The sequence below is a fragment of the Siniperca chuatsi genome, linkage group LG4, assembly GCF_020085105.1.
Source record: "Siniperca chuatsi isolate FFG_IHB_CAS linkage group LG4, ASM2008510v1, whole genome shotgun sequence".
Lineage (NCBI taxonomy): Eukaryota > Metazoa > Chordata > Actinopteri > Centrarchiformes > Sinipercidae > Siniperca > Siniperca chuatsi.
Window position 1 is genome coordinate 22,064,620 of NC_058045.1, and position 72,089 is coordinate 22,136,708.

General features: G+C 39.1%; 2 protein-coding genes and 1 long non-coding RNA gene across 6 annotated transcripts in view; 2 read left to right on the plus strand and 1 right to left on the minus strand.

Annotated features, from left to right (window-relative positions):
* Positions 1 to 12,719: 12,719 nt before the first annotated feature.
* LOC122875117 lies at positions 12,720 to 14,635 on the minus strand. The gene is made up of 3 exons (XR_006377751.1): positions 14,495 to 14,635; positions 14,134 to 14,304; positions 12,720 to 13,033 (listed from the first exon to the last, which is right to left on the minus strand). It is a non-coding gene; the product is annotated as an uncharacterized LOC122875117 (long non-coding RNA).
* il34 (interleukin 34) lies at positions 13,740 to 56,929 on the plus strand. Of its 3 annotated transcripts, XM_044193916.1 has the most exons (9): positions 16,265 to 16,501; positions 16,591 to 16,684; positions 21,540 to 21,833; positions 37,384 to 37,487; positions 40,835 to 40,912; positions 41,202 to 41,279; positions 44,758 to 44,865; positions 46,726 to 46,909; positions 52,955 to 56,929. In XM_044193916.1, exons 3-9 carry the CDS (start codon positions 21,788 to 21,790, stop codon positions 53,011 to 53,013), a joined length of 657 nt encoding a protein of 218 aa, XP_044049851.1. In that variant the 5' UTR covers positions 16,265 to 16,501; positions 16,591 to 16,684; positions 21,540 to 21,787; the 3' UTR covers positions 53,014 to 56,929. The 3 variants fall into 3 exon arrangements, with proteins under 3 accessions (XP_044049852.1, XP_044049851.1, XP_044049850.1); XM_044193917.1 differs by lacking the exons at positions 16,265 to 16,501; positions 16,591 to 16,684 and adding an exon at positions 13,740 to 13,894; XM_044193915.1 differs by lacking the exon at positions 16,591 to 16,684.
* Positions 56,930 to 60,402: 3,473 nt separating this feature from the next.
* lonp2 (lon peptidase 2, peroxisomal) overlaps positions 60,403 to 72,089 on the plus strand; it is a 22,106-nt gene continuing 10,419 nt past the window's right edge. The window contains exons 1-11 of one of the 2 annotated variants that reach the window (XM_044191985.1): positions 60,403 to 60,755; positions 62,419 to 62,554; positions 62,938 to 63,051; positions 65,816 to 65,947; positions 66,290 to 66,412; positions 66,499 to 66,662; positions 67,120 to 67,214; positions 68,766 to 68,884; positions 69,025 to 69,164; positions 70,588 to 70,729; positions 71,137 to 71,287. In XM_044191985.1, the coding sequence (XP_044047920.1) occupies positions 60,523 to 60,755; positions 62,419 to 62,554; positions 62,938 to 63,051; positions 65,816 to 65,947; positions 66,290 to 66,412; positions 66,499 to 66,662; positions 67,120 to 67,214; positions 68,766 to 68,884; positions 69,025 to 69,164; positions 70,588 to 70,729; positions 71,137 to 71,287 (1,549 nt within the window). In that variant the 5' untranslated portion in view covers positions 60,403 to 60,522. Of the gene's footprint in view, positions 60,756 to 62,418; positions 62,555 to 62,937; positions 63,052 to 65,595; positions 65,741 to 65,815; positions 65,948 to 66,289; positions 66,413 to 66,498; positions 66,663 to 67,119; positions 67,215 to 68,765; positions 68,885 to 69,024; positions 69,165 to 70,587; positions 70,730 to 71,136; positions 71,288 to 72,089 lie in introns of those variants that run through there. The other variant, XM_044191986.1, reaches the window with a different exon arrangement.

Sequence of the window (72,089 nt, forward strand, 5' to 3'; positions counted from 1 at the left end):
GATCCCCTACAAAACTTAATGGACGCCCACAAGAGAGGAAGATAAAAATTTGGGAGGTCCCACTCTGTTTTATGAAATAAAATCCAAACAGGCTGATGAAATAAAACATCTGACATGCTCCACTTGTCATCTGTGTTTCACATTAAGTTATTTTATTATTTTATATAAAGTTCACTAACAGTCATTTCCAGCTGTCTGCAGTGGTAGCTGACAGTGAGCTGCACAGCACAGTGGAGTATCCTAGTTAGTAACTTATACAACATGACAGTATATGAGTCATAGGGGAGCGCTTTGAAAAATGGATACCCTTAAAAACAGCCTAATGTTTATGGAACATTTACTTGATAAATTGCAGCCAGATTTATCTTTGCTGCTCAGTATCCCAACTCTTATTCTCATAGCATTTCCTAACAGTGCAAGGAGAAGACAGTTTAAGACATGAGGAACATTTACCTCTCAGCCATCACTGGTGCTCTGTCAGAGGAAATTCCTGCTATATTTAGTCTCCTCATTGGATTTTCCTCTTAGCTTTTAAGGGTCTATGATGCAGTGATTTAATTAAGTCTCTTTCATGTTCAATGCACACTGCCTGACTTAATTATGGTTTCCATCCATGTGTGGTGGAAAGAGTTGGTGGAAGTTCAATTTAATTCAATTCAATTTTATTTATATAGCACCAATTCATAACAGAAGTTAGATCTCATTTCACTTTTCCTACAGAGCAGGTCTAGACTGCACTCTTTCTAATATTATATGTACATGCAAAATTATAAATTTGCTCTTACATTTAACTTTGCATTGATAAAGACATCAATTATTTGATTAAAACAGTAAATTTGGCGCAAAGAAAGGGCTTAACATGATAATCATCCAACTGTGGTTGGTATTTATTTTTCTGGATTTGCACAGTTGTAAGCATTTTGCCATTTTGGTGCCAATCTTCTTGATCAGTATTACGTGAGGTGAATAAAACTTCAGCAAAGTCACAGCAGCTCTTTAAGGAGAATGTACCTGTGCTCGTCTTCAAGCCACGCGAAATTGCCATATTTTTAAATAGATTATGCAATCCACACATAAAAAACCCAAGATAAATTAGCAGTTCTGACTAATACCTCCTGCCTAAAAATACTGAATTGCATATTTCTACATACAGTAGAATACTGTTCGGGAAAGCAGGGGTAGACTTTAACAAACAGGACAGCTCTGGCTCATGTAAACCCATCTGAGGAAATAATAAACACATAAATTGTTGAGGGTTTTAGAGGCATCAAGGTGGACCACTATGGATTTTGTTCATCTATCCAGTATAGCTGCAAAAAATGTCAATTAAGCCATTCAAAAGAATAACATTTACAACTAACAAACAATCCAAGATGTTTTTTTTCCTTATGTATAACGTCTTTAGGACTTGCAGCGTGCCAGTGTGTTACTGTGACTGCTGTGAAGTGCGTCAGCCTTTTAAGAGACTGTAGCCTTTCACAGTCAATAATGCTAACAGCTAGAAGCAGACTCAGAAATGATCTGTCAAATTCTGGAGTGAAATTCTCTTTCTCTCATTTTATAACCAAAACTACAAAGTTTACACACAATGGTTATAAATATCATTTACATTCACTGTACAGTACAGTCAATTAAACAAATGTCTTGTTCTGTTACCCAAACTGTTAAAAGTATTATTAACGTTTATTTATCTATGAATAGCCTTTTCAGTCCTGCTGATTTTCTCCCAACAGTCAACTGCAGTTCCTTGCTTTCAGCTGGTGTTCCAGGTGTAAATCAGCCTGTGCTTTACCCACTGGGCTATATAAGATGCACCTATACCTATTGAGAATGTGCTTGACAATCTGAGGATTGACACTGGGTGGAACCTCCCCTCCAGCCCCCATAGCATAAGGATTCTTGTTTAATATTTGTTTATTCATTTATCAATGCACACTCCACTGACTGAAAAGTAGGTCCATTTAATTTTATGTTGTAGAAATGAAAGGTGTGAATAAATAATTTGTCAGGACATTACAACAAAAAATCTGTACAAATGACAAAATAAGAGCACATGTTGACTTTCCTAATCCTTATTCTTTGTATCTTCTACTTTCACATTTGAATTTCATAGTTCACAATAAAGTCAGTTTGATTAAATCTGCCATTGACTGTCATTCCTAACTGAAGTTGAAAATGTTGCCAGAGGAGCAGTTGAATTTTTGTTCGGACTTTTTTATTGGACTTAAACTATCAAACTACCAAATCAATGACTGGATGTGCTAGAATTTTCTTCATTTAAACAAAGATAAAACTGAAGTCATTGTTTTTGAAGCCAAGGAGGAACGATAAAATGTCAGCACTCAGCTTCAATCAGTAATGTTAAAAACCACAAACCAAGCCAGAAATCTTGGTGTAGTCATGGACTCAGACCTGAATTTCAACAGCCACATTAAAACAATTCCAAAGTCAGCCTATTACCACCTTAAGAATATATCCAGGATTAAAGGACTTATGTCTCAGCAAGATTTGTAAAAACGTGTCCATGCTTTTATCTTCAGTCGACTCCTACTGTAACGGTGTCTTTACAGGTCTCTCTAAAAAATCGATCAGACAGCTGCAGCCGATTCAGAACGCTGCTGCTTGCCTCCTCACTTAGACCAAGAAAGTGGATCACATCACTCCAGTTCTGTAGTCTTTACACTGACTCCCTGTCTGTCAAAGAATTGATATCAAAATACCACTGTTGGTTTATAAAGCACTGAATGGTTTAGGGCCAAAGTACATTTCTGATCTTCTGCTACGTTATGAACCATCCAGACCTCTCAGGTCATCTGGGACAGGTCTGCTTTCTGTCCCCAGAGTCAAAACTAAACATGGAGAAGTAGCATTCAGTTTTTCTGTACCATATATCTGGAACAAACTCCCAGAAAACCGCAGGTCTCTCAGTTCTTTTAAATCAAGGCTGAAGACTTTTCTGGTTTTTTGTTCTGCCTTTTATTAAATCAAATTTGAGGCTTTTGATTAATATCTTACACTGCACTGTAACTTTTACTCTCCTGTTGTTTGGGCTGCCAGACACACAACTTAGTAGTATACAATCCAAAAGACTTCTATACACTTCTATATTCTTACTTTCACAACAGACACAGCTCCCTGTCAGCTCAGTGTCAGTCCCACCTCTGCTCAAGTGTTAGTGATGTGCAGGAATGCAAGGCTTGGGTGCTCATCTTTATTATTGTATGTCTAAGTGTTTCTGATGCTGTACTGCATATAGGGAAGTGCAAAACTATGACTGTGTGATCTCCCCCAATGTTTCTTTAGTGTGTGACATTGCCTTCCCCTTTGATTCAGTCTGATATGTTGGCCTGTTTTGTACTTGTTTGTATATCAGAAAGTTCAATAAAGATATTGACAAAAAAATTAAATATTAAAACTTTCCTAAATTTAAATTAATATAAACATAAATAAATAAAAATTTAATATAAACAGCCTCAGCCATATCCATAACTCCAGATAAAGTCAAAACACATAATTCAAATTCAGAATACAAAAATGAACCATTAATTTTGGCTGGTGGCACAGTAAATAAAAACTGAATGCTGCTTCATGTTTAGTTTTGACTCTGGGGATAGTAAGCTGACCAGAGAGGGCTGGACGGTTCATAACATAGCAGAAGATCAGAAATGTCTTTTGCCAATAAACCATTAAGAAACACAATACAAAGTGCATTACATAAGGTGAAGAAATGCCTTAGAACAACATTTAAAAACACAACAAAAACAGAACAAAGGAGTATTCTACTACTTTGTTTTTTTGCAGCAAATTTAGTAAATCTCATGGGATTTACTATTTAACTGGGTTCATCCACTTCCACCCTTCCACCCACATCTTTATTATATATACTTCCCTTGCTTACTTTACAACTTTTGGAATAAAAGGACAGTTATTACATATACCATATACAGTGGTGTGAAAAAGTGTTTGCCCCCTTCCTGATTTTGTATTTTTTGGCATGTTTGTCACACTTAAATGTTTCAGATCATCAAACTAATTTAAATATTAGTCAAAGATAACACAAGTAAACACAAAATGCAGTTTTTAAATGATGGTTGTTATTAAGGGAAAACAAAATCCAAACCTACATGGCCCTGTGTGAAAAAATTATTGCCCCCTAAATAAAACCTAATAACTGGTTGGGCCACCCTTAGCAGCAACTGGTGTGTTTTGGATCTTTGTCCTGCTGCAGAATCCAAGTTCGCTTCAGCTTGAGGTCACGAACAGATGGCCGGACATTCTCCTTCAGGAGTTTTTGGTAGACAGCAGAATTCATGGTTCCATTTATCACAGCAAGTCTTCCAGGTCCTGAAGCAGCAAAACAGCCCCAGACCATCACACTACCACCACCGTATTTTACTGTTGGTATGATGTTCTTTTTCACAGAGTATTTTCCCTCTTGATGATCCCCAAGACTTTTGTGGACTGACGAGACAAAAGTTGAACTTGACCTGACCTGAATTGTATTGAGATGCTGTGGCATGACCTTAAAAAGGCAGCATATATATGTATGTCAAGTGTCTGCAGTGTCCTAACAGCACATTGTGTGTTAAGGCTTCATTAGGATTTGTATTGTTAACCAAGCATTAGTTGGCCCTGATGTAATTATCAGCAATGGAAAGGGGGAGCTGGACACAATAACAAATCCAAGTACAACCACAGAGTTTGCCTGCTGTTGGCCACTAAGCATTTCTACCAGAGCTGAATCACTACTGTTGGCGGAGGGAAGAGCATTGCTATGGCTTTACCAACATTTTGTCTTTTATACACAAATAGATATGTCTATCATAAGAATGTAAAAATTATAACAATAAAAACTGTGCTGGTCACTGCAAGTATTCTGTTCTCAAGTACGGAAAGTAAAACTGGCTTCATTTGAACCCGACATCTTCCTGAAGGCAGAGGACTCCAACAGGAACATCTTCTCATCATCAGTATCCTAACAGAGTCTGAGAGAGAAGAAAAAAAAGATGTAATATTGGCAGTTAACATTTGGAAGTAGTACTCCGACTTTACTAGTGAACCATGATTTGTTTGCACAATCTGACTGGAATCACTGAGTGTTAATAGCTTAAAATGTAAAATTGTTACAGCTGTGACAGCTTTGTCTGCATTCCCTTAGTGTTTCCAAATGTTATTCTCTCTCCACTGGCTCTTGACTCCACCACTCTCACTCACCTGAGATCCTTCACCCAATCACTCAGCTCAGCCAACACTCCTGCCTCCCATCAAGCTCATCAACGCCAGTATATCTACACCAGCTCTCCATTCACTCGTTGCCAGATTGTTGTTTCAACCGCTGTGGTAGTTCCTAGTTGGCCAACTGTCGCGTTTGCCACAACATTTAGTCTGTTCTTGTTTTGTGTTATATTTGCTAACGTGTGTTTCTGTGTTCCAGGCTCACAACTCACCTGCCTGCTCCTCGTTTGCTCCTGCCCGTCTGTCCGCCACATGTCTCTCAGCCATGCCATCGTCGCCATCATTAGCTCACCTACCTGCTTACCTGTTCTGGATCTTCATCCCAGTCTCGCCAAGCTCCACCACCATACATTCACGTCCTCGCCGCCAGCTCTGGATCCCAACCCCTGGGCTCCTTCCACTTCCCCTTTCCTGTTCTTCAATAAATATCTTTATATTCCTACCCCTTGTCTGAGTCCTGCTCTTGAGCCCAACTGTTTAGTAAAACGTAACAAAAGTAGAATAAAGTTACTCGCAGAGCTACTCTTGATTAAGTCAGCAGCACCTTCCCCAAAACCGACTGGAAGCCTCACTGAGACAGGGCAGCTGCTGCATTAATCTACAAGGCAGAAAATTCCACCACACCCTTAGCAAAAAATGGTCCACATTAAATTATGATAACTTCGGTCCCCCCAACAACTACAACTAGAAAAATGTACCCACCCCTGGCAGTGTAGACTAACAGTTGACCAGTGAAACCGTTCTTCTTAAAGATCTTAATCAGGCTTGGAAAGAAAGCACATCAAAACATTCTTCATTCTTCCTAAAAAATTCAAAACAATGCTAAGTTTCAAAAAGCACTGATATTAATTGTATAATGTCATTTAGTCATTCAAACTTAATCTTATGTCATTTTGAAACAATTGGTCAACTAAGCCTGTAGTTACTGAATTTCATGATGTGAAAAAAAAGATGATGGGAGAAAATGGTGTAGCTTCCTTAACTTCACTGCAGACAGTGGTCAAACTAGTCCATATCATAGACTTTATAATAGGATGTACTGTCCGTGACATCACCCACAGGTTTCTGAAGAGTCGCTGTGAAGCTGAACGTGGGTGGCCGTCGCCATCTTGGCAGTCCCCGACTCCAGCTAATCCAAAAATGGGCAAAGAGGTGCAGCTGAGGTGGGCTGAATATAGCCTGGTTGAACCACCTAGCGGCTAGCCACCTGAGAGAGCACCCACCTGTCACTCTGGTGAGTTATAAAAATATTCACCCCCCTCGCTGTTGTCATGAAGGGGGAAATTAGCTATAGAGACCAAAACTGTTTTTTGTACCAGGCTGTAAACATGTTTATTTGTGCTGTAAAGTTGGGCATTTTAACATGGGGGCTCGATGGGGACTGACTTGCTTTTGGAGTCAGCCTCAAGTGGCCATTCGATGTACTGCAGTTTTTGGCACTTTTGCGTTTGCTTCATTTTTCAGCCCTGGAGGTTGCTGCTTGTTAATTATTCAATGATGATGAAAAAATATTAAACAGAGAAAATGGGAGTGTTTTTGACTGCAGATTAGTCAGCTAGTCCAGATAGTTTATTATGGGGCTAGAACAATGACATTTTTGCATCGAAAATTAAATTTGCCATTGAAAACCTGAACTGAAAAAGGAAACATTGGGATTGAAACATTTGTATTTGTATTACATTGAAACAAGTTCCACTGACAAATAAAGCACAGACATTAACAATGATTTCATTTTATTTTGATATTTTTTGTATTTTGATGTTTTTTTCACAAATTTAATGTCACTGTTCTAGCTCCATAGCTTTTCCACTGCTGAGAAGAAGGCACCTTTAGTGAGATACAGACAAACGATGTGAAAAATGGTGAAACAAATATGGCGGCTATTTTCTTTGTCATTAAACAAGCCCTGATCATTCTCAGACAAGTTGAGTAGCCAATTAGAAGCTGGCAAAGTGCTGCAGGGCTGATGAGGGTGTGTGGTCCAGGCTAAAAATGTATGTACTGAAGTCTGTTCAACTCAAAGATGCTAGTGAAAACAATGATCCCTTCATAATAGTACAATACACTAAGATTGGTTAAGTAATGAAATCAAACTCAATGACTGTTTAAGTAGAAACTAATTCCAGGCTAACACTGTAATCAGTGGAAAAGCCTTCCCTGTACGGCCATTCTGGCTCTGTTTCCTGAATGTAGATACTCGCTTGTACAAAAGTTGGTAAAAATATATTTTCTACACCTGAATTCAGAGCTACATTTGTAAAAGCGTCTTTTTTAATAAGACAGCCTTTATAGTCAAGTCAATTTTATTTATATATCCCAAATAATAAATCTGACATCTTGATCTGTACAGCGACACCCTTAGACCCTTCTTATAAAGGGTCTATAATGGTTAATAAATTGTTTAATTAATGCTTTATAGCTCAGTTCTTAAACATGTAGTGGCAATTCCTTCGGAATAAAGAAACACTCAAGGCAATCACTTGTCTTTCTGTAGGTTTACTTCAAGCGTCTGCAGACGGACTCACAGCAGCAAAAACATACATCAGTATAATCTGCTCTGAATGAGTACAGAGGAAAAAGAGCATCAGTTATTTATCCAGTCTTCAGGGTCAGACTCCTCAACCCAGGGAGAAGAGTGTTAATAAGATAACAATTAAAGTTGCTAGGTTGTGAAAAATCTGTTTGGCTGGTCAAACAGTCCACCCGATGAACTGCACAGCTGAAGGGAGTTTTCACAACCTGACAACCTTTTTGCTTATTTATGGATATATCTTATCTATAAAGCATTAGTAAATAGTGTATTTAACCATTAATAAAGCCATTGGTTACAATGCATAACCCCTTAATACAAACCCTTTATATAGGATGACTTATTAGAAAGTGGAACCATTTGACCTATGAGTCTACTGCTCTGACAATGCATTTCCCGTAGAGCACCCACTACATCTTACTTTAATAATAAAATAATAATAATGATAATAATAATAATAATGTCACTTTTTAAATCCTGCCAAAAACAATATCAAAGGCGACCTCATATGACTAAATGGAAATATTCATAAAAAAAGTCCATGGCGCTGCTCTCCTGCGGGCTTTCCCCTCTGAGCTCAGCAGCCAGTCTGGAGCAACACATGCAGTTGTGGTGGAGGTTTGGCTCTGAGTGTTTTGGTGTGATCTGGCTCTGGTCTATAATAATGCAATAATATTCCTCCATCATGCACGCTCTGAGTCAGCCAGATACCCTCCACAGTCCATCACACAGACTGTGCTATTGGTGTGTCGGTGGCCTAAGCTAGCTTCCCCTGGCGCCCCTCCCTGCCAAATAAAATGTATTGATTTATATTTTCTGCTTTCTTACATTACAATCAAAACTTCTTAACAGTTCTACAGTAAAAGTACTGCATATTTATTTATTACAAATGAGTGGGGGGCTATGGCGGCACCTGGCTAGATGCATTAAAACAAACAAACAAACAAACAACAACAAGAATTAAAGCTGCACGCAGTGCTGAACGGGCCCTTGCCTCTACGCGTGCCTCGGGGGGAGCGACAGCCATGGTCTCATCACCTGATGCTGGCTGACGCGGCTCTCAATCTTCATGACGATCGCGATAGAGTTAAATATCATCCAGCGTTCACTATGTGGCGGTGGATGGACTGCTGTATATCTAGTGTAGACCACACAATGTAAATTTAATGTAGATCGGATGATGTTGTTACATATGGCTTGCTTCCTGTTGCCAATAAGTGGCACTATGACTATGACTCATGAAAGTCACATTGGTGTATCTGGGAGTGGCAAATCAATAACAAAATGAAGTTTTAGGCTCAGTTGAAACATTGCTGAGTTATTCCCACTTCCTGTTTGGCATGGCGTCACGCGTCTGCCATGGCGACCACGTTTGACACATCAACAGATGTTGCTGTATATCAAGTGTAGACCACACATTGTAAATTTCATGTAGATCAGATGATGTTTGCCACACATGACTTGCTTCCTGTTGCCAGTAGTTCTTTCTGTTACCAGTAGGTGGCACTATGACTATAACTCAATACTGACTGTAGAAGTCCTCAGGGCCAAACATGTGAAATTTTGGGCAGATTGGACAATGTATACTCAAGTTATAACAACTTCCTGTTTTTAATGATGAATAATGAGCCATGCAACGGCTTTTGAGCTATTTAGCATCATCAAGTTCTTAAGGCTTTGCTGACCACATTTGAGATGGATCTGGTTAACCTGCTATGACTAATTTTTAAGAGTATAGGGCCTGTAACTTCCTGTTGCCAGTAGGTGGCGCTATGACTATGTCTGAATATTGGCATGTAGATATCTTCAGGCCGGGACTCTTATCAAACATGTGAAAACTGAAACTATGAGGTAGCACAATTACTAATTTTGAAACAAGGAGGAGTTCTCTAGCAGGAGTCTGTGTCCCAAGAGTATATCAAGGCTGTTTTTAACCCATTTGAAGCATCACCCCAAATCTCATTAAGATCAAAGCAACTTTATCCCAAAGCAGTTGTGTATTTGGGGGAGCTATAGAGCCCCCTGGCCATGCCCAAGCACAATCACTGCAGACCTTTACGATATTCGCCAGGTTTTCGAGCATCCCAAAGCACTTAAAAATGCATTCATAAAAACCAGAAGGTGTTGTCAGAAAGGTGTTGGGCCACCACGTGTGCGTGTTTCTCTAATTTAGAAATGTAAACACATAACACTTATAGGTAAATTCTGTTTTTGTACAACCTAGACCTTATTCTTGTGGTTTGGTCATCATGCCTATCGATTCTGATAATATATCAGACCAAAAGGGACAGCTTCACAATAGCTTCACTGTGGACAATGTACATGATTTTGTGATGATCTTTGACTTTTCAACTGTGAACTGGCCACTTACAACTGTAAACACAACTGATATTGGCCCTTCATGCATGCAAGCATGAATACAGCAGGTCTCCAGGCTGGCCAGACTGGTTTTTACAGTATTTTAAAGGTCCAGTGTGTAAGATTGAGGGGGATTTATTGACAGAAATGGAATATAATATTCATAAGTATGTTTTCATTAGTATATAATCACCTAAAAATAAGAATTGTTGTGTTTTCATTACCTTAGAATAAGCCCTTTATATCTACAGAGGGAGTAGGTCCCCTTCCGCAGAGGCTGCCATGCTTCTGCAGTAGCCCAGAACAGACAAACCAAACACTCACTCTAGTCTGGAGAAACTATTGTGGCCTTTCATGTTTTCGCAGCCATCATAGTTTCTCCTACATGCTTAGAAGGGGAGGGTGAGGTGAGCGGTATTGGTTATAATCTGCAAGTTAACCACTAGATGCCACTAAATCCTACACACTGGACCTTTAACTGCATGAGCTCTTACTAATTTGTCTTTTCATTTAATCAATATTGCCCCATTAAATAGTTATTCATTATATTAGGCCAGCAGCTAGCTTATTGAGGACATTGCCTATCTTTCATTTAATATGTTTTCATCCAAGAGTCCATGGGCCAGACCAGATTTTTAGGTAAGTAACACCGATCATAATCGATAGGCATAATGGCCAAACCATAAAAATAAGACCATGGTTGTAAAAAATAAAACAAAAAGATTTTCTCTTTAGATGAATAGGCTACATGAAATTCAAGCAGCACACCAACACTGCAGGGCACGTGTCTTATTGCTTCCACCCATGTAAAAATTATATTTTAAATACAATGTATTTATTCATGTTATTTGGAAATCTTATGAAACAAAGCTACTTTTAATTTTGAGAACTACTGTACCTCCAGGAGTTCCATTATAATTTTCAGTCTTTTGCCAAGTTCTCCAAATAGTGCTTGGGAGTGTGAAGGTTCAACCCAGACAGAAATTTAGGCTCCAGATGCACAGCGGTTAAATTCTGCACTGATCTGAAACATAAAGGTAACAAAAGAGACAAAGGGTATCACATCAGTACGAAAGAGGTTTAAGAGGCTAATTTAATTATTCAGGAAAGATGCATCATCTTGCATAGCCCAGGCTTGACGTTTGTCAGGGACATACTTGAAACAATGTTTGAATTGTGGTGAATTAAATTTCTTCAGGAGAGCCAAGCTTTGTAGATCTATTTCAGAGCACTCAGTAGGCACACTAGAGTCATCCAAAAGTGAAATGTTTGCACTACATGTATGTGTGTACATAATAATCATACATACCTATATAGTTTGTTTTTTTGCCAAAGCAATGCTTCCTCATCTCCAGCAAAAAAGAAAAAGTAAACAAATTAAAATGCTACCATAAACAAATATACAGTTCCATGAATATAATTCAAGGCTACCATGTGGGCTAAAGTGAAAACGTGATGTCTGTGTGACGACTCTGAAGTTAGCTTCCAATTCTGGAGTTAACGGGAAAGTTAAGGGAAACTTCATTACAGTCCTGAGTAAACGATCCTCTGCTTTTTTGCACCTCTTACTGTTGTAAAAGCCTATTAGACATTGTGGGAGCATCTTTGGTAAAGCCTTAACGCTGTCTGAAACCCACTTTTAAATTTATGAAACCTTTATTCTATTTGTGAAAAAGAAAAAAAAAAGGGTGATTTCAATGCTTTTTTCATCCCTAGACCACATTGGACCAGGTTCAGATCAAAACCCACTATACCTCGACTTGTCAAAACTGGACTAGATTATCCCAGAGAGGCTAAAGATGATTAAAAACACAGTTTCAGATTTGCGAAACCTTTATTCTATTTGTGAAAATGCAAAAAAGGGCAGTTTCACTGCTTTTTTCACATCTAGACCACATTGGATCAGGTCCAAAGTGCTTCATAGAGAGAGAAATGGAATACCACAGTGAATGATAAAATACATGAAGGGCAAAAATAAGATATGAAGTATTAACAACTTTACTTGAGTATTTCCATTTTATGCTACTTTATACTTCTACTCCACTACATTTTGGAAGCCAATATTGTGCTTTTAACTCCACTACATTTATTTGACAACATTAGTTACTACTTACTTTGCAGATTTAGATTATTAATACAAAATATAAATCAAGGAATAAATTCTGATGTATTTTTATGGATTAAGCTATCCAGCAGTATATAAAGTAATCAAAATATGCTCCACCTTTAGCACCTGCAATATTATTGATGTTTTCACATTAATGCATCGCTATAATCCAATGATATAATTATTCTGTAATGGAACATAATGTATCTGCATAATGAGTACTTTTACTTTTGGTACTTTAAGTATAGTTTGATGGTAATACTTTAGTACTTTTACATAAGTCAATTTTTTAATACAGATTTTTACATGTGAAAGTATTTCTACACTGTAGTGTTGCTACTGTAACTTAAAAGATCTGACTACTTCTTCCACCACTGTATAAAATGTATATGTAAGTATAAGTGTGTGGTATGTGTGTGTGTTTAATATGTGCATGTTTGAGTGGATTGTGAAGGCTGTGGATTTTGACAGACTCAAAAAGCAGGAGCATTAAAAACTGTCAGTTTACTTTGTCAGCAGGCATAACACAGGACACCAACAGGTTAAACAGTTAATGCAGATAGGCAAAAAGCTAAGAAGCATAGTTCAAAATCACAATTGCAGGCAGATTGAGGCAAAACAAAAGGGCTGCAACGCTATGACAGGGAGACATGATACACAGTGTGGCAAATGACTAGGCTACTGTGCAGGTCTACAATATAAACTCTTTGTATAATGGGGTAATGAGGATCATGTCTGCAGGCAGGTGCAAGGTCGGGTGACTGGAAAGGTAGGAACACTGGTGGGCATTAGAAGAGCAGGGTCTGAAACAGTGGCAGATGTGTACAGATAAATGAGATGAATTAAATTATATATTTCAATCAGATTTGATAATTGTGACGAAGTACTGACAGAAAGCTTTTCATAAAAATGTCATACTATAGATAGAATAAAGAAGAACAAGCACACTAATGGCTGAATTATGGTACTTCTAACACAGGCCACAGTACAGGCTTTGAGAAAAGTCTGGAGAAAAACATTGGCAGAAGCAGTAGGGCCTGACAAGGGCCAGTTAGAGGAAAGGTGAGAGAACAACAGTCATTTTTTTTGGAAAGAAGAATTTTTAGAGTAAATTAACCAATCTATGATTGATGAGTTTAGATTGTTTTTCAAAAAAAAACCCAAAACAAAACTTGTTTACAAGTGAGAGAGAAGAACTCTACATGGCAATTACAACTGAAATGGAGAGACACGGACTAAAGTGAATCAAACAATAAAGGCTATGTTATGGAAATACTAATGAGTGAAATTGCCCCTTTTTTGCATTTTCACAAATAGAATATATGTCATGGTTTTATGTTCTGTTATTTCCTGTTTTATTTTGGTAGGTTTTCAGCCTCATGTGTCTTGTGTAGTTTTATTTCCCGTCGTTGTTTGCCCCCTTCAGTTGTGATTGTTTGCCCCGCCCTAATTAGTTTCACATGTGTCAAGGCTGTGTGCTTTGTTCTTTGTCACTACATCAAGTGTATTTGCATTTGTTTCCCATGTGTTCTGTGGATTTATGCTTTGTTTCAGTTCGACCATGCCTGGATATTTGGATTTGTTTGGATTTTGCCTGCTATCTGTCGAACCTGTTTGCCTGTGTTGGACAGCTTCCTTTATTTCCACACCTGCCTGCAACCTGTGTAAGCCCTTTTTCTTATCATTAAACTGTACCGGCCCTGCCTATGTCTGCATTTGGGTCCAAATCCCTGTGTAACCTGCTTGACTCACTACAACAGAATAAAGTTTCACAAATCTGAAACGGTTAGTCTCTGGGTACTGTATTAAAAAAAAGCCCTAGCATTAACATGAAAGCCAATATATTTGTTTACATAATTTCCTACAAGCATACTGACAACATATCAACAGAGCCATATAGAACCTTTAGGGTTGGTTGAGGAGGGATTCAAGAGCCAAGCTGAAGACCTCAGACGGACAGCGGGGACCTCAAACGGCCTGGAGACAGGGAAAAGTCTGAGCAGAGGACCTCTGGTGGACGGCCTGAGGGCGGTTCCATATTCAGAGCAGCAACAAGGGGCCCTCCTCCACCACTCTTTAATGTACATGAGGGTGAGATTCAGGTCTAATAGTTCATCAGAAATAGTGTCTGGTGGGTCCATCATGGTCAGATCGTACAGTCACAATATGTCAAACAGGAAACACGAGGGAATAGGACCCAAAAACAGACTAGAAGGCAGAGTAGGTGCAGTTCAAAGATTTAATGATACACACAAAAGGCTTACGTGGGTAACAGGTAGGGAGTTGTCAAAACCAGGGGGAGCAGTCCAACCGACAAACATAAATCCAAAGAACCGAGGCAGTAAATCCACAGGGTAAGGGCTGGAACACTTGACACAAAGATGAGGGAAGCACACAGACTAAATACACTCAGGTATAGGGAGACAACTAAACACAGGTGAGACTAAACAGGGTGTAGCAAACAATTAAAACTGGAAGCAAAACTACCAGACACATGAGGGGAAAAGAATATCTCAAAATAAATCCGGAAATAACAAGACCCAAAACCATGACAATGGAACTAAGTTACTACATGTTGAACTTAGCTCTATAATAAATCTGGACAACACAGACTTCTCTGCAAATATCTGGAAATTGGTTAAAATAATAAATCAGGAGAGAGATAAATATATTAAGTTAAGCAGCATGAGCAGTGAGTCAAAGAAAGTGAAAAACCACTTAGTCGTCTAAGCTAAAACAATAATGTTACATTTTCAGCAAACCCCAACATGGTATAATTTAAGGAACAGTTTCCAGGTGAAAACAAAAGTTTCAAACAGCTATTTGTGAGATGAGCAATGTCGAAGAAGAAGGGCACTCGCCATTTGCACTTTCTTCAAATGTCTGCATCCAAAAATGCTACTTAGACAGGAAGTGTCTTTCAATTAAAAACCTTATTAGGTTAAATTCACTCAATATCCTCTGTTTGGAATCACATTAACAAAATACTTGTTTTATTTAACTAGAACAAGTGGATTTTATTAAATAATTGCCACAAAATCCAGGACACAATTATAGCCTATTGAATATATTTTACCTAATACGTTAATTAAAATCTACACGACCACAGAATAATTTATTTCAGTGCATTTGATGTGATTTACAATGGATTTGATGTGAAGTCTTATTTTGCCAGTGAGATGATGTATAATTTAATTTGTCCTAAAATTGCCCCATAGCTCCTCAGTCCTCCTTTGCTCTCTCTCTGAGGCTTTTATGGGTCATACCCTATTTAGCCTACAACGCAGGTGGTTCTAGACTTTGTCTAAACCATAAAGGTGTGGAATTTTTTTAGATCGCCTACTCCTGCTGATTTGTCTTATTTTTTTTTTTTGCAGGTGACATTTCTTTGGAAGCAAGCCCTTGTGACAAAACAGCCTATTGATTTTAAAAGGGAATTCAGCAGGCAAGTTTATTTAACAAAACAAGTGAAATAATCGTTTTCTTCTTATGTTCCCTATCTATTTGATCATTTTACCGTCAGAGAAGCCAGTAATATCGATTAAACCTCTTGGCTAGCCTGCAGTTACGATCTTGCACATATCCGCTGTCAGAATCGATCACGAATTGTGAGGGAGGTCAGGCCATAGACGTGAGTACTGGTGAGAACAATCAACAGGAGCCCAGTAACATCTGCTACCCGTTAAGGAGGAGAGCCAGCGCTACTGCACCGCGTTTGAATTCCACCGTCAAGCCAGACGGGACACATACCGACAGCTCCGGATAAAACTCAACGTTCAAAGTAAAAACCTAATTGTCGGACACCTCTACTATCTTAAAAGTGACACAACATGCCAAGATATAAAAGAGCAGATGTGAGAGGGACTTTTTTGCTTAAGTAAATCCAATGGCTGAATGATGCAATTTCGCTAAAAGAGGAAAGATGTGTGTGTGCGTGTGTGAGAGAAAGGGAGAGAGGGGGAGGGAGGACTGCAAGGCATGCAAAAAGGCTCTGAGCTGCGTACGCTTTTATTTTGAAAGCTTGCTGTATTTGTGTGAGTGTCTGCGTCTTGAAGTTGACTGGAAGGAGCTGCAGGTCAGCCTGTTGCGCACTTGGCGGCACACAGAGACGGTGCCAGTATAGAACTTCCCTTACTGACTTTTATAGGCGATTTTGGATTCCCATCGAGTCGGCTTTTCTTATAATTTAACAAAGGCTAATCACAACGTGCCACCGCTGTGCGGATACAGCCTTTACGCACCCCGGGAGCAGGGGAAAAGGGACTGTCCAGGTGCGTGTATACCTATGTGTTGTGTGTTCGTGTGAGTGCGCTCTTGGATGTAGATTTTAATTTCCCACACTCTCCCCTTGGACACACAGGTGTGCTCCGGTGTGTGTGTGCATGTGCCCTGCATGTGCCTTTGCGAGCAGCTGGTAGCCTTCAGTTGTCCAGCAATACTTTCACTTTCGTCAGGTGCGTAAGTTATTTATTGCTTACGCGGCGCTTTACTTCTGGCTGGGGAAAGTGACAATATGGGCCCGCTGATGTGGTTTGCAAGGCAAATACACTCCGTGGCTCAGCCTGTATGGAGTAATGCAACCAGTCGCAGCATCATAAGATTTATAGCAGCTGTCGTAGATGATGACCGCTAAGGACCGTATTGATCTCAGAGGGGAACTTGCATCTTCACACAGCAGCAGTTCAGCTAGACTATATAAACATCCGCATCGGACAATTTCAACACTATAGAACAAACGCAGGAGTGATAGAGTTCAGGTTACACAAGTAAGAAGTAGTCAGGCTACTGGTTGAACTTATTGAGACAAGACTCCTAAGCGCAGCATGAAACAAGTGTTAATCAATATTGCGAAGTGTAAACTACTGAAAGCAACATAAGAACACGAGAGAGCAACACAGTGTGCAACGTGCTTACAACTGAGGTTAAATAAATAAATAAAAAGTAAATAATTATTTCTGACAGACACACTGAGAGAAGTTCATGCAGCCACAGGCGGATCCAAGTTGCTCATTTGACCCGAGCTTTAGTTTTTTTTTTTTTAATGCAGTTGAATGAGCATTTTTTTTGGCCAGGATGTGCAAATGCAGCAGGTATTTCTGCTTTATTTGATCATTGCACAGCATTCAGTGGACTGTTAGCATTGCTCATTCAGCCTGCATGACCTCTGCTGCAGGTTCTGCAGGGCAATATCCTCGGTTACTGCAAAATCACACACCCTGCCTATACTACCATTTGACCAGCTGTTGGTAAACAGGCCTTCGGCCACATACAGCTAATGAACACAGAACACAAAGAACACAAAGGGAACAGAGGAGGCTAAGAGAAAAGAAGAGGAAAGCTGCTGTGAGTCAGCCCCAAGCAATGTTTGTGTGTGTGTGAGTGTGAGTGTGTGCTCCTTTACTTCTATCCTTGTGAGGACCGGTCTGAGGTTTGGACCTCTAGTGATGACTCTCTTTTTGTGTGAGGACGTTTTGACCCACTCTTATGTCATCACAGGCTGTTTGAGGGTTAGGACTGCTTGCTTTTAGGGTTAGAATTTGGATGAGGTTTAGACATGAAATGCTGATGGATAAGTTTGAGGTTAGAGGGAATGGATATGGAAGGTATGTAGACTGTTGGGGGCTCTTACAAGCACAGGAATACTAAATAAATAAACAAACAAACAAGTAAATAAAAAAGATGAAGGAAACTCTAGTCACTACTTCCACCTATGTATACAGTATATAGGCATATAATCTGGTCTATATAAATATTTTCCCCTCTGGGATCAATAAAGTATTTCTTATTCTGATATATATACTCCGATATATACATATAGATATATTCTGTAGGCCATGAAACAGACCTTGTAATTTTCTGTGTGAACACTGAAGGCAGCTTAGAGATGCAGCTTTTATGCATCATTGTCTGTGTGGGTGCAAAAGGTTCAGCATCAGAGCTAACATGTAACATTCCTGTATCCTATTAACACAGTTTTGTAGTAGTGGGCAGCAGCTTGTAAACAGCTCTCACTGAATTCTTGTTGTTCTGTCACATGATTAATCCTGAGATGGGCTCATCAGTTTCAAGACTAGCAGGCGCTGGCTGATATGACTAACCAATGTGCTACCCACTACAGTATTAAGACACAGGCTGCAGATGTGTGACATAAGCAGTGTACAGAAATGTACTCAGCTCTGGTGACACCTAGAGTGGGGGATGATATTGTAAATAAAGTGGGCAATATGTATTGTTTGTTTCTGCAACATAACAGCAAAGAACTATTAATACAATTTGCCAAATGCTCAGATTCGACCCATCAGAATCTGCAAAGAAATCCAATCATATCCGATTTTTCATTAATTCACGATCAGAATCAGAAATACTTTATTGATCCCCGAGGGGAAACTCTTTTGCTACAGCAGCTCACTATCACGTCAGTGCACACAGGAATAGAAGTACTAAGCAAAAAAAACAAAACAAAACACTATAATACAGGTCAGAAATGAATTAAGTACCAAGTGGGTATAAGTATAAAATAAAATAAGTGTGAAGTACAAAGTGGGTTTACCGGTTGATGATGATAATAATATGGTATAAAGTAATAGTGCATGAATTGCCAAGTTAAGTGTAGCTTATTTATAATGAGATGGAGGATATTGCATAGCAGTAATAGAGGTATGGAGGACATGTCTCCATGCTAATGTCTCAAGGTCAAGTCTTTCAAAATTAATAATTTTTAGGCTTAGTTACTGAGCATGTTAAGGCAAAGTCCAGATTGTGACCAGCCCCTGGGTTATGGGAATCTTTGACTGAAAATCTTTGATTGAAAACTTCCTCCACTGCGTCATGAGGTGATCACACTTGTGCCCGTTTTTCCAATTTTTTTATCTTTGGTGCCTGTCTACATGCAGCATGCTGTAATTGTAACCTACACACCGTTTCGTCTCTTTTTACAAACTGTGAAACCAACAGTTTGGATCAGTCATTTGTTGATCTCTGCAGCAACAGGTTGGCTGCCTGCCACAATGACTGCACCACTGGTGGCACATTCAACCAGCCAGGAAGTCTACTGAGGTGTGCTGTGCAGCTGTGGAGTGCTGGAATAAATTTGGCAAAAGCCAGATGAAGAGGGTGAGGGTGAAGATAAGGATTTGAGGAGAAAAACAGGAATAAAAGAATGAGGGAGGGAAGCAGAGAAGAAGGGAATGACTCATAATTGAGACTGTTTATTGTCTAGATAAATAGAGAATATAAATATTAAGTAAATACTGAGACATGTTTAAATGTCTTTTCAATCTGCTATGAAGAATATTAAAACATCATCGGTTTGTTGTGTTGAAGTATGACGTAAATGTTCTGTCCCAAAATAGACACTTTTCGTCTGAGTGAGTATGACAAATCAGTGACATTCACCACTGATTATACAACTTAGTTTTTGTGTGTTTTCCACCAAAACATCAGAAGCATTCCTGAGCGTTGCTGGAGTTGACTTGAGATTGGAACATTTTATTGACGAGACACAGAAAGCAGGAGGTGGTTGTGCTGCTCTGAAAGTCTCTGATTCAAATGGGGATTGCCTCTGCTTTCCCTGAGATGTTTCTAATATTCTGCCCAACAGGGTTAGACAAATATGAGAAACACCTTTTCATGTAATGCACTCCTGTACACCACAGCCTCCAAAAGGATTACAGAGTTGACTCAACACCTCTCTGACAGTGTGAAATTGTGAAACTTGTCTTTTATCACGATCGTCTTTCTGCTGCTTGATGTGAAATTGCGTAGTTTGTCAGAAGGTGCACCGAATGACAAACCACAACTACTAAACATATTGTCTATATTAGGGGCATGTCTGCCACCAAGATGGTGCTCAAAGATAGGTCCGCGTTGAACATGTGCCAGTGCAGCAGGGCTCCTCTGGACTGCAAATAGAATAAGCTATTGAGAAGAAGTGACTGGATGGGTGGAAACTGTCTGCGCTCAGCTGCTAAGTTCTTTCTGTGGGTTTTCTTGTAAATATCTGCATGGATGCTGATGTGAGCTTTCTGGATGGTCCAGTTTGGTTAGGCTTGTGATGCCACAGGTTCAGTGATGCATCTGGTAGTATGATGTATGAAGTAGATGTGCAAGCATTTTACACTAATGTTGCCAAAGATGTGGAAATGGGAGACATGTGAAAATCTTCACCATAAATGTGTGTACCCAAATTTGACGTTTGATTTCTGGCGGTGCCGGAAAGTACTGGAACTACTGTCAGAGAACGTTGCTGGAATGTTAAGCTAAACTTCTAAGTTTACTGAGCACATACATTCAGTTAGGCTAAAAGATATCATTTCAGTTTAAAAGTAAATCTTGATCAAAATTAGTGATTAAACTGTATTTCATTCCAAAAATCAGAATTGCCATTTTTGTTTTGTATCATGTCATGGCAGAACGTATATTTGTACATCTAGTTTTCATCTTTATATACTAAAATCTGCTGTATTTCTCTGTGGATTAAATGTAAGTTTTGGCTGTTGTATCAGTTTTCAACAGGAACCTTTTTATAAAGGAAGTTATGGACAATTTATGGATTAATGCTTAACTTAGCAGTCATCGTTATCCCAGACATCTGGTAGCCACCAACAGGTTCTTGATCTACAGATGTAAACTTCAGGGTTACTAAACAGTTGAAGTTGGGCCTTTCTAACATTAGTGTTTAAGGTTCTCCAGAAATGCTGGGATTGTGCTGTGAAGATGTACAGTAGATATCAGAAAAAGACACACAATTATAGACCGGTTGTTGACAGACTCACTAAAGTGGGAGAGCACGTCACTAGGAAGCAAGTAAGGAACTCACACACAGTGAAAAATTTACCAAACTATAGTGTTTTTTCCCATCAATAAAAGCATGCGTAATTTTTCCATCTCTTCATGTGGCTCCTCCTCATGGACTGAAGGAAGAACAGAAGTAGTGCACGTTGGCCCAGAGATTGAGCTCACACCAAAATAGTGGCATCACAGTTACCCACAGCAACAATTAACAATAAATAACACATTTCCATCTGGAGTTACACGAACTATCAGCACCGTCTGAAACAAAAGACAGATAGGAGAGGAGAAACACTAAATCAGTTGATTTAGGGGAAGACCATATATCCCTCCAGCATATGAAAATAAACTCTTACTGTCTCCTGGCCAGCTTACACCAGTCTTCACCACAACTAAATTAAACATTTGGTGCAGGGTGACATATTTGACAACAAAACAATGTATATGTATGCATCTATTCCATCTGTTTTATTATTTTCTTTTCAGGCTCCATGACTGGTTTTTGTCTCTTGTTTTCAGACTTGTCAAAAGCAGGGAGCAACAGAAGTACAAGCCATAAAAACCAGGATCTGTTGTTGCCAGCATGTTTCAGAGATGCTCAACAATGCAATGAAGACCTGAAGCCCGACAACCCATGTGTGTCCTGCTGAACACACACACTGAAGAGTTGCAGACACCAGTGTTGTAGGAGTGTGTGTGTGTGTGTGGCCGGCCCTGTGTCCTAACACACTGTGCTGAGTTTAAAGCTGAGGACTTAAGCCAAGAGTATGATTCAACTGTCCACCTCAGTCTGCCTGCTGGGAGGCCTTTTGGGTAAGAGATATATGCAAATGTGTGTGTTTGTATGTGTGTGCAGTGGCCCTTGCCACTGTAATTGGTGCTGAGCTGGGGTTTTTTGTGTCCCAGTGTAAAAAATTGAATTGTGTGTGTATTTGTGTGTACATAATTTGTAGACAGCTACAAGGGCAGTGTTGAAAGGTGTGAAAGAGATTTGATGATTGTGTGAGAGACAATGAGACTGAAAGAGTGACGAGGAGATGACTATTCCTATATTTTCTCTTATTTTGTTCCAAAATAAGCAAAATACAATTACAGGATAGGTTCACATTTTTTTCAAAAGGTCACATATTGTGCAAAATGCACTTTGTCATGGCTTGTCAACATAAATATGTGTCTCCGGTGTGTCTAGAGACCCACAAAATATGAGAGAAGACCATCCTCTCCCTATTTTTCTTGCGCCATTTATCAGGAAATGTGATTTCCAACCAACAACCAGTCAGATTTGCCTCTCCATGTGACATTGTATGGGGCTTTGTTTAACGTAGCACCACCTCCAGCTAGGTGACCATCCCCGCCCACAGAATACCTGATGAATCTATCTCACTATGGCCGACTCCACTAACACAAAAATGTCGAAGATACGAGCAAAGCACGCAAATTATGTTGTTGGCAGCAAGAACCAACACAAAATCTTAACCCTACTTTTACTCCCACCATCTGAGGATGTGAAGACTCAGAGAATTCAATTCATTTTTGATGGAAATGTTCCCACAACAATTGGAAAACTCTCTCAACAAGGGCCAGTACAAAGCAGGATTTGCTTCAGAACTGAAGCTCAAAGATGGATAGATAACGTTACCGGCTGTCCGTGACCCGACTTCAAACTTGGAAGCTGTAAGTTTTGCCATTTGTTTCTGTTGTTTTACTGTTTATTTTGCAGGTTAGCTTGATGAACTTAGCATTAGCATGTTGCGTGACTAATGTGTGCGCCCACATGCTTGAGCAATGTTGGAGTATGTAATACTAAGGGACAGTCAGGATGACCACTGTGACCTGAGAGCAACATTACAAGCTGAGACAACTTCAGTATACAAGAAACCCTTTACCGCGATGGAAGACATGATCTGGACAGTTTACATAAAAGTAATGGCTTTGCTACTTGTGAATTATATTTCCATTTGATTGGCTATGAATAAAGTGCTTTATTTGTAAGGAGGTTGTGGTCATTTTTAAATTCAGTAGTAAGGTGTGGTATTAGAGAAATATATCATGTTCTTTCACAAAGGTTTTATGCAATTACACTGTTTTAAACAGGTGATATGAAAAACTTATTTCATTTCATGCATGTAGATGGGTAAAAAAAACTGATCTATTTAACATCCTGACTGAAAATGTTTTGCCAGTAATCCTTTACAGATTTACTGGCAGGATCACAATCCTACTACAGGTAGTAAATGGTGACTCTGTAAGCAACACAAGACATTTCTCTGTCAAACTTTATTACGATATTGGCAGATCACAATCTATTTTTATTATACAATATTCTCAACAGTATTTTGAAGGATATCAAACAGATAATCTGAAGCTTTGACAAATATAAAGCATAAATATGGCAATAATAAGCATGTAAACCCCAAAATAAAAAACCAAACCTGAAAATGTGCATAATTTGTGACCTTTAATACATTACTCACATGCCCATGACATGACATCAATATAGGTGTGTTCACATTATCACCATTACCTGATGAAGGCCATGTGTTTTCAATCATTGTGAAACCCTATCATGGGCTTTTTTTTTTTTTTTTTAAATTCTAAAACAAGGTCAATTCAAAAGGGTCTTAACCCATTTATCAATGTGGTGGAGGTTTTTCTGACCATGATTAATGCTAGCCCTAAACACACCCACTGCATTCCTCCTTCCTCTTTGTGAGAAAAATGAGGTTTGAAGAGTGAACATGAATGTGACTGTGATTCACAACGTGAAGAAATGAATCACGTCTTTTCATTTAAAATAAGTTTGCCATGTGGATGATCACGTACAAACACCGCTAAAGCTGAGCTGTTCTTCAGGTGGATCATCAGTCTGCTGTTGGTTTGCTGCTGCACACAGAAGCACGTGTGGTAATATCTTGTACTTTTTTGTAGGAGCAGTTATTTGTTGCTATACTCATTACATTACTTTTCTGTAACTCCCATAAAAACTGGAAAAATATGCAGCCGTTATTAATCTTCAAGAAACCTCACTTGTTTACCATAGGTGCTTTAGTCTGAATGATCAGGGAAATCAAATAAACCTTCAGAAACAAAGCCACAGACAAGACACTGCCAGTCATTAAATCAGAACCATTTTGGGAACCATCCTAAAATTTGAATGTCGATGAACAAATTCACAGCAACTTAAATTTTTCAGGAGCAATGTCCTGGTTACTCTGGATAATCCAGACTTTACTGTCAACAGTTTCTATTGGAACTACTTTCTACTGAAGAAACGGTCCATATATGACAGCTGTTGACAGTACTTTATGCTTTGAATAGCATAAATGGAACACCATTCACCTTCTGTGGTGGTGGAAAAACCTTCAGAGGCGAATATCTAAAGAAATCAACATGTAAAACCACCAGGATGAGAAATATTTTTAAATTTATTTTTGGGTGATTTGTGTCAACTGTCCCAAGTGCCATAACCATAATTTATGGGGGTGTTAACTGCCAGTCTGCTTAGCTTTCTACGCAGGCAGAGCCAGTTCGAATCTGTGTATTGTCTGAGTTTGTTCCACACTTCCAGTGCTCCTCAACTACCAACATTGTCTAATTTCTCAGAAACTTGAGAGAACAGCAGCATTTGAAAGGTGGACTGATTCAGAGGTAGAAAAATTCCAAACTGATGTGGGTTTGAGTTTGTGAAGTTGACAGATAAGCAATGTAGCTAGCTAATATTAGCAAATGTCAAAAAACAAATGTCAAGTCGACACAGCTTGCCGTGGCAGTGGGGGATGATTATCTTGACTGTGAGTGGCAACTTTTTGTATGGCACTGTACCTAGGTAATTGGATAGTCAGTATTGATGTCTATCCCAGAGTCTAGAACAGGGCTGCCAACTCTCACGCACTGACCATGAGACTCATGCAATTGACACTTTTCACACATTTAGGTGATGATGTCCGGAGGTTGGCAGGTATGCTGATCAACCATCATTGACCATGATTACTGACTTAGCTTTTCATCTATACATTCTTTAAAATTGGGAATTTGGCTGCTGAACTTTTTCAACAAAATTGCTGGGGGTTGAAGAGTGATGACCCTAACCCCTGCGGTGGGTAATGTCACAGAAGGCCTACTCATAAAATGCACCAACTTCACAGATATCAAATCTCACTCCAAAGTTGGCAGCCCTGGGGCCAAATGTATAAACCATGCATACACACAAAAAGGTATTTACGGCATTTTCCATGCAGGTTTCCAAATGTATGAAAATCCACGGGCAGTGGGACTGCGTACTGGTACACATCTTTCACGCCTTTTTTTTTAATAGACAAGCCCTAATTTCGTTCTTTAATTATAATGATAATGATCTTTATATAAATAAAGATTATTATCCTGATTATTAAAAAAATAACCTAATGCAACCACAAGGGGGGCACAAGCCAGTGTCTTCTTGTGCCAGTCCCAAGTCTGGATAAATGCAGAGGGTTGTGTCAGGAAGGGCATCCGACGTAAAACACATGCCAAATTAAAAATGCGAATCGTGAAAATGACTTCCATACCGGATCGGTCAGGGCCCGGGTTAACAACGACCGCCACTGGTGCTGTTGACCTACAGGGTACCGGTGGAAATTGGACTACTGTTGGTCAAAGACGAAGAAGGAGAGGAGGAAGGTGTGTTCGTAGGCAGAGAGAGAAGAGGACAGCTAAGACAGGAATCTCCATGGACTATGATGTTTGCGGATGACATTGTGATTTGTAGTGAGAGCAGGGAGCAGGTGGAGGAAAATCTAGAGAGATGGAGGTCTGCTCTGGAAAACAGAGGAATGAAGCTTAGCTGCAGAAAGACAGAATACATGTGCGTCAATGAGAGGGACCCAGGTGGAACGGTGAGGTTACAGGGAGCAGAGGTGATGAAGGTGCAGGACTTTAAGTACTTAGGGTCAACGGTTCAGAGCAATGGAGACTGTGGAAAAGAGGTGAAGAGGCGAGTGCAAGCAGGTTGGAACGGGTGGAGAAAAGTGTCAGGTGTGTTGTGTGATAAAAGAATATAAGCAAGAATGAAAGGAAAGGTGTTCAGGTGAGACCAGCGATGTTGTACAGCTTAGAGACAGTGGCACTGAAGAAAAGAGGCAGAGCTGGAGGTAGCAGAGCTTAAGATGTTGAGGTTCTCTTTGGGAGTGACGAAGATGGACAGGATCAGGAATGAGTACATCAGAGGGACAGCTCATGTTAGATGTTTTGGAGATAAAGTCAGAGAGGCCAGATTGAGGTGGTTTGGACATGTTCAGAGGAGAGACTGTGAATATACTGGTAGAAGGATGCTGAGGTTGGAGCTGCCAGGCAGGAGGTCTAGAGGAAGACCAAAGAGGAGATTTATGGATGTAGTGAGAGAGGACATGAAGTTAATTGGTGTGAGTGAAGAGGATGCAGAGGAAAGGGCTAGATGGAGGCACATGATTCGCTTTGGCGACCCCTGAAAGGGAACAGCCGAACGGAAAAGAAGAAGAAGATTAAAAAAATAACCTAAACCTTCAGGTGTGACCAATTAACAGGTCAAATGATACAGTGGCTCAGAACTAACGGCGTTCACTGCTTCAGTTGCTTTAGTTAATAATGCCAGAGCTTAAGCTTCCAAATAATACATGTTCTGTCAATTTGATCAACCATTACTTCCAGTTCACAAGTGCTTCTTAGATGCTTTTGTCATGCTATTTCTCCTCAAAATTGAACTAAATGCCGGCCCTTTTTATATGCAAACCAGGCAATTGGGGGTGTGTTTGAAGCCATTTATAGTAAATTGTAGGAATGGTGAGAAGGCTCGTGCAGGAAATTCATCCAATTTCAGGATGATTGAGATGTATGAGGAAAAAACACATGGGAACAGGAGTACGTGGGGTTTATAAATCTGACGAAAAGACTCCGTATGCATGTTTCCTGTTTTGTGTGTACACAGATTTATACACCTAAATATACAGAGAGTTTTATACATCTGGCCCTGGTCAATGTATTTTTTGTTGTGTCTATCTTGCATCTGGTAATAGAACCCACCAGCATGTGTAAACTTGACTTTAAGCATGTCTGCTAAGCCTCGTTACACTTGCATTCACTAACATTTTACAAACACCCAGTGGTACTGTTGTTTTACCTTTTCTTGCCAGCTTTACACATAAATAAAAAAAAACAACCTCAATACTGTTCAAAAATGAATCTTCATGCCATTAAAATATGGTATGCATTACAGGATACTCCCACTAAACCACATGTCTGGCTACAATAACTTAACTTTTAGTGCTATACTTAAAACTGTAATAAAGCATTTATTATAAATTTTTTAAATACGCAATTTTCAATTGAGGAATACATTTATTTCTTGTCAAAATGTTACTACACTTGCTTTAGCATATACTTTGGACAGATAAAAGCCATAATAAATTTTCTTTTTTCAAACGTACTAAACATTTATCTGTAATATATATTTCCAAATTCCCCAGAATCTTAGGACCAAAGCATTACAGCAAGTAGAAAAAAGTCTAATTCAAACTCTTCACCAATGATTGATTTTCAAATTTCAAGACTACCACAAATGCTGTCGGACATCTGGTATGTATTTGCTTCAGATGTCCCTGTGCTAATATCAGAACACAGTACTTTCAGGTGTCCAGACTGCGACCATTTTTGGAGACAGTTGTATATCATATCATCATCATCGTCGTATATCGTGAAATACCAGGAGGGAGTGAGAATTGGTGTGTGCTTGTGTGAGCGTGTATTACTCATGTTGTGGGGACATAAATCTGTTTACAGTCACACTGTAGGGACTCTGCTTTCGTGTGTGTGTCTGTGTGTGTGTGTGTATATATATATATATATATACCTATGTCTGGTACGTAATTGCTCTCACTTGGCCCTTTTGGTGACAATGGAACGAACTATCGATTCATGAGTTCGGACTGGCCATCCTGAGCACTGGGAGAAGTCGCTCTGTAGGCCGCTTGAGCAGCCCATTATACAAAAAGAGCAAGAGAGACCCAGCCCACCTCCTCCTCAAGATCCTCAATACCAGTTCAACTGTTAGTCAAAGTTTTGCAGCTGAAGACAGAAGACAATAGAGGTAAGATAAGCAAAGTTTGGCTTTGGCTAGCTGGCTATTTAGCTATCTCGTGTTCCTTTTGATGAAACGTGTTCAACTTTTAATAAAGTCGATGCACTCGTCAATGTCACTTTTCGTGAACCGACCAATCACAGCCTGGGTGGGGCGGGACATTATAAAGAGGTCGACGTGCTACAGTAAACTTTAGAAATTTGAACTCATATGCATGGATGGTTATGGTTATTGACATGTTGGTTGTGTGTTTATTAAACTGCTGTATTGTCCAATTGAAATTAATAGTAGTAGTATACAATAGTATACTATTATATGAAATTCTAATCAATATATTAACATTATATAATTAGTATAATACTGACATTATACTATTATATTAACTATATACTATTTATTTAATGTTGTAATATTCTACTAATACACTAAAAGTTACTCATCCTGTGGATAGTGCATCTGCAGTGGATAGTAGATTTAGCCACAGCCAGGATGCCAGTGCCATTGTGGCAATATGTGCTCCTTCTAGCCAGCCACCTTCCTACTTTCTTTGTCTTATTCTGCCAACTTACAGTTGCCTCACAGCAAGATGGTCCTGGTTTCTAACCAGACCAGATCTGACTGGGGCCTTTTGGGTTTGCATGTTCTCTTTGTGCTTGTTTGAGAATACATCGTGTCACCCATTATCATTGTCTCTTGGATTCTTTCAAGTTCAAGTCTTTGGCTTCATCTCAGTGTTTTGCAGAAGCACTTGTGGAAGCGTGAGGAGATTTTACGTAACTGCAGGCACTGGCAGATTGTTGGTGTGTAGATATGTTCAAGCATCATACATCAAACACTAGAAGCTATTAAAATGGTAGTTCTTATTTTGGTAACCAGTCAGTTTTTTAAAAACTAACTACTGTATAGTTCACTCTTTTTTAGGGTGTTTTCATGTGTAAAGCATTGAGCATCTTAAGTAATCAAAAATGCAGATATAATCCCAAACAAACCACGTGGTAAAACTGGAGCACCAGTGTTAATCAAAAATAAAGTGGTAGTGAGGTCAAAGTTGTGTATTTTAGTGCAGAATAATGAGGAATGATGAGGTTCAGAGTTTCCAATGTTGCATCATGCAAAATAGTATGTAGAAATGTGCTCATATAATGCATATTGAATAGTTGTTGGTATAACAATACCAGCAAAAGCATAAAAACATGGTCATTTTAGCATTTTAATCTTTAGGATTGATGCAGAAATGCTGCACTATGTAAATATCACATCACTGAATATATTTACATGCAATTTAGTACTTTCATGTAATGGTAGCATGGGGTTACTGTTGAGATAACCAAGAGCAAAGAGTTGCAAGAGGGTGTATTTATAGTTATACTGGGTAACAGCTCAAAGCCTCAGCTATCTGACTTTGGAGTCTCCCAAACAAAAACAGTCCTCACAGGCTGTCTCCCCTCACCTACAACAACCTCATTAGTCTTTACACACTGCCGAGGTTCCAAAGAGGTCATTACGCTCTCCTGTCAGCATACTTTCACTGCAGCTGAGCCCATGGAATGTATTGGTGTGCTAAGTGTTAATAGACAAATGACTTCAACACTATGGCACAGTATGTATATTCTGCATCACAAATAAGATGTGTACACTGTGTGTGTACACCCATTGTGATTGGTTTCTGTGGGTTTTTCTACATTTGAATATTGAACAGTCCTCCTGCCATTAGCCTTTCCTCTCTTCTGCAAATATAGTCACATGCAATTTGGTAAGCGTACTCACTGTCTGACATACAGTGGTGTGAAAAAGTGTTTGCCCCCTTCCTGATTTCGTTTTTTTTTTTTGCATGTTTGTCACACTTAAATGTTTCAGATCATCAATAAAATTTAAATATTAGTCAAAGATAACACAAGTAAACACAAAATGCAGTTTTTAAATGAAGGTTGTTATTATTAAGGGAAAACAAAATCCAAACCTACATGGCCCTGTGTGAAATAGTGATTGCCCCCTAAACCTAATAACTGGTTGGGCCACCCTTAGCAGCAACAACTGCAATCAAGCGTTTGCGATAACTTGCAATGAGTCTTTTACAGCACTGTGGAGGAGTTTTGGCCCACTCATCTTTGCAGAATTGTTGTAATCCAGCCACATTGGAGGGTTTTCAAGCATGAATTGCCTTTTTAAGGTCATGCCACAGCATCTCAATAGGATTCAGGTCAGGACTTTGACTAGGCCACTCCAAAGTCTTCCAAGAGGTCACAAAAGACCCCACAACAACATCCAAAGAACTGCAGGCCTCACTTGCCTCAGTTAAGATTAGTGTTCATGACTCCACCATAAGAAAGAGACTGGACAAAAATGGCCTGAATGGCAGTGTTCCAAGACGAAAACCACTGCTGAGAAAAAAGAACATTAAGGCTTGTCTCATTTTTGCCAGAAAACATCTTGATGATCCCCATGACTTTTGGGAAAATACTCTATGGACTGACGAGACAAAAGTTGAACTTTTTGGAAGGTGTTTGTCCCATTACATCTGGCGTAAAAGTAACACCACATTTCAGAAAAAGAACATCATACCAACAGTAAAATATGGTGGTGGTAGTGTGATGGTCTGGGGCTGTTTTGCTGCTTCAGGACCTGGAAGACTTGCTATGATAAATGGAACCATGAATTCTGCAGTCTACCAAAAACTCCTGAAGGAGAATGTCTGGCCATCTGTTCGTGACCTCAAGCTGAAGCAAACTTGGATTCTGCAGCGGGACAAAGATCCAAAACACACCAGCAAGTCCACCTCTGAATGGCTGAAGAAGAACAAAATGAAGACTTTGGAGTGGCCTAGTCAAAGTCCTGACCTGAATCCTTTTGAGATGTTGTGGCATGACCTTAAAAAGGCAATTCATGCTCGAAAACCCTCCAATGTGGCTGAATTACAACAATTCTGCAAAGATGAGTGGGCCAAAACTCCTCCACAGCGCTGTAAAAGACTCATTGCTCGTAAACGCTTGATTGCAGTTGTTGCTGCTAAGGGTGGCCCAACCAGTTATTAGGTTTGGGGGCAATCACTATTTCACACAGGGCCATGTAGGTTTGGATTTTGTTTTCCCTTAATAATAACAACCTTCATTTAAAAACTGCATTTTGTGTTTACTTGTGTTATCTTTGACTAATATTTAAATTTGTTTGATGATCTGAAACATTTAAGTGTGACAAAAAATGTTGGTTTTGAGAGGTGTTCAGGGGGACAGGTCCTTCTCTGAGTAGGTTCGCAGAGACATTTATGCCTATCTTTGTCAAAGCATAATTTCAGTTTACTGCCCCCTTTTCTTTTTATTAAATCAAGAATTGGTTTTGAAACAAGATTCAAACAATTTTGAATCAAATCGTGACACCAAAAATCAGACTCGAATCATGAGACTTCCGAAGATTCCCATCTTGTCTGTTTTATGTCTCACACTCTGATAAAGGTAGTGCACAAGTAATATTGCTACATGGTGGCAACTTGGAATGATGAGAGGATTAGATTAATTCCTGGCCACTAAGCCTTTGCTGTCAGTAAATGAATTGAGCTAATAAGGAGGGCTTTTCTTTGAGAGGATGTCTTTGGCATCAAATCTCTGCTCAACATGAACCCTCTTGTACAGTCTGGATGACAAAATGATCAGCTTTAATTGTTTCTGTCACAAAATTGTTCTTGCAGTACTGCCAGCCAGTAGAGAAAATGTTGAATGGTGCTTCTCTAGACCAATCACTGTGGACATTTTGCAGTAGCTTTCAAACTGATGCAGTGGGACTATGCAGAATGTCTATAAGATTTTAGCAACACTAGCGTCCACCGCTTTGGTCCAAACTGAAATATCTCAGCATCCACTGGATGGATTGCTATGAAATTTGGTACAAACATTCCCTTAACTTTTCAACAGTGCTAATTAGCAAACATAAGCATTTTCATTGTGAGCATGTCAGCATGCTGACTGTTTTCGGTAGCTGACAGTCCTCCCCATGTGAAGTTATTGTGGTGTCAAAACAGCATAAGGTACATTAGTCAGCTTACTGATTACAGTTAATGGAGGTCATGTACTGCAGGCTACTACTCACTAGTTACGTAATGTTGTATAATCATTGTTGGGTTTCTATCTACTACAATAAGAAAAACCTGTTTGGCCAATGAAGCTCCCCTGGCTGTGTGTTTGTGGTGCAATCTGATTCAACAGACTATAACACTTTATGAAAAGCTTTCACTCAATTTACAACTGCACTAACAAAAAATGAAAATAATCATGGGTCATACAGACCCACAAATGAATCCATTCAGTCTCACACACAGACACACACACAGTCTCAGGCATTTGCATGTGTACAAACATGTGCTGACATGCAGGTTGAGATACAGAAACACATTTTAAGAAGCATTCAAACTCTCCCTGGATCTTTTACCTGAATAGTCAGGGTTTCCCTCGAAACGTTGTTAGGCTTGGTGGCATGTATCTTTTAACAGCGGCCAAGTGTCTTTTTTTGACGGGGGCCCAGCACGGGCCAGCAACAAACTGATGGCAGCATTAAAGTAGGGCCCTATAGTTTCTGTGATAACAGAATCATGGAATTTAAAATTTAAAAAAGCTATAACACAGATTCCATAGGGCCCTACATTAAGTCAGTGCTAAAAGCTGACTAGAGATATGAAAATATGACTATGTAATGTGTTGTTATAAATAAGTCATTTATTCAGCACACAAAAAGTCAACAACTATAGCAGAGTCTTACAAAGAATCTGACAATGTACAGTCTTGGAATGCTGTGTTTTCAACAACAACAAAAGAAATTATATGAAATTAATATAGACTGTAATGAGCACCTTGTTAATAGGGAAAGATAGTACAAATGTACATATAGGATCTTAATGTCACAAAGAACCAAAGATGGAGGTTTTACTATTACTTATTTCTGTGGTCTGTACTGTGCCAAAAAGTTGAAATAAAATTAAGTTCCAAAATGTTTTTATATTTAAATAAAAATAAATAATATAAAAGTTTATGTACAAAAAACTTGAAAAAAGTCCTGATTGGCTACTGATTCTTACAGGCTTGGAATGCTGGCCACATTTCAACAACAAAACAAATTAAAATGAGTCATAAAGTTTTTGCACAAAAAACTTGTATTCTTGTATAGTCCTGATTGGTTACTGTCAACCAGGAGATCCAAACTGATCACTTTAAGGCCTAGGGAAAAATCAGCACTTGGTGCATTCCATTTGCTAATAATTGTGTCCTCTCCCTCATGAGCGCTGGAGTCAAAAAAAGACTGGGTAGCTGAAAGCAAGCAAACTAGTATTGCTACCATGTTGCAACTTAAGCGGGACGCTGTGCTTGCAATACACTAGTGCACAGGTTCTTTGGCAGCCAGCATGATGGACTGTACAAGCTCATTTATGAAAACGGTTCAGTTTAACGCTAACTACAATAACTACTGAGATAATGTGCCAATTAATTTTGTTCTTGCCATGAATCAAAGGGCAGTTGTTTCCTTTCAATATACCAGTAATGTAATGTGACTAATGTTTTAAACGACTGGGTTATCTGCATTAGTAGTCTGAATTCGCCAGAATTAAAACAGCTAAAAGGAAAAGCTGTGTATATTCTAACACAACCAGTGGCCATACTTCCATGCACGGCTTTTGCATGCTTCATCTTACAGTGATGAATTGATTAATTTTTTTCTGCGTTCTTTACACACAAAGACTTCCAGATGGTGTAGTGGCACTTTTACTCTCTTTCTTGTAAGAAAAGAGACTTTGTCTTCATTGTGGCAGCAGCATATTGGCCTGTGTGAGGGATCAATCTGTTTTCAGGAGCACACACACACACACACACCCACATAACACATTCAAGACGACATATGGTTCTTTTTATAGAAACTGGAATACTGTAGTCAGTGGTAGTTTTTTGATGGATTTCATATCCATTTTGTAAAGGAGGTTACCATTTTTCTTTTGCATAATTAACCACCAATTTTCTATGTGAAAATCTGTCACATCTGTAGCTGGCAGAAGCTTCTGCTTTGTTTTAGCTTGAATGAGCTTTTGTTGCGTTGTTGAGCATGACTATGTTGTAACTTTCGGTTGAATGGAATGACACTGAGTCATGGAATACACAGATTTTGTGTATTCATGGTGCAATAGATTGGATAAAGTGGTAAAGTACAGCTATAGCTCAGGGTAAATCCCTCTACTTAAAGTTTCTAAGTAATTCATCTTGTGGTGGAGCAACAGTGCAAAACAGTGTAAGTTCCTAGAAGAAATGTAGCTAGCATGTAAAATGTGATTTCTACTGTGAGATTTTCTGAGGATGACAAGCTTTGGGTACAACAGGTCTTTTTGAAAAGTCAGTGTTGAGTATGCTGTGTAATGGCTGCGAGGTTAGTTGCATATCCTTCAGCATGTTTCTGTTCAGCGAAAACTTTATCCATTTGACAAAATCTAAAGTATTCCCACAGCACTAAGTGAACTTTTCTTTAAAGGGGCAGTTCACCCCAAAATCAAAAACACATATTTTTCCTCTTCCCTGTAGTGCAATTTATCCATCTAGATTGTTTTGGTGATATCGGCCGTAGAGATGTCTGCCTTTTTTGAATATAATGGGACTATTTGGCACTCAGCTTGTGGTGCTCAAAGCACCAAAAATACATTCTAATCACTCAACAGCAATGTCTCATGATCCAGTTGCTCAAGATAATCCAAAGATTTGTTGTGACAGTTTCATGTGGTAACTATTTTCTCTCGACCAATAGTTCCTACATGAAACTGCCCACAACAAGGCAAATGAATGCGATGGAATGTGATGCAAATTAATGCCCTTAAAATGACAATAATATCGTACCAGTCAGGGGTGTTTCTTGGAGTTGACAATCTGGGGCTGAGAACTGGGTGTGTGCAATATATTTTATGGTGGTTGATGACAGAATGAACAAACATTAAACTTGTATTACTACACTTATTTAAAGACTACTTTCTAAACCTAACACAACATCTAGGCTATACTGTATACTACACACTACAGATAAGGTCATTACAGTACATGGGAAGTGTTACCAAAGATGGCTCAGTTACCAGTCAGAACTGTCTATGCTTACCTGTTGACAAACATGCATAAATGATGACAAACACCAAGTACACCACAATACTGGTATTTACCATGGAGGTATTAGTAGTAGGCCTATCTATGGAATCCGCAGAATCTCTATTAGAGGGAGGTTTGAGGCATCTCCTAAAACTCTGACAGACTGTAATATTTTTAGTCCTAAATTGAAATGGACTGTACTTGTATGCCTTTCTAGTCTTCCGACCACTCAAAGCGCTTCACACACTACATATCACATTCATAAATTGATGGCATGCTAACTGCTCATCAAAGTAACTAATCAATTTCCTGTAAACCCTCTCTGATTGGTCTTGCCTCTGCTCCGTTATGTTGAATGAATATACAAAATTACAACACTGCTGTCTTATTTAGCGACAAGCTGCTCAAAGTGGAGAATTATTTGGGGCTAAAGAAAAAAGTCTTCGGGGCTGAAGCCCCAAGCCTGGTGACACCCATGATCGCAATTATTGCTGTGACAATATATTTTCCAACAAAAGTAGTTATCGTGACAGGCCTAATCAGGACATCCCTTGTGGACAGTGTGAAAAGTAAGAATAAATACCAAACTAAAGACTCGAGCAATAAGACCTAGTTAAACAGGAGTGCGTTTTCTGTAGGCAGTGATCATTGGCCTGATGCATAAACACATATTTTTAAAGCAAAACAATGCATGACACCAATTAAATTAATTCATACACTCATTCATGGTCCCCAGAGGATGAATACTACAGAATTTGGTGATCCCCTGACTTTTACTTTTAGTGCCACCAGCAGATCAAAGCTTTCCACTTGCCTGTGAAATATTTTGACATCTACTAGATGGATTGGCACAAAATTTTGGTTCCGATATTCATGGTTCCCAGAAGATGTATCTTAATGACTTTGGTGATACCCTGACTTTCCTCTAGCACCACCATGAGGTGAACATTTGTGGTTTTGAGTGAAATGTCTTGACAGCTATTGGATGGATATTGGATAGGAAATTTGTTCGCCTTAGGGTGAATTGTAATAACTTCTAATGCCATCATCAGGTCAATTTTGATTTGTCCTATTTGTCCTGGTTTATGACAAATCTGCAAAACTAATGTAATTCCCATCAGCCTCAGCTCTATTTTGTATTTAGTGCTAATGTTACTATGATGCAACTATCTTGGCCCTAGACTGGCCTACAGAGCATCATACTCTTTTTTTCTTTTTTTTTTTTCTTTTACAACTTAAGTCTTATTTTTCATAACTTGATGTGGTGGTTCATCAAATAAATTCACCAATTGAGAACTGTGCAGAGAATGGTGAGTTTGAGGTGCATGAAAATCTTGTTTCGCCTAACTGTATGCTTTTTTAGTTTGCAACCCTTAAAAGGTGATGAAAATGCATAACATACTTATCTGTTGTGGAATGTCTATCCTGACATCTTTTTGATTGTGTGTATGTATGTATGTATATATTATAAAATCCCCCCTCTCACCTCGTGGGGTGGTGTGTGTCATCCTCAAGCTCCGGTCCTCTACCAGAGGACTTGGAGTTCGAGGGTTCTGCCAAGTATTTTAGCTGTTCCTAGGACTGCACTCTTCTGGACAGAGCCTTCAGATGTTGTACCTGGAATCTGCTGGAGCCACTCTCCCAGTTTGGGGGTCACAGCCCCCAATGCTCAGATTACCACTGGCACCACTGTTGCTTTTACTCTCCACATCTTTTCTAGCTCCTCTTTCAGCCCTTGGTATTTTTTGAGCTTCTCGTGTTCCTTCTTCTTGATGTTGCAATTGCTTGGAATTGCTACATCTAACACCACTGCCTTCTTCTGCTGTTTGACGATCAACACAATGTCAAACAGATATATGTTGATAGATCTCTCTCTCTCTCTCTCTCTCTCTCTCTCTCTCTCTCTCTATATATATATATATATATATATATATATATATATATATATATATATATATATATAATATAGGATATAACAAGTCAAGCAAGTCCAGAGTTTGGCTATGTATAGTAGCCAAACTGCCAGACAGACCAATATGTAGACTGTACGTGCATACTGTACACACAATTTTTAGCAGTTTTGTGACATGTACAATATTTGATGCTCTGTAAAAAAAACAAAAAAAACTGCAGTATGACTGCAGTTAATCTCATGCTCTGTCGCTTGTTTCTGTAGGCCTGTTTCTGCTAGCACCTGTTCAGATGGCCCCGACACCAGCCAGCATGTGCACACCTTTGAAGACGCTCAATGACAGCCTCAGCCACAGGCGACGGTACATGGTGAGAGAATGATGGCATGTTTGCAAGCATGTCTCAGTGAATGTGGAAGCACGTGTACAGTTGCCCTGCAGGTGGAAGGTCAGTGGTCCTAACGTCTGGACCAGGTGGGGAGGTCAGAGCAGTGGAAAAAATTAGTAGTAAAATCTTGACCCTCAACAAAAAACATTATGGTTATTTTAAAGGAAAATTTCACCCTCACATGAACACATTCTAGATATCATCTGTGTGTGATGTTCGGTGTATTCTCGGGGCCATTTTTAGACACTTTGTCCACTTCTGATGAAGTTAGTGATTTCCTGCCATTCCCAGAATGACTTTCACGTGACTCCAGCCAGCTAGACAATAATAGGAAACAAAAATAACGTAATAATAATAATAATAATAATGTGTATATATATTTATTTATTTATTTTTTACTTGCGAGAGACAAATTTGGAAAATAATGTTTCCCGAGATAGCCTGACTTTAAGTTCCTAATTTGGGACAGGCTCCATAAACACTTGTTCCTACACTTCCCATAATGCGACTTGATAGTATCTTTCATTAGAGCCTAGTAAACTGCCACGTCGTTAAAACTCTATGCCCCCTGGTTTCTCTTATAAATTTCCAAGCCCAAGTTGAGATGACCCTGATGACATCACTATGATATCACTTGGGTTATTTTCTCAGACTTTAAAGCTTCACCAGAGCCATAGACATACCTGCCAACACTTAGGTTGAATGCCCTCCTGCCCTGACTATGGCCCGTCTGCCTGCACAGAGAGAAGCTGCGCACATGCCCGTTGGATCGTGATGTGGGATTCCAGGTTTGCGGTAACAGATGGGTTGAAATTGTTTGTAGTTTGTGGATTGTGTTTCATAATCCACACACTCTGGCAATTTCTCTGGAGAGAGCTCCAGCCAGCTCACAGCGGGGTCTGTGAGCGTGTCTGGCAGCTCTGCTTCAACTTTCGGTGATTTATGGAAGCAGAGCTGCCAGGCACACTCACAGAACCCACTGTGAGCTGGCTGGAGCTCTCTCAACAGACCGGTCTCGTACACAAGAGGCTTATTTCTCTGATGGTTTGTTTAAGTATCACAACACAAATGTTCATTATATAAAAAAAGGGATCCTGCCTTTATCTCCTGTGGGGTGTTTTGGTGTATTGTTATTGTGACTGGCCAGTTTGTGGAGCTTCTCTTTGCTACTGCAGGAACAAAAATGTGAGTTGCTGTGTAAGCAGGCATACTGGGTAGGCTCGCCCATTGAGTACCAGGCTAACTATGGGTCTTCAGCGAATAAAGCTAGCTATTCTCAGTACGTTTCTATCATGATTCCAACTTACTCTGCGCCCATTTGGGTCCCACAAAATATGACAACTGCAGTACCTTGGAAAATAGTGATATGGGGCACTGAATATGATATATTTACTGTTTATCAGACCACAATGAGACAAGAATTACAGTGATTTACGGAGTTTGCTGATGGACAGATGGCTTTAACTACTTGTTGTTAGTGGTTAGCTACTTTAGCTGTGCTGCTAGCTGTCCCATTACCTGACTGCCCGAGCTGGGAGCTCAGTTCCACGAGCACTGTGGTAGTGTCATTGTTTTTGTTCCCACTCCAGGGAGAGTCTGGTAATCGACCGCAGCTATACGGCTAACTAGCTGAGAGCAGTTATAGCTACAGTTAGCAGCAAGTGAAGCTATCTGTTCATCAGTAAACTCCCTAAAGCACAGAGAGTTGAGGGAGAGCAGCCGGAGGACATCAGAGGGAAAACAAGAAAATATTTTCTGCATAAAATATGATCCAGTTTCGGGGTCCTGGTCTGAACCAGCTGTAAATCTCCTCGGTATAACAGTTGTGAGCCGACTGTCCCTCAGTGGCCAGAAGCCACTGTTGTGGCAGCAACAGTCGATCAACCAATAGGTGAAAAGTTAACCCCATGACACACAGCCCCCCTCATTTGCATAATGAAGCAGAAATGCATAAAGAAATATAAAAGGAAAAGAAATAAGTTTGGGGAAATAAATTGGGGGTGCGGGGTGGGTGCAAAGGGAAAATAATACATGCATAAATACATAAATAAATACTATAAAAAATTAATAATGAATGAATGAATGAATGAATAAATAAATGACGTGATAAAATAGAAAATAAATGGGAAAATAAATAAATAGGGGAATTAATACAAATGTAAACAGAAATATCAATTTGTGTCACATTTTATAAATTATTTAATGCCTAAATTAATTTTAATATTTTTGGTGCATTTAATGGCATATTAATTTATTTATTGAGTAATTTATTTATTTTTGGCAGTTCCGGTCAACAAAACAAAATCCAAACCTACATGGCCCTGTGTGAAATAGTGATTGCCCCCTAAACCTAATAACTGGTTGGGCCACCCTTAGTAGCAACAACTGCAATCAAGCGTTTGCGATAACTTGCAATGAGTCTTTGACAGCGCTGTGGAGGAATTTTGGCCCACTCATCTTTGCAGAATTGTTGTAATCCAGCCACATTGGAGGGTTTTTGAGCACGATCTGCCTTTTTAAGGTCATGCCACAGCATCTCAATAGGATTCAGGTCAGGACTTTGACCAGGCCACAGTCTTCATTTTGTTCTTCAGCCATTCAGAGGTGGACTTGCTGGTGTGTTTTTGTGTTTTCAGTCCGTAGAGTATTTTCCCAAAAGTCTTGGGGATCATCAAGATGTTTTCTGGCAAAAATGAGACAAGCCTTAATGTTCTTTTTGCTAGGATGAGTCATCACTGCGCTCTTGGGGTAATTTTGGTCGGCCGGCCACTCCTGGGAAGGTTCACCACTGTTCCATGTTTTCGCCATTTGTGGATAATGGATCTCACTGTGGTTCGATGGAATCCCAAAGCTTTAGAAATGGCTTTATAACTTTTTCCAGACTGATAGATCTCAATTACTTTCTTTCTCATTTGTTCCTGAATTTCTTTGGATCTCGAAATTATTTCTTGATTGAGAACAGGTGTGGCAGTAATCAGGCCTGGGTGTGGCTAGAGAAATTAAACTCAGGTGTGATAAACCACAGTTATGTTTTAACAGGTGGGGCTATCACTTTTTCACACAGGGCCATGTAGGTTTGCATTTTGTTTACCCTTAATAATAACAACCTTCATTTAAAAACTGCATTTTGTGTTTACTTGTGTTATCTTTGACTAATATTTAAATTTGTTTGATGATCTGAAACATTTAAGTGTGACAAACATGCAAAAAAATAAGAAATCAGGAAGGGGGGTAAACACTTTTCCACACTGTAAACAAGTGTTACAGCTTTCTGATTTATGAAATGCACATGCACATTTTCTCTCTCTCTCTTTTTTTTTGCGTTACAGAAGCACAACTTCCCCATCAACTACACCATCAGGGTTCACCATAACGAAGTCTTTAAACTGTCAAACATCAGCAGAATGGTAAAAATCATGATGCTGTCTCTTGATTTATTGACTCTTTTCCTTTTCCTGTCAGAGGACATGGTGGAAGAGATTCCTCAGATGATGCTTGCCGTGTGCCTTAAAAGTCTCACAAGGCCTGACTTCAAGTCTGTGACTTTACACCTATATACTATATGGTTATGTATTGTAGTGTACATGCTGATAAAATATCAAAATAAATTTGTCAAACATAGTTCTTTATCATTCTTCTTCATGTCACAGAGATGTGATAAACCTATTAATTACATTTCTCTCCTCTCCCCATCAGAGGTTACAGGTGGAGGGGTTGGATGAGCTGGTTCTCCAGAGGTTGTGGTTCCAGGTCAACCAAGGCGTGTTAAAAAAGGTAGGAAAATAGTCTGCGTAAAGATGCAATTTGTCAGATTTTGTCCAAAAACAATTATTTTATTTCCTGTGTGTTGTATGTTTGTGTTCGTATAATTTGTTAAAACTAGTTAAGTGCCCCTTTTCCTTCTCTCCCAACTGCCTGAACAGGTCTGAACTGTCAAAATGATTACACCATCTGTTTGAATTTTTATAATATCTTGTCCGCTCATTTTATTAGTCTTCAATTTACATTTTCATGATAGGAAATGGCATTGTAAGTAACACTTTAGAATACCAACTACCAAGGTATTATCACTTTGTCCATATTTTAAACCATACTTATAATTTGACAATATCTGTGCATACTGTCAGCCAATCAGAGCAGTCATCAATTATTCAGTTTTAAAAGCATAAATGGATGAAAACAAATGGAGCTTCTTCACCAAAGGTGACATACTGACATTTTGTCCTAATGGGTTATTGGCTCTCACTAAAGTTATTCAATTTATATTGTGTGTGTCATTATTGTGTGTAACACAAAGCATGTGTTGTCAATGGCAGATCTCTCTGTTTTTGACAACTAGAAAGCTATAAGAAGGTTATTTAAATTGATTGAGGGTCATATAATGCTAACAGCTGAAGAGTGCAGTACAGCCGTTCACTGTGTGGCACTAATCAAACACTGTTCACACAGGACAAGGTTTGTAGTGGTTCCACTGAAGTTGAAGCATCAAACAGATAGGAGTCTGCAGTTGTTCAGTCAGAGTTGAATGATATATGTAACATAGGAGAGTTGGGCTTGATGGTACACCTTATTTTGTAATAAGTGTTCAGTGTTCACTCATGTACAGGTTGTGCATTATATTCATTAATGTTAATTTATTGTTGCATATAGGGATGGACATTTTATATTCAGGTTCGACATCAAAAACCAGTTTGAACTAAAATTGGTGCCCGGAGAAATCTTCTCAAATGAGCCATGTTCATAAAGTAGTGACAGTCTGCTTGTGTGGTGGTATGCCTGGTGCTGACCACTGACAGAGTTGAAAGCATTGCTGACTTGAGACTGCTGAGAGCCCTGGGCTTCGGTGTAAGTTGAGTCCCCCACCCCAAACATCATACCTAGAAACACAGAGTACCAGTCACTGCACTTTTAGCAGTGAAAGACATTTAGTTAGTTGAATAGATGCAGAGAAATGCATGACACACCAATCCAAGAGATGCCACAAAGTCTACAGTTGGCTGTGGGAAAATGACTCTGCAGTGACTCTGTTAGTGCATCAAAGCTAAATCAAAAGTATTATTAACCCTGTTGCTTTCATTAAATATATTCAGTGTCTCGCATTTTTTCATTGTTGCTCAGCCAGTGGAAATATGTCACTCTTTCATCTGCTTTTGTTTTATGGTTTGAGCAAGTAAAAATGTGCCCTACTCATTTCTATTCACTTGTATCATGCAAAAGGAAAAGTTAGGGAGGAGCTCATGTTAAATGGAGTCATACAAGTTTAATGTTAAAAAGAGCAACTAGCAGGAGAAAGAAACATAAACAAGCTACAATATTTAACCTAAACAAATCCTGCTTCCTATGTGTTACTCATCAGTGTCATACTTTAAAAGGTCACAAGTAACAGTAGCTTATATTATCTCGTAGAAAAGGTTTCAGTCGTAGTCATCTGGACACTGTTTTTAGAATCAAGACGTTTCGGCTCACATCCGGAAGTCATTCTCAATTGTGAAAAAATGGGACGAGGAACTAGAAATTTAAGCTACTCTGTGTTACATAAGCCCTGCCCTCAAGGAAGGAGTCTACCTGAGTATCTGTTGATTAGCTAGTTTCACCTTAAGTAGCTTATGTTCAAAATATTTTTGGTTCAGCAACTCACTTTTGACATGTTTCCTTATATTTTTTCCACACAGAGATAGAATGCAGCTCTGAGGTGAATCATAAGACTAAACCTCAGTCAATCAATCAATAAAGATAATGATTTTAAAATCACATGTCAGTCATTGACTGATTAAGGGAACAGGCACATACTGTATGCTGACCAGGAACTTTTTTGGCCAATACACAGGAGCTTAAAGTAGTGCCACACCACCTATGCCTGCACCCACATTTTGCCTTCAGTTAAAAGCTAAAGTAGCGTCTGTTGCTCACCTGAATTAGTGGCGTGGGTCCCCGCAGCTCTCTCTCCTCTCTGTTGATGTGTCCAAGACCTCAGAGCCTGGGGCTTGAGCCCATGTAATCCTCAAAATGGGTTTGGTGATGGTCTCTCTCTCATACTCTCTTTCTGTTGGGTTTCCTGTCTCTTTGCTGCTCTGTCCCAACACCCACACCTGCAGTCTTGAACACTTACAGTAAGTGTGCGTTCACATGTAAACAAGCATGCGCTACTTAGGAAAACTGGCAACACCCTTAAACCACACTTGATGCACACTTTTACTAATTCTGAGTGGTAATTCTAGGTGGAATTTGCATTGTGCTTCCCTCATTGTCACTGTTGCCAAGTGCTTGCTTATGGTGGGATTTATTGGGTCTGTAAATAATATACGGTCCTATAGAGTACAGTCTAGTCCTGCTCTATAGGAAAAGTGCAATGAGATAACTTCTGTTATGAATTGGCGCTATATCAATAAAATTGAACTGAATTAATCAGAGCCAAGTGAGTTGCTCAATTCCTCACAGTCTGCTGCGTCACACCAGTACAGCTCCTGGTAGCAATGAAGCTGGTTTACCAACCACCAATAATCAATGAAAAAGTTGATTTCATTACATGTTGTATTCAACTTGAATGCAAAAACATTAAATTTAGTTAATTTATTGATCCCACTTATGTGTTCTGTATCTGAAAATTTAGAAAAGAAACTAAGCTTGAGTGAGGAGTCATCTATTAGCATGAGCGACAAAACCTCAGTTACATTACTATGTTAGCCTACTGTAGAAGATTTGAAAACAATGCCTACCTTTCACCTACTGGGCCTGTAACCTGAGAGCGTGGGCCTGCATGCTGCAGATTTGAATTTAAGATGTTCCTCCGTGTCCCTCCTGAGGGCCTGGGGGGGAACAGCTCCTGGTGGCAGCGCCTACTGGGTAAAAGGTGAATGGCACAGCTTAGTCTAAAACAGCAAATCAAACACAGGTTCAGGTTTTAGGTTTCGCATCTGTGGTTAATTACAAGTCTCACACCACCTCACACACCCCCCACCCACATGTGACATTAGTTGTGAGCCTCAAATTTCTTCACGCTTTAATCTACCAAAATAAAAGACTGTTCTGAAATTCCTTTTCATTTCTTACAATCAACAAGCACTTAGACACTGTTTACAATTACAGACAACATTTGATTGATTCAAGTTTTTTATTTTACAACATTTAATTTTGTCTATATACAAGTATGTACACGAGCCAAAGGTCTGAATGGAGAATATAGTTGAGCTTGTTGTTTGCTGTCTTTAAGTTTAAGAGCATCTTATTTCAATTTTGCAAATTGAAATTTCAGATCATCCGGGTTATGCCAGAGAGACATCCTTCACGTCCATACACCACTGAGTTGGAAAGCCGCTTCAGGGATGCAGAGGGAGTCTTTGTACAGGCGCATCCCGCTGAGGTAAGCTAGGGTTCATGTATCTGTGCAACAGCTGTATAAAGCAATTCAGTTAGTATGTGAATTTTCCTCAGACTGTAAGGGTCAGAGGATATTTGGCAGGAGACAGATGTCACATTGATCCTATTTATTAATATTGGGAATGAATGCCCTTAGCATTAGAAAATTAAATGTGGCTTCTATTTATGATCCATCAACAGTTCAGAAAGGTCAATTCGGTACGCTCATTGATCATTCAGTGAAGTGCGTATGAGGGATATTTTTCAAGGTAATGAGTACTTTGGCGGTCTGCTAAATTTAGTTTCTCTCTAATGGTGACTCATCTATGCTGGTATTTTATCACAGATCAAACATTCCAGTCCAGTTTCTAAATGTGGTGCAAAGGGTCAATAGGTCACACTATTGTGCTTTCCAGCAGATGACCACACACGCACATGCACGCACGCACACACAAAAATTCACAGCTACAGTACATCTCTGTAAACGTGTTCTTATCACACCTTTTGATCTGCTTTTCAAAACATCAACAAAAGCTTATAAAGTCTGAGCTTTTGCATCATTTTGTGATTATGTGCTGCCATTAAAAATAATGAAATGGTTTCAAAACAGTATCTTGACTAAACTTTGACATATACCAGTCTGTGATAATCCATCAACATATATTCCTCTGATCTTAACTATTAGTCAAAATAATTAATAATTTCTGCTTTTTTTTTAAACTCAAAGATGAGGCATAATTTCATATAAATGAAATTTATTGACCATGGATTCCAAACAGAAGTGTAAAACTAGGGGTAACGAGTTGGAATTAAGTTGGCTAAGAAGGTGTAACACAGAATTGGGTGATAACTTATACTGGGTGCTTTAAAAATAGGCAAACCTGACCGGGTCAATTTTGACCCGGGAGGGCAAAAGGTGCATGGTCGTCGGGAAGACAACACAAAGATTAAGTCCAATTATTATTGAATTTACCAATTAAGGAACTGGGATTATTTTAAGATAAGAGAAATAGTGGAGTTAGCTTCTTTGAATGATACTCTCTGTGCTCACTGTAATTGTTGGACAGAGACTGGCCTGTTTAAATGTAACAGGTGGACACACATACAGTACATTGTCACCATACTGACAGTTAAGGTGATTATGCGACCAAAAACAAATAAGTGAACCTAAGTAACAACAACCAAATATTCAACATTTTGTGACCTCACATGTCATTTAATTGAGGTCCTGTGTGTGGGTAGATGTAAGGTGTGAGGACTCACAGCCTGCTGGGGCAGACTAAGTAAGTAACATTTTATTTTTATAGCACCTTTCAAAACCTAGGTTACAAAGTGCTTTGCAACAGGACCTGAGGGGCATAGCAGAGGTATAAGGCATTAGTAGTTCACTAATTTACTCTGGAGCAAGATTATTTAGAGCTTTACAGATAAGGAGGAGGAGACTAAGGCTAAAGGAATCACAAGTTCAGCGTGAACACTTTGAAATATTATGGATTAACGCATGTGTTGGCTTTCTCCAAATGTAAATGGTTGAAATATTTAGGAAAAAGTGTTTGATGGAAGAAAAAGCACAAAAACTTCCCAGAGTAGAGGGGAGGGCAGGATTTATTGCTCATCAGGTCACGATCTTGTGCATATTGACCTTGCATAACCACCATAAATATCATATTTTGAAATGCTCATGCGGAATGGATTTTTTGATGCTGCGTCACACTACTGATTTGATTTATGTCTTAGGCAATATTGACATTTTTAGATGCAAAGCACCTCATGGATCCACATCCATTTACTCACTCATATTGAGCCTACCTTGCTGTCTCTCACTCATGCGTGTGTGTCTGTGTGTGTTTTCGTGTGTGTCCAGGTGTTCCAGCAGGAGCTTCCGGAGACTATCCAGGACACTTGGGATAATTTAACAGAAGAGCCTGACAGAGTGCCAGAGTCCAGCTGGCGATTTGCTTCCCCGAAATCCCTCCTGGACAACTTCTGCCACACCATGCACTGCCTCTTCAGCGAGTGCTTTGCCAACACAGAAGCGCAGCAGGACTGTGAGTACAACAAAGGGAATGTAAATTCAAAACCCTATTATGCAAGAATTGGTACTTTTTGCGACTTGGCTCCCCTACAGTGTGGGAGTACAAATAATTTTTACACCACTGTTGCCAATGAAATGGGCTGCTTGGCTTATGATCAAAAACTAGTGAGTCGACAACTTTGCTAACACAGCCAAACATCAACAAAGTTAAACAACACAAGCCAGCTAATATTACTTACTAGTCAGCAAGAAGGCCAGCTCGGCGTCTGTCTTGCAGCCTTTTATTTCGCAAAGCTTTTGCCAATGACTAAAAGCCAGTCAGAGATTTACTTGTGTCCGGCCTTTTGCTCGGTCACTCTCTCTTTTTCTCTTCTTAGCCTCCTCTGTCATTGCCTCTTCGGTCTCTTTGCCTCTATTATGATGGCCGTACTGAGAATGCCGAGCTAGCTTCTTCTTATAGTTAGCTGAAGACCCATAGTTGGTGGTGTGTGCCATAAAGCGTTACGCACTTCTCGGGGGGGATCATACACACTCAACCCACATTACATAGTGCAAGAACAGGCGTTCGGGGTGCGGAATGGGAATGAAAGAGGCACCATTCACCCTCAAGTATTCACCTCTCATCAATCGTGTGAAGCCATCATTACTGGCCCATCAATGGCCAGAAAACTGCCCAGCGCATCACAGGGACTCCACTTCCAGCCACTGAGGACATCCAGAGGACGCTGTCTGCGTCGAGCCTGCAGCATTCTTAAGGACCCCTCTCACCCTGCCCTGAGACTGTTTTCTTTCCTGCCTTCCAGCAGGCGCCTCAGGTGCCTCCGGTGCTTTATTGTTTTTGCTACATGTACCACAGGTTCATTTGCACTACCGGACTATTTATTTATACATATATTGCATAATTTGCACTCCAGTACTATGTACTGAATACTGCAATAACTCATCTATTGCACTGTTAACTATTTCCATAATTTGCACTACTTTATATTCATTGCACTACTGTTCTGCCCAGTCCAATTCATTATTGTACATATCCATCAGTATACTGTTTATAGTAATGCCATATGTATATAATGTCCATAGTACCACTTGTAAAATATTTTCATAATACTGCTCTATCCTGCATTTATGCACACACTTTATATCCTGCACTTGCTTATTGCACTTCTGGTTAGACCTAAACTGCATTTTGTTGCCTTGTACTTGTGCATGTGTAATGACAATAAAGTTGAATCTAATCTAATCTAAAAAAACATTCTACCTATTCCAAGTCAAGGTACCATCAAAATGATTTTGAAGCCGTTATTTTAAGGTAAAATAGTTGCATAAAGGAAAACGATTAGTCTAAACTGCCCAGGCAGGACATTACAGCATGTAGGAGTCCTGATGTCAAAGGATTCGTCAACATTTGTTTTTCATCTACATTTTGGATATGGCCAAGACACTGAAGCCATGATCTGCCTCCTTTGGGGTTAAAAGTTTTGCATATATGTGGATGTGCATGTTTTCACGTCACATGCACATTTGTCAATCAGGAACCAACTCAAGTGTGAGATTAGATTTGACATAAACAGAATTTATTAGACAGTCAGGACAGTACATAACCATAATTTGCTGTTGCTCAGCCTTACTATGGAGGATGTTTTCCTCTTTCACTCTCAGTCAAAGTATAGCTAAGCCTTTGATGCTCTGGGTCGTGCTGGAGCCTTCGTCACGCCATTTGGACAAATTGGCACCAGAAGTGATAATATGCGCACAGAAAAAATCCATATCACTAATATTTCTATTCCTACCTGTCAAAAACATTGCAAAACACACACACACACACACACACACACACACACACGCATTTCTTAGCAATAGAAAATACCAAAATGCTAATAATTATTTATAGTTCCAGCAAAGCATTGTAAAACTGTTCCAATACATCCCAAAATCATGGGAATGGGGCAAATCATAAAATTACTAAAATGCAGTTGACAAAATGTTGCACAATCGTAGAAAAGGTTTCAGTCGTAGTCATCTAGACACTGTTTTCAGAATCAAGACGTTTCGGCTCCCATCCGAAAGTCATTCTCAATTGTGAAAAAATGGGACGGGAACTAGAAATTTAAGCTACTCTATGTTACATAAACCCTGCCCTCAGGAATCTGCCTGAGTATCTGTTAATAGCTAGTTTCACCTGAAACTGACCTAATAGTTTCCAAGATGGCCCAGTAATCAGTAATCAGGCCTATTGTTTTCTGGCTACATCTACTTCATCACTGTTAAGTACCTGATTAGCATGTGATTGGCGTGACCAAGGTGATAATACACTCTGATAGACTTTGGGCAGATTGAATCTCAGACCACCATTTCTGTTCAAAGAGGGGTTCTCTTTTTTCACAAAAATGGCTTCCTTGATGCCCCGTTCAAACCAACTCTTCTCTCTACTAAGAATCTTCACCTCGCTGTCTTCAAATGTGTGGTTTGTAGCTTTTAGATGCAAATGCACAGCGCTCTGTAATCCTGAGTTAGCGTGTCGTCTGTGCTGATAAAGTCTTTTGTGAAGTGGCTGTTTGGTTTCACCTATGTACCGTTCTTTGCAATGTTCCTCACTGCACTGAATGGAGTAGACAACATTGCTCTGTTTTTGTGTGGGCATCTTGTCCTTAGGGTGAACGAGTTTCTGTCTTAAAGTGTTGCCTGGTTTAAAGAAAACAGGAACATCGTGCTGCCTAAAGATCCTTTGTAGTTTTTCAGACAGTCCAGATACATAAGGAATGGAGACACCGTTCCTTCTTGGTTCTGTTACACTTTTGTCCTGTTTTTTGGCTCTTTTAACTTTGTTGATAGCCCAAGTAGAATAACCACAGGCTGAGAGTGCATTCTGGACATGCCTTTCCTCTTTCTTCTTACCCTCTGAGCCGGTGGGCACTTCTTGGGCTCTGTGTTGTAATGTCCGGATTACACCCAGCTTGTGCTGTAGTGGATGGTGTGAGTCAAAGAGCAAATATTGATCCGCATGTGTTGGTTTCCTGTACACTTCTATCTGGAGCTTTCTGTCCTCTCCTCTGAGTGTAGAACAATCAAGAAAGGCCAAGCGGTTCTCTTTGGCATACTCACGCGTGAACTTGATGTTGGGGTCCACAGTATTGATATGCTCTGAGAACGCTTCCAAGTCTTGTTTCTTGATTTTCACATAGGTGTCATCCACGTAGCGGTACACAGAACACTCCTGGACGAATGAGGGACTACACCGTCTTAAAATGTTCCACACTTTTTCATTCATGCAGTAACTTGAAAGGAGATTTAGTTGTAGAATAGTGCACTGGAGTACAACTGGAAAAGAAATTTAACAGGCCTCCTTTTGAGTCTAGTGGAATAGTTTACATTTGTAACCTATTAGTGTGCAGCACTACTTATTAAGTGGGATAAAATACTCTGTGGTTCATTTTGTGTTTGTGTAGTAGACTTGAAAACAGGTATGTAATTGAAGTTGCTCTGCTCCATGAGCGATGTGCATCTGGTCTGACGAAGCCTTTATGGCTCCCTGTCTACGTTCAACAAGAGCGCGGCAGATCACCAATGGATGCATGTGTTGGTTATGTTCACTTAAAGGGCATATCATTAAATTGTCAATTTAAAAAATCTTAAATTGACAAGACATGACTAAACTTTACCTAAGCATAATGGACACGGAATGCAATATGTTTGTTAGAATGTTTAGGTAATGTAGGCATTTACTACAATAATGCTACCTTGGTCATACACAAGAGGATATTCCCTCAACCCCTGCAAGAAGAATTTATTAAGGCGGTCAACATTTAAAGTTTTAATTTCTATCATTTATACTATCTGTTTCACAGTTCATCTCCAAATATCAAATGGCAGTGTGCATCACAATCACAGAATCTGTTAGCAGCATGCTGCAGTAGCATACAAATTGTCATAACTACAGCAGCCAACACGTGACACATTTCAGTAGCAGATGGCGATGTGATGAGCAGCAAGACATCACTGTCCTCCTTCTCAGCTGAGTCAGTAGATAATAGCTGATCAGTTATTTGTTGCTTGGATGGATTAATTTAAGGGTGGCCCTACACTGCACTCTCAGCAGTTCTGCATTTTAAAGATGTGATCTGTGTCAATTCACAACTGAAAAGCAGTGAATGCAAACGGTGAAACGTGTCAATGTTATAAAATGCTTAAATCTACATGTTAGCCTGCATTGAATCAAATTTCTTAATCGTAATCAAGTTAAAAAACCTTTTAATGCAGGAAATCCTCATATGACGTGCTCTACTTTTAGTAACGTGTTCATTGTGCTTTTGACCCATTCGTATGAGGCACTGTAACTTTCACAGAGGCTTTATTCTGTCACTGTAGCTACACACACATAACTGCTAAACCTCAGAATTACATTATATACAGTCTGTTCAGTAAGGCCGACCAGTATCCCTCACTGGTCAGGTAGAAGGATAACTCACGTTGACCTATTAAAGGAATTGTTCGACATTTTAGGAAATACTCTTATTCACTTTGTTGCTGAGCATTACAGCTAGCAGCCGATTAGCTTAGCATAAAGACAGGAAACAGGATAAACAGCTGGCCTGGCTCTGTCCATAGGTAACAAAACCTGCATACCAGCACCTCTAATTGTCACTAATTAACATGCTATATCTTGTTTGTTTAATCTGTTCAAAAACTTAAGTGTAAAAATGACAATTTGCATGACTTTTCATGGCTGGGAGTAGTTCCTGAAGTCTTTGCTGGTTGCTTGGCAACTGTTCCTGACCAAGTAATATTCTGGCACATAAGCCCCTTTAAAACAGCAAATAGTCGTTTTTACACTTAAGTTTTGTACCAATTAAATAAACTAGATATATCATGTGAATTAGTGAGATTTAGAGGTGCTGGTAGGTGGATTTGGACAGAGCCAGGCTAATTTTATTTTATTGTGGTATTTTATTTCTCTTGTTGTGAAGCACTTTGTACTTTGTTTTGATAAGTACTCTATAAATAAAGTTTTATTATTATTATTAATTTGGATACTTCCGTTAGTACACTTCCATGGCTGTTGTGAACTTACTGGAAATGACGATCGCTATCTTTTGCGGTACCTAATCATCCCAGACTGCTAAATGAACCCAATAAACATACTGATGGCTTCTATCCAACAACAGTATAGTGGTACTTAGTGGGGAAAAAACACATGTATAACTTACATTTGTATAGTGTGGTGTTCACCAGAGCAACTGTTGCAGCTTCCTCACTTGCCATTTTCACAAGTTTGGTGGTCCCTCCCCTTCCGCTACCTAGCCAAGATGGCGACAATTGAGGGTGAGAAGTGTCCAGCGTTCTTCACTCAAATTTTTGACTGTTATGAGTACACCATCAGGGCACTTAGTGCATTTTGCCATAATGTGAATGCACTTATGCACTCAAAATAGCGTTAAGTGTTAAGTATGGAAGAATGCAAATTGAGACACAGTATAGCTGTTTCCCCCTGTTTCCAGTCTTTATGCTAAGCTAAGCTAGTCGGCTGTTGGCGGTAGCTTCATATTTAGCGCACAGAAATGAGAGTGGCATTCATCTTCTCATGTAACTCTCGGCAAGAAAGCGAATAAGTGTATTTCCCAAAATGTTGAGCTATTCCTTTAAGCACTTTGCTGCATCATGCAGAAAAATATACATTTCATGTATACCACAGAGGATCTTTCAAAATCCATCCTGCATGTATTTTGAGTGGCCAAAAAATATACTTTGCTTGCAGATAAAAAGTTGTTATGTGTTTTAATGTGATAAAATAGATGCCTCACTATTTCAGGAAATCTATGTGGATTGGACATTAGCCAGATACTATTAGTTTAATATGCTGCTACAGTGGTCCAAGTCTCTGTGGTTTAGTCACAATCCTATATCAATACATATTCCACCAGCATAGTGCAGTTTGACAGTACAGCTGCAACTACTTTGTATGTGACTCCTCAAACAACCAGGCACTCAGTTGGTGACAAATGATGATGATGAAAGATGTAAATGTTTAATGAAATTTCTCTTCTCTTCTGTTTTTCAGACTGTGATGTTTCTTATTGGAGGAAAGGCAGGAACAAAGTGTTACAAACCGGAAGCTGAGAAGAAGACAGCAGGGTGGAGTTGTCCCTGTTGATACTGATAAAGGATTGGTATCATAATCTCCCTTGAGCTATGGGGAGAGGGGTAAAAGGACAATTTGTAGGTACAGTAACAGTATTCATGGTGATTTTAGGAGCATAATGGACTTTTTGCTAAAAATGAAAAAAAAATCATTTGGGAGTAAAAGCTCCAACTCCTCAGATTTTCTAATTCTCTGTCAGTCAGGAAGCCTGAAGTATCTGTCTCTTGATGACATCGCAGATTGATGCTTTGATACTTGGGTTTCAACCTTTGAAAGAGATGTGTTCATGTTCACATATATTGACTAAATCGATGTATGCTCAGTATATTAGATATCACTGTGGCTTTGCCAAATCTCTACCCAAAAAGCTTGTGATGTGCTTCAATGGACCTGCATGGTTCCCCTCAGAGACCAACAAGTTGCAGTAAGAGACTATTCATCGGATTGTTATTACATTGAGAAACTTCAGCTGACTGACCATAGCCAGACCTCTCTTCCATGAACACTTCTTTCAGACATCAATAAGCGAGAAAGCGTTATTTTTAGAACTGTGTTATAGGCCCACATTACATATTCAAAATCTGTAAAACAAGTTTGTTCATTTTTAATGACTGAATATTTTTATGACTCAATTACCTATGCAAAGCTTAAAGAGTGACCATCAGCATTTCAAATATGCATCACATCAGTCAGAATTAGTTTATACTTTATAATCAGGCCCCAAATCTAGATACAATGCTGAATTTAATAGTCTTAAATAGATAAATAATCTAAAAATAATTACGTGGAAAACTATTTGCTTAAAATGTGCAAGAGGCTGCTTTGGGGTATTTTCAGTCGGTCCTTTCAGAATTTCAGCTATGAACATGCGAGAAATCCCTGCATGAAAGCTGTAAAAATGAGACCTGAAACTCAACTACATACCATTGCAGACATTATAGGAGTAGTTATTCTCAACATTCAGATCTTTTACACTTTACATTTTAGTTTTACGCCAACAAATTCTGATTTTACTTCAAAGAAAATCAATACGTCCTGTCATTTTCTTTTCTGTCTGAGATTGTTTTATTTTTTCCACTCGTGCAGTTTAATTCAAGGCTATGTTGTCGCTGTTAAATGAAATGTATTAACTTGTCAGGTTTTGAGGAGTCAAACAGCTATGTTATAAAGATCATACTTTAGTGTAATAGGCACCATGGCTGTGAGGCTCAACGTATAAAAGATAATGCCGATCTGTGAAAGGCAGAAAAATTAAGGCAAGTCAACGTTATTTGTTCAACATAATATCACATGCAATGTCAATGGACCTTACAGGCCCAAATCAGCAGCGATTCTTAACCAGAAAAACTGAACCCAAAACCTGTGTGCATGGGAGAAACCTGGGGAGAGGCAGCTCAGATAAACATTAAATGAAAAATGAATAATAAAAAAATAGGAAAATATTGGATATTGAAAACTGTTAAAAACATGAAGTGATCACATGCTTGCTTTTTTGAGCTGTGAGGTGTTACTGTTTGTTTCAGCTCTTGTAGAAATAATCCTGTGTAGACTGTCCTTTAACGGGATTTTGTATACAGTGGTGATTCGACACTGCTGTGGGCATATAGATTTTATGCTCCATTTACAAACAAATACATACTGAAGTAAGTACTTTCTTTTAATCAGTAGACATACTGTACATATAAAAACAAGATTGGGCCGGCAACTAGCTCCCTGGTTACAACAGCAGTCAAATCTGCTTGGAGCCACAACTTGTTAAAGATCAATTGAAAAATTGACCCTTTTTACAAACATGGCCAACATACTTCCACAGTAGTGTAAGAAATAGTCCGCACTGACAGAACTCGTAGGCTCCAAATGCATTGGACACTTTGTACTTGCAAATGTGGAATGAAAACAGCACAGATGTTGTAGCTTCAAGCCTTCTTCAGTGTGCATGTACATATTTGACCTCACTCACAATAAAAAAGATTTAACCGAGAATCGTAAATACAAACTAGCTAACCCATGACCCTGGATGTAACACATGACATACAGCTACCAGCTAATTCCAGCTACTAGCCACTTAACAAAAACATTCTTTTCCAAAATATCTAATAAATTAAGGCAAGAGTGCGCATGTTTACTGTGTACTGTTGAGATTGCTGAATTGTAAAGTTAGGATAAAAAGCCTACTCCTAAGAGTGAAAAAGGCTTTAGGTTAGGCTATTATGATTCAAAATTGGAAATTATAATGTATTTTGTGTATCAATTAATTCCTTTATTCTTTCAGTTTGGCCATTTTTAGTTAAAGCGCATTGAAAATAGACTTGACATAGTTTCTATTAGGAAAGTAGGAAAGGAACCCAAGTAAAGTAGCCATTCATTCTCTTTTAAGAATATTTTACAGTAGATATAAGAGAAGGCATTTGTTAGTTATGCAAACTTTAGATACACCCAACAAGTGTGCTACAGATGTTTCAGTTGGGCAACTAAATGTACCGTCTTTGATATTTTAAAGCTCATCTTATCTAATGGACCAGGTGCTAAAAGATGAAGACCTTCTGCTGTGCTGTTGTAAATCATCAGGGATGCAAACAGGCCAAATCTCTGTGAGCTGTGCTACAAGGATTAAATGCTAACCAGGGATGTGCATGACCTATTGGTAACCAAGCCTCTCGCTGAAAAAATGAAAGTGAAAGTAAGGTGAAATGCATTTATTCTCAGGTCTCTATTTGTTGCAGCCAGTCAGTCACAGTGAGGTGGGTGGGATCAGTCATTTACAGTGGTGGGCATAGTCAGGGGCTCGAGATTATTTGCTCACTACTTCACACACTCGATGTTTTTGAGCCATGTTTTTGAATGTGAGTTGCAGTAGTGGTGACTTTTATCTCTATGCACCTGGTTCATTGCCTGCAAATCCTGACTTGCTGGTTTAGTTAGTAGTTAGTAGTAGTAACTGTGTTTATTATGATAGCATATTTCACATGCAGTTGTTACCAGAGTTGGTTTCAAAAACACACTCATAATTCTGTGCAAATAGAAGAATTGCACACATTATTTTTGTGTTTAAAATTAAATCAAGTGACATTGTAAGTGGTATCCTTTATGATTTGTGACTTAACCAAAAATGAAAGAACGTATAAATTCAACTAAAAACCCCCCAAAACAAAGTAACACTATGGAATATCATTTTTAAAGTTTGCATTACATAAAATGATATTTACACCACAGAGTTTGAATAAATAATGTGGTGTTTCACTTTACGCCTCAGGTATTTGTCCCATAGAAAGTTGAGTTACTCGCAAGACTGCACAAAGTGTCTATTTGTGAAAGCTTACTGTATGTATGAAAGTTAGTTTCAGTTCATGCGTTCACTCCTAACTTAACATATGATGTATGTTCAAGCCTGGCAAGCCTAATTGTGTCACTCTTCAGGAGGGAGAATGATGATGTGCAATGATTATGTTATATACACAGCAATGGGTTTGGGCCTGAGTCTGAAAGGAGCTCATTGACAGGTTTCTCATGTTTTTAATGGGCTAAGCTTGGTTCTCATATGCAAAAGAAGCTCTAGAATGATAACTATTGGTGTATTGCTAGAAATGCAATAAGTGTATTTTTATTATACTTTATCAATCATATGTAACTGTATGGTTGTTGTTTTGTAACCATAAGAGCATTTTAAGGTGTATTCAGAGATCCCTTATTGTGAACATAAAGTGATATTTCCCACAGCTGTCTGGTAACAACAGAGAGATGAAAACTGCAAACACATAGATGGTGGTTGTCTGTGGTCTTTAGAAACAGTTTTTTATACACAGGATATTGAATTTATTTATTTATTGGAAATGTATAATGCTACGTGACAAAACTTTTGTGAAAGAAATAAAAATCACTATTTTTATCAACTAACCATGTGTCCAGATTCAAGTCATTATTAAAGAGAGTCTTTAAATACGCTATCATTGTTATTTCAATGTGTGTGCAGTTGTCTTGCATCATAAAATGCAGGTCTTTAATGCTTGTGTTGGTCATATTATTTCTCTAAAAACACAGCGGGTTGTTTAAAGATCACCTACATATCTGTCTGTCAGACAGAGATGTGAAAATGCCTGTTGGTCTTGTATTGGTATATGAATTTTTTTTAATGAACCTGGTTAATATAAAGGTTAGAAAAAAATAATACAAGTTAAAAGTAGGATAATGCAAATGAACAAAGATATTTTCTTAAATGCTGAATTAACTCTAAAAGTTAGTACCTGTAACCAAGAGAGAAAATACTCATGTAATTGTGTAACATAATACTTATGTTGCCCCATTATCATCTGTGAAATGTACTTATATTATCAAAGGTACGAGTTGGCTCCGGATTACGGATTGGCTCCTGTCAGATTATATTATTGGATTATTATTACTGATGTATTAACATGTAAAAAGCATTTTAATGTTGTACCTGGCTGAGGTGGACTTAATTTAACTATTGTATATACTGTTGGGCAGTATATAAAGTCATTTCATCTACAGTAATGCATCATATTTTATAAACTGACCCTATGTTTTGTATGTAAAATCTTAATCTGCAAAGTAGCTGGTAACTATAGCTGTCAAATAAATGTAGTGAATTCCCACTGAAATGTCACGGAGTAGAAGTACTAGCAGAAAATTGAAATACTCAAGTAAAATACAAGTATCTCAAGATTGTTCTTATAGTAGAGTACTTGAGTAAGTGTACTTGGTTACTTTCCATCACTGGAAATAGATCAACTTTTAAAATGCAGGCAACGCAAAAGATAGGAAAAAGGAGCATCAAACAGGCTCCAATACAAATACATATAGTTTGTCCGTCTGTACTTACCTTAGCCAAACCAGCGAACCCAGGAAGTTGAGGAAGTAGCAGGGGAAAAAAACTAAATACACCATTTCATGTCAAAGAATGTTGCAAAAACTGAGTGTGAAAACAAAACCAACCAAAATCATGAACTTTGGGAGTGAGGACGAAGGATGGGACCATGGAGGTATGGAGTGGCAGAAAGTGGCGTTCAAAAGGAAGAAAAATAAAAATGGAAATAGTGGTAATTTAAGCAGTTCAGGGGCAGAGTCTGATGAAATAGCAAAAAGAGCTAGGGAATATCTAAGCCCGAGGCCTGAAAACCAAAACAAGGACAGGAAAGTCATAATTGAGTTTGTTGGGCATTTTCAGCTCATATCAGTGGCTAAAGCTCTGGAAAAGGATGTAGGCAAAGTGAAGTTTGCAAAGTACTTGAATAATACGTGTATACTTGTACATGCAGTGAGTCAAGAACAACAAAACGCTCTTCTGAAAATGACTACACTGGATGGTAAAAAAGTAAAAAGCCATGAACCTGGCTCATCTGCTAGATACAGGGGAGTTATATCTGGAATACCACTATCTGTCTCAATGGAGGATATCGAAACAGAACTGAAAGGAGGGAAAGTGCTTGATGCTAAACATATTAATACTAAAAGAAATGGAGAAAGAGCAGACACGATGTCAGTAACCATCGACTTTGAAAACAACCTCCCAAGAAAAGTTATGCTAGGCTTCTTCAGCTATACAGTTAGAGAGTTCATTCCTCCGGCATTAAGATGCTTTAAATGTCAAAGAATGGGTCATACTGCCAGCCAGTGCAAAGGAAAAGAAAGATGTACAAGATGTGGAGGTAATCATGCATTTGGAAAGTGTGGGAAAGATGTGCCAATTAAATGTTGCAGTTGTGGAGGAGACCACAGTGCAGCATATGGGGTTCAGAAAACAGACAAACACATCAGAGAGGACTACATGAGACCTCCTACGAGTGCAGGGTAAAGGAGGGAACCATGTTAGTGGATAAAGTCAACTTTGTTGTATTCATATGTAAAGTGGTGTACATCGGATTAGAACAGAATGACAGGAATGAGAGAATCGAAACAATTGTGGAAGCAGCAAGAGTACCTCGGTACGTCAAGTACAGAATGTGAAACGATACAAGAATTGATGAACCCGTTCATATATGATGTGTCTAGAGATTAAACTAAAGTAATGGTACTTACCATCTTTCAGTGGAATAGCAGAATCTTAACAGCAAATGGACAGGAATTTCATAAAGGTCATAAAGGACTTAAAGGACAAACCAGATATAATATGCATTCAAGAAACATGGTTGACACCACATCTAGATTTTGTATTGGTAGGATACAATTCAGTCAGACATGACAGAGCAAATAAACGGGGGGGGGGGGCGCAACAAAATATCGCAAAATATCTCAATTTGGACAGTCAAGCATTTCAACAGAAAGCATGTCAAGAAAATGATACAGACAGAATGGAAAATTTAGTTTTCCATTTAAGATCCCATATTATTACATTTTTGTGATGTCTTAAATATACTGTTGCTGAGGATATAAATAATCTTCTCCTTCAGTCACAGCCTACAAAGCACAAAGGATTGTGCAGCATGTGAAGAGGGTATATTGCCCTGAGGTGGCCTCATTTCTTTGACAATGTATCTCTGAAATACTCGTTTGATGGTTGTACCCACTACCATATGATATTGGGCAGATACGCAGCAGCTGTTGCTTCATTCCAAAGGAGATTTCTTCACCTACTTGTACCGACCAGAGGGGTGTCTGTGTGGTCACGGATTACTAATGGGTTAAAGGCAGCTATCAGCTGGCATTCGGTTCCGCAAGTGATTCACTCAATTTAAATGGAAGATGGCATTCATTTTACCATTTGCTAAACCAGGAAAAGATACATCAAATGCTGAAAACTACCAACCAATAGAGAGAAGGTCTGTTAATTAAATGATAACGACATTTTAGAAATTTGCTTCGGGAGATCAGAAGCAAAATCACTAACTCATAATAATAATGACATCTTGGCAGGAAACATGGAATAACGACAGTAAGGATAGAGAATACTATAAAATCCAAAAATCTGTCAGAGTCAGAAATAATCAAGATAAATATAGGAAAGAAGATGTTATCTTTTCTAGGCTAAGATTAGGACATACAGGGCTCAGTGCTACCTTATATACCATAAAAAAAGCAGTGTCAGATAAACGTGAGACTTGTAACTGTAAGGAATCTGTTGAACACGTGCTGGTTGGATGTGGGAGGTTCAGTGTAGAAAGAGAGAGAGTGGAGCGTCAAAGGTCTGTTAGACACCGGGGAGAAACAGTTACAGGTTCAAAGGGCTTTATTCAAATATTTAAAAGAAACAGGTATAATATCTAGAATATAAAATCTATAAAGTGTTAATTTTGTGTTTAGTTTAGTATAGTTTTTCCCCCGCTTGTTAGTTTTGGTTAAAGTCACGATGCTACAACACTCCCATACAGTAGGTGGCGAAATGCACCTTTAACGTTGGTTTGTAGCCCGCCAGTAAATCGAAGAAGAAGAAGAAGAAGAAGAAGGAGGAGGAGGAGAAGACGACGACGACGACGTCGTTGTTGTTGTTGTTGTTGTGTTATAAAAAGTGACCTGGCTTCTGAAAACATCGGACAATGACCTCCGGCGGCGGAATTCAGATACCGAGCCGACTCCCTCTGCTGCTGACCCATGAAGGGGTGCTCCTCCCAGGCTCCACCGTCAGGTTTAGCGTGGACTCTCCGCGGAACATGCACCTGGTCAGCCAACGGCTGTTGAAGGGGACTTCGCTGAAAAGCACAATCATAGGAGTGATTCCCAACACCAGAGACCCAGAGCACGACAGCGACGACCTACCCACGCTGCATAAGTAATACGCATTTAAGATGGTGTAGTCCCTCATTCGTCCAGGAGTGTTCTATCGTAGAAAAGGTTTCAGTCGTAGTCATCTGGACACTGCTGCTGACACAGCTGAGTCATTTCCTGAGTTTGATACAGTGGTGTAGTAATGTAGTCAATCAAATCAAATGGCTTTTTAAAATTTATTTATCGTGCATCTAAAAGGACTACCAGCTATACATGTCATATTTAGTATAATTGGTATTTTTGTGGGATGCACAGTTCATCATTATTGACAAAAGTTGCACTGTGTGATTTATTTTTTTTTTCTAGAAAAGTCTACAGTTTAGCAGTGGCCCTGCAGTCAAAAACAATCCGCCAAGCACAGAGAGGCGGACTTTAACCTTTCACCACCATTCTACAAGGCCAGTCTGGTTACTGAGTAGCAGCTGCTTGTCTCTCTATCAGCCACAGCTGCTGAAAAAAATTCTGAGTTTGTATTAATCAGTGACAAATATGGTCATATATGTGTATACAGTATGTTGCTTTAATTTTACTAAATAGGAAAGACATTACCCTTGCACTTGGCATCTTAACACTACACAGTGGCTTCCCTCTGCTCCCAAATAGCTAGATCAAATGGATTAAAGGATCCAGGATGCAGAGGATTAATTTGTAAATAATAATAAAAAAAAGAAAATAACCTGGTGCTGCTGTCCCTTGTGTTGTTGTGGTAGGCCACAGTAATGTGGCATGGCTGTTAAGGGAAAAGAGGGATTAAATGCTGTTTATCCAATCAGGTTTTCTCTTAATACATTACATGTGTCTTTGATTTAGAGCCACAGCACTTTCGGAAGGCATCTCAAATCAACCGCTGTCCACACACATAATTGTAGTCATCTACTCTGTGGTCTCCACTGCAAGCACATAATCATGTGGGGGGGCAGAAGCTGCTGATTGGTTGCTGATTGACATTGTTGCTTTCGGATTGCTAGTATTTGTTCTGTTAGTGTACATTTTGACAGCTTCTTACTTAATTGAAATTTAAAAAATTAAACTTTAGCTCACAGTAAAAAAGCGAATGCTCCTGACAGTTGCGATTTAAGCCACTCAGCTGAAACTATTTGAACAGTCATACCAAAAGATTTTCTGATTTTGTGTCAGTAAATTATGGAAACCTCAAATATAATAAGTGTTTTGACCAATCTTGTCTTATTTAAATCATTGAGGCCCCCACACTGCATGTTTTACCAAAGTGTCAGCACCACACATTATATTTTGAGTCCCAAACGACCACAGGACTGTCAGTCGAGCTTGTTAAGTCTTTATTTGCTTCACTGAGGAGAAACAAAGAAAAAAGAAAAGTGCTGTTTATGAAAAATCGTGTAAAATCCATCCATCCATCCATGTAGCAGCAAAGCTTGACACGTACTATGGCACACCCGCCGATTATAACAGAGTTGTTTGATCCAAATCAGCAGGTCTTTGAGAAGTCCTGACCAGATCAAAGGTGTTTTAAGACTGAATCTTAACAAACTTGAAACAGTCTGGGTAGATTATCGTTAAGTATAAGATAATGCCCCTATGAAGCTGATGACAGGCCAAATTGGCCATGATCCTCTTCCAGTGAGTTGTCTGTCATCACCCACCTCCTCTGTCTTACTATCTCTCTCTCTCTGTCTGTCTCTCTGTAGAATTGGTACAGCGGGAATAGCGGTGCAGGTGGTGGGTAGTAACTGGCCTAAGCCCCACTACACCCTCCTCATCACCGGATTGTGCCGCTTTAGAGTGTCAAGTCTGCTTAAGGAGCGACCTTTTGTCCTGGCAGAGGTAAAACTTATTTAATGTCAGACATTAGTTTATTTAAGATCAACAATCCCATTATTCTGAGAGTGTCTCATAGTCAAAGATTAACTTTAAGGTTCCCTATGGAGATTTCTTGTAAACAATCAAAATTTATGTTTACATTAAGTGTTACTCACTAAAACACATTGAGGGTATGCTTGAGCTCTGATGAATGTGTTGAATGCATTTTAAGTCTATTGTTTATATTCATGTTTGCTAGTCTGTCTTCTTCCTTTCCTTTGTTGATGCATTGCGAGGTTTCTTTGTGCATTACCACTGCCAACTGTGAGTCAGCAGAATAGTGTGAAACCACAGAAATGTGTGTGTGACTGCAGTATGTGTCTCTCTAATTGCAAAAACAATTGCAGGTGGAGCAGCTGGATAAACTGGATCAGTACACGACCCCAGCGACAGAGGGTGTCACAGCAGAAGATGGAGAGCTGGGGGAGCTGTCCCAAAAGTTCTACCAGGCTGCTGTGCAGGTGTGTATGTATACCTTGTGTATGTGTGACTGAGAGGGGGGGGGAGAAAAATATCCCCAGAGTACTTGATTAAGTGAAAGGATTTGCCTTAATCAAGGGTAAAAAAATTCTTGATTTACTGCCTGTTGACCTCCACAGACTTTTTATTTACCTTTTTTAGCATATCAGAGGCAGGGAAGAAGAAAATAAACACATTTATAAATTAGATTAATAGATATAATAATCAGATACAAATAATAAAATAATAAATTAATGAAAAGGAGGAGTTTCTTGTCATTCATACATTGAATTCAGTATATACAATTCTGCATTAAAATAAACCAGTTACAGTTGTTTCTACAGATTGGAGTCCTTTTTCCATATTAGATCCCTCAACCCAGAAATCAGAAAACTGAAAGGCGTGTCCTTCAAAGAACTTACAGCAACATGACATTGATTCCAAAAATGCGATAAATTAGGGTTTGTTCTATATCCAGCCTCTGCACTTGCATGCTAGAACACGAGACGGCTATTTGCATGTACAGTATACAGTATCTCACAGAAGTGAGTACACCCCTCACATTGTTGTAAATATTTTATTATATCTTTTCATGTGACAACACTGAAGAAATGACACTTTGCTACAATGTAAAGTAGTGAGTGTACAGCTTGTATAACAGTGTAAATTTGCAGTCCCCTCAAAATAACTCGACACACAGCCATTAATGTCTAAACCGCTGGCCACAAAAGTGAGTACACCCCTAAGTGAAAATGTCCAAATTGGGCCCAGTTAGCCATTTTCTCTCCCTGGTGTCATGTGACTAGTTAGTGTTACAAGGTCTCAGGTGTGAATGGGGAGCAGGTGTGTTAAATTTGGTGTTATTGCTCTCACTCTCTCAAACTGGTCACTGGAAGTTCAACATGGCACCTCATGGCAACAATATCTCTGAGGATCTGGAAAAAAAAGAATTGTTGCTTTACATAAAGATGGCGTAGGCTATAAGAATATTGCCAAGACCCTGCAACTGAGCTGCAGTACGGTGGCCAAGACCATACAGCGATTTTAACAGGACAGGTTCCGCTCAGAACAGGCCTCACCATGGTCGACCAAAGAAGTTGAGTGCACGTGCTCTGCGTCATATCCAGAGGTTGTGTTTGGGAAATAGATGTATAAGTGCTGCCAGCATTGCTGCAGAGGTTAAAGAGGTTGGGGTAAGCCAGTCAGTGCTCAGACCATACGCCGCACACTGCATCAAACTGGTCTGCATGGCTGTCAGAAAGAAGCCTCTTCTAAAGATGATGCACAAGAAAGCCCGCAAACAGTTTGTTGAAGACAGGCAGACTAGCAGACTAAGGACATGGATTACTGGAACCATCTCCTGTGGTCTGATGAGACCAAGACCAAGATAAACTTATTTGGTTCAGAAATGTCTTCTTTCTCATTAAAACTTAATTTAAAAAAAAGTTTAGACATTAATGTCTAAACCACTGTCAAAATAATGTCTAAACATTAATGTGTTGTTATTTTGAGGGGACTGCAAATTTACACTGTTATACAAGCTGTACACTTACTACTTTACATTGTAGTAAAGTGTCATTTCTTCAATGTTGTCACATGAAAAGATATAATATATTTACAAAAATGTGAGGGGTGTACTCACTTCTGTGAGATACTGTATCTTTCCTGTCCACTTGTATTGTAATATCCAGTTCATCTTCCCATAGTCCTTTTAGTTTTTTCATCACTTTCAACCTTGACATTACTTAGCACATAATAAAAATTGGATTGATGATGTCAGCGGAGCTATTGCCTTTTAAAGGTACATCCAGCTGGTGAATATGTGTCTGTGCTTGACTGGCAGCGCTGCTTGCACCCTTCTGTGCGTGAAGTTGTTCCTCTTACACAGCCACAGATAATTGAGATTGAGCATCTTGACCGCAAACAAAACTTCAAAGTTGTTTGTTCAGTCCCCGCCATTATGACATGCTGCTTTGTGCCCTGTGGAGTATGTTTACATACAGTGTTACTCACCAAAACGCATTGTGTGTATTCTTAAGAACTGTGTTGAATGCATTCACAATTTGGAGGTAAAACATAAAACCAAAATAAATTTACTAAACATGAAAAATCCTCCTGGTGCAAAAACGGAACAAAACCACTTTTTTGCTCCTGAATGTGCTCCTTGTTGATGTTTGGCCACAGATGCTGCTTTTAAATGCTATGTTTGGTCTCAGCAAAACAATTATGGTGTACTTCTAGTTTTTTTTTTTTTTTTCAACAGATGCAAAAATGGTCTTTTAATGCAGTTACATGCCTCACCTATATTCTATATCTTCTCCTCTCCTACTTTCAGTGCAATGCACCCCTTTTATACAGTTCATCATACAGTGTTTTCATTCCTCATTTTACATTCATACTTAATATTTATCTATGCTTGTAATTTGTAGCAGCCCGGTGCATCCCTATACATATACAATGTATTTATGCTGTGTATATACGTATATTGATGATCTTGGGCAGAAAAATGTCTTTCAGGATGAAGGAATCTTGCTGTGGGAATACCTGCAGGTTGCAGTTGTATAGCACTTATGGAAGTTAGCAAACCTATAACTCAAAGTCCTACAAGCTCATTCATCATTTATCAATTAATCAAATGGCATCGGAAGGCTTCATGTCTGCATTCACAAGAGCTGGTTTTACTCCCACCAGGTGAATTCCTGGAATACTGTTCCAACACGCTCTGATGTATCAATCTAATCCCACTGTGTGTGTGTGTGTGTGTAGTTGTTAGGTATGCTGGACATGTCTGTTCCAGTGGTGGCTAAGTTCAGGCGTCTGGTGGACAGTCTGCCCAAGGAAACTCTACCTGATGTGGTAGCCTCTATGATCCGCACCTCAAACAAGGAGAAACTACAGGTGAAGTGACTGTTGGGTCTGCGTTACCCAGAAGTCAAACTAATTGCTTAAAAAACCAAAACAGGATGTGACAGATGGTTAGAAGAAAAGTTTAAAGCCACTATTTGTAGAGTTTTTAACGTGATTACAGCATCTTTCAAATTAATCATAGTATATATCAACCCGGGTGAAAATTGGTGTTTGTGTGTGTGTGTGTTACTCTGCCACAGTTTTGTTTTTTTTTTGTTTTTTTGAAGCTACCAAAGAGAAAAACATTCAAATACTACATATAGTAGAGTGGGTTTAGTGTTTAAATGAATGTATTTTGAAATCAAGTGTTTTGTATCTCCATGTGCTGTGAAGGTCCTGGATGCGGTGAGCTTGGAGGAGCGCTTTAAGAAGGCTCTGCCCATGTTGACCAAACAGATAGAGGGACTAAAACTGCTGCAGAAAACCAGGAAAATAAGTTCTGACAATGAGAAGAGGGTAATAAATGTTTGCATCTCTCCTTTTCCTTTGAACAATGTCTGTATTTATATGCCTGTTCACCTCTCTGCGTCTCATCTGTCCAGGTGTTATCGGTGCGTAAAGGTGGAGTGTTTCCAGGCCGGCAGTTCAATCTGGATGAAGAAGATGAAGATGAGGATGGTGATGACACTGCAGCCTTGGAGAGGAAGGTCCACAGGGCCAACATGCCTGAAGCTGCACTCAGAGTTTGCCTCAAAGAGCTCAAGAGGTGAATTTTCACCCTGATTAAACCCTCAGCTTCTCCTTTATAACAGAATATGTTGTATAAACAGCACTCAGTCATTTGTGTTCTCTCTGTTCTAATTATCTCTGAAATGTATTTAACAGTTACAGTTTAAAATAGGTCTTTATTTGCAGTAGCTTCCCTGGTCAAAGTAACGCACATGCTCTTACTTCTTCTGTACCCAGCCAGATCCTAATTCATTTCATTTAAAAAAAGGCTTTTAGTAAGAACAAAGCTTGGATTATTTGTTTGTAAGAATCCAACATTTTAAAGCTGTTTGAACCCTTTGAGTATTCTTTGATCCCTTTAAATCATTACTCAGATGTGGTTTTGTCTTGAATGCATGGCCCTACTTCTTCTCTGTTTAATGCGTGACTTCACTGATGAGTCCTGGTCCACAGTCAGACCGGTGTTACATTTAATCTCATTCATCTGTGTTCAGATTGAAGAAGATGCCTCAGTCCATGCCTGAGTATGCCCTGACCAGAAACTACTTAGATCTGATGGTAGAGTTACCATGGAGCAAAAGCACCAAAGGTAAATAAAGCTGAAGGCGACCGTTAGCAGGAGGCCAGGTCCACAAGCCAAAATGTGAAAGCTTTGTCATATTTGGAAGCCGTATTTTTTCACTTTTAATGGAGCTAAGCTCAAACGCTCTCCCTGCCTCATGTTTTAATACTAAGCAATGCTGAACATATGGTGACTGTAAGATTGTGGTGATAACTGTGTTGAATATTTCAACATAATCAGTCTCATATTTTTCGGGTGCACTGCTTTTGCTTTGTCTCTGTCTTTGAAACGATAAACATCAATCTTCTATTGGCCAAATTAAATTATTACATTTTAACAGACTATATATTAATATGTCCAGTGTAGTCATTTATACTCAAAGTCTTAGAAGGATAAATAGTTAAAGCTGCACTAATCAATATTTTTATATTAACAATGGATCAAATAATTACGTATAATATGAAAGGTGTTGCTTGTTGTGATGAACCTACAAAGAATAATCACTAGACTCTAGTTCAGCTCAGTTCTATGGAGAGTTTTAGCATCTTTCGGCTCATTGTTTTGGTTTTACGGCCCATGACTTTATTTTTATTACTTACTTTATTACTTTATTTATTACTTTATTTTTTTGGTTCACTCTCACTGCTCTCGTCAACTCAGTTACCAGCAGCAGCAGCAGGCAGCTGTTTTCAGCAAAAAAGCTCTGATTAACCCACTATACACTACCAACACCAACAGCAGACACACAAGGGTAGCAACTAGCTGGTGAACATAGTGGAGCATTTAGCAGCTGAAGAGCCAGATATTTTACTCAGCAGTTGGTGAAGAGAAACACAGAGCTAAAAGGAAAGTGAATATTAGACTTACATTCATTAGGTTGTCAGAAACATGACTCCAGATGAAGCCAGTGTTGCTCCGTATCTGCTGGGTGTGTAAATAGGCAACTGTTTGCTAACATATCAGCCATAACAACTCTAAAAGGTGATAATATGTCAGTGTTGTGTGCTTGTTATGCTGCCCCTACCCCCTAGCTTTAAATAAAGGACTTCATGCCACTGTATCACTCATCTCCAAATGTGAACCCAGACTCATTTCCATCCAAATTCCAAGGCAATAACCTTACCCAGAACAGAAAATACAGTGTACCATACAAACAAATGATGTATTTGTGGTGGCCAGCCACAGTATCAGAATATCAGGCCCACTGCTAATAGATTTCACAAACTGACATAATAACACTTGTGTTAGACTCAGTCTTTGCTTTGCTTTGTCTCTGCTGCTGACCGCATACTGCCTCTATAACAAATAACCTCAGATCAGCGGAGACTTTGAAATTTGAGGACAGGGTTCATTCAGTTGCAGGGTCAGAGGTCATAGCTTTTTCGTCAAACAATTTAGGAGGATTGTCTGTCTTTGATAGGCCGACCAAATTGCCAAACCACCCGGGGAAACTTTCAAGCAAACTGCAGCTCCCACCTCACTGTCTTCACCTTCACTAACTTAAATGTTTTCTCTTTCTTTCTTGGATCTATCCATCCATCCCATCCACATTCGCCCCACCCAACACACACTCTTCAGACTGCCTGGACATCCAAGCCGCCCGTACTATATTGGACAATGATCACTATGCCATGGACAAGCTGAAGAGACGCGTGCTGGAGTACCTGGCTGTGAGACAGCTGAAGACTTCACTGAAGGTGCTTCTTATAGATCTCTCAGTCCATTATACATATAAAGACAAGAAGTTATATAAAGCAAGAATCCATTATTTAAAAAAATGAGGTTTCTGTAATGTGTCACATATTTAACTCATTTCATGCTGTTGCTGTGTCTTTAGGGCCCCATCCTCTGCTTTGTGGGGCCCCCAGGAGTCGGTAAGACCAGTGTGGGACGCTCCATAGCCAGGACTCTTGGGAGAGAGTTTCACCGCATCGCTTTGGGAGGCGTCTGTGACCAGTCTGACATCCGAGGACACAGGTGTGATAGCAACTCTACTGAATGTCTATAACAGCAGGTTTTTTATGACCACAGTGTAGATTTTCCCTATATGGTTGTGGACCACACAGTAGAGGTGAGGCAAGCACAATTACATGCACAGTACATATGTTAGTAGAGTAATCTCGCAAGTCCATAAATTCTTAACTTTTATTAGAGGTGATTCATCTTTTGAAAATTCGATATTTACTGAACACTGACGAAAAACAAGAAAAGGCACAGTTTGAAAAATAACCTGTCTTCTCTTAAGTTTTTCTTAAAAGACTCCTGTTGGAGAGGAGTAATGAAATTATTTTTTATTCAGTCCATTTGTCGCAGTTCGACACGCTGGCTTAAACTTGGAAAATCCTGCCAATGTCTTTCCAGAGTGCCACCTGTGTCTGATTTAAAATACTGATTAAAAAAAAAAAAAGATTAAAGTGCATAAGAAGGTCCTGTAGATGAAAGGCAGCAGAGCTTCTACCCTGAGGTGAAGACATTTATAAGATCTGACATCGGTTGAATCAATTATGTCATAACATCAGCTTTGTTTAGCTGCAAAACAGATGGAGGACATCAGTAATGTAATTTTCTGGTAAAAATCACAATAGTTTTGATCTGTGTGGAATTGAATGAACTGTAATCTGACAACCTTTAAATATGGACTACAAAATAGAACATCAGTTGTAGAAATAAAAGAGCACTTGTGTGTGTGTGTGTGTGTGTGTGTGTGTGTGTGTGTGTTTCATGTTCTTTTATCCCAGTGGGGACTTGAATGCACACTAACCCATGTGTGCGCACAGAGAGGTGAGCAGGGCTGATCCTGTTGTTTTAAATGAAGAGTAAACAGAGCTGAGACACCGTCTCTCAGCCAGATGAGAAACGTGTGTCTGGCATACCAACAGCAGGATTGCAAGAATTAAGATGAAGAAGTTGTTCTTTAACAGTCGATTATACAATTTGTTCAACTTGAAAAAAACATTTCTCAGAAAAGTAGACCGCTCCAGTAGTTTCATATTAGCAGTTTAGTGGTTTTGTATTTTCTTTTGTTTCTTCTATGTCCTTTCTTTTAACCCCAGAAACTCACTCAAAAACACATTTCATGCTTTCAGCTTGTAAACACTTGAAACTTGCTTGGATTAGGTAATTTGTCACAGAGCACACTGTGTCAACAATAAATGTTTTATTATTGTTGCGTGGTAATACAATGCATACTTCTAGAATAAGTCAATAATTATCAACTTATTCACAATAACAACATATGACAATGTAGACAAGACATGATGTTCATCTTGACATATATATTTATGCACTTTTCTGTTGTCATCAGTAGAATAAAGTTCTTTGTGAGCCTTCAGATTGTTTGAAAATAAGTGGAAACGTTTACACAGTAGGTCAGTAGTTCAAATCCTGCCCATTTCTCCAGACGTACATATGTGGGGAGCATGCCCGGCCGCATCATCAACGGTTTGAAGACAGTAGGCGTCAATAATCCTGTGTTCCTCCTGGACGAGGTGGACAAACTTGGGAAGAGCCTCCAAGGAGACCCTGCAGCTGCACTGCTAGAGGTCAGCTCTGTTTCTCTCACTCAGATTACTTGTGAAGTAGTATTGAATTTCTTCACTAAACAAAACCTTAATCTCACGTGCTCAACCTAACCTGCCAGTTAACCTTAAAGGGACAGTTCATCCCAAAATCAATAATACATATTTATCTTACTATTTAAAAAATATATATATTTTTGATTTTGGGGTGAACTGTCCTTTTTTAAGCTTTGCTAAAACTGCTAATAAGCATTTGTTCCTCACAAAGTCTTCTTTTAATTGCTTTTTTTAAATGAATTTTTTAGGATTGTGTTTCTGTTTTTTCTGCAAATCAATTCATGACAAACTCCTTGTCAGCTTTCCAGCTAAATTTAATTTTGAATAAACACTAAAAAGACACACCCTGAAACAGTCTCTACATGTGCCTTTAGGTCCTGGACCCAGAGCAGAACCACAGCTACACAGACCATTACCTCAACGTGGCCTTTGACCTCTCCCAAGTGCTCTTTATTGCCACTGCGAACACCACAGCAACCATTCCCCCTGCCCTGCTGGACAGGATGGAGGTGCTGCAGGTACCAGGTGGGTTTAGGTGTAGTTTCTCTCAGGAACCATCTCCGCAGTGTAGTCAGGGAACAGATGAAACAACTCCATGTCCAGCTGCATATCCAGCCACAACTGGATGCATACAAACGTGCACACACACGACCACCACAGTCACTGCTGCCAGGTTACCAATGATTAGATGTATTGCTATATTGAATGTAAAGATAATATATATAAATATTATTAATTAATGCCTTCAAATGTCTAGTAATTTGTTACTTATTCACATGATACACTATAGTCCATGTTCTTTGCACTTACTGTGGATTTATCTGTAGATGTGAACTGCTCCAAACTTTGAAGCTGACTTTTTATGAACCACACAACACCTGTATACCACAACTTGATGGCTAAACAATCTTTTATCCTCTAAAACATGTTTAAGGGACATCCAAGATAACACAGTGTTGTGTTTAACAGTCATAACCAGAAGTATATCCATGTATTTCAGTCCAAGATCTAAATAGAACTGCATTAAATCCACATGAGAGCGTTGAGGGGACATCCACAAATGATCTGTAGATGATAACCTGTGTTATTACTTACAATCAAGGCAAGATATTTAAAAAAAAATTTAAAAAATAAATCAAGGACAGATATTTACACACTGTAACATGTGGTATCTGTTAGGTGCTAAATGTGTGCTCCTCCCAAACTGACCCGACCAGCTACAGTATCCTGCAAGTTCCTATCACTACACTATTAGTTTGTGGGAATTAATAGGGCACAATTTTGTAATTTGAGAGAACAAAGTAATGATTTTGAAAGACCAAGTAAT

What these genes read in the sequence shown, in the direction of transcription:
- il34 (XM_044193917.1), top strand. Translation starts at nt 21,788, where the DNA reads ATGATTCAACTGTCCACCTCAGTCTGCCTGCTGGGAGGCCTTTTGG. An exon ending in CCTGCTGGGAGGCCTTTTGG is followed by an intron (nt 21,834 to 37,383) that starts GTAAGAGATATA and finishes TTGTTTCTGTAG; the next exon opens with GCCTGTTTCTGCTAGCACCT. An exon ending in ACCAAGGCGTGTTAAAAAAG is followed by an intron (nt 41,280 to 44,757) that starts GTAGGAAAATAG and finishes TTGAAATTTCAG; the next exon opens with ATCATCCGGGTTATGCCAGA.